Genomic DNA, 72,089 nt, shown 5'->3' on the forward strand with positions numbered 1-72,089 from the left:
TAGAAGCTCTGATAGTGATTAGATCCTCAGTAAAATTATTTGAAAGCTTAATATTAGCCTTTCATATCCTACTTTTCCTCTGAGAGAATATTAATGCAAATAGTTTCAGTAACAGTTGGCAAGAACACTTTACACAGTGGTTTTCCACAGTATGGAACCATCAAATTTCAAAATTGCTTCAGGATTAAAATACATTCTTGAACTTTTACATTTTCAAGGATTCCTTAATTCAAACACAGTGGAATCTAAGCATAGTGCAATCCTTTTTAAAAGTTGAGTTAATTTTTAGATTCTATTCAATAGAGATCAATTACAAAAAAAGTGATCATAAAGCATGGACCACAGTAATTGTGTTGTATCAAAGTGACAGCATAATGCCTGAAACATCAGTTCTGAAAATTTAAATCATTCTTATATGTAAAATATGTTCTATGAATGACATTAAAGAATGAATAGCTTGGTATATGGTTTTTGTCCAGTCATTTTATGAACATCCACTGTCAAATTCCCATACATAATTTGGTTTTGTATTTGAAAACAATGCTTATCATTCTATCACCAATCAGGCCTGTGTACATTCAGCCCAAGAAGAATGATGTGTGTCAGAGAGGCCTGTCTACACTGCCTAGATGAGATTGGGCCTTGATTTGCAGCCACAGCTGCTAATGGCCAAGAATACAACTATTTTCAACCACTCCACTTAGATTCACATTCTTCTCTGCCCTGGTGCTTTAAAAAGCACCAGGAGGTTTGCCTGTCTCCTGGCAGGCCATCATTCTACAGACTGACTTTAATTTGAGCTTGGCATGTCATCGCACGTGTGTGGGAGCATCATCTGAAATCTTCAGAAATCTTTTTTTTCTTCAGAACAAGTAAAATTGGCCTCAAGAATAAACAAGTGACCTAAGAGAAGCATGACTGATGAGTCACTCTGAATGCTGCTGCACAATTCACAGGCTGTTATAGCTACAGGATCCCATGTCCCAGACTTGACTTTTGGACTTTGAGAATCTCCCTCTGTTGTCCTGCCTTGCCTTCAGATGACCCTCATAGGAGAAGATGATAAATGCATTAGAGAGACTCCTGACTGCCCATGTCATGAGACATTGCTCACAAGTCTGCTTACCTTCACTCCTCTGAAACGACCTATTCTCTATAATTACCTTATCATCTACATGCTTCAATCTTTTTTCATAACTTTTCCAGAACCCTAATCTCAGACAGTAGTCAGATATTAGCAGATTTGATTATTAAAATGATATAAAATTTAGTCTGGATGATAGTATATATTTATATGATTTAAGCTGCCTATTCAATTTACATAAATACTTAAGTCACATATAAAACTAAAGCACTTAAATCTGGGCATCTTCCCCAACTCACCCATTTCCTGGCTGACAAGAGGACCTGAGGCCAGCAGCGTACTTCCCTGTTATAAGCATACATTAAGATGAGTGAAATTTAAAGCAAGTGAAATTGGGGGTTGAGTTGTTGTACGATCAAGATTCATACAAAGTAGGCAACCCACAAATGGGAGAATAATTACAGTTGCAGAGGTTTTCCCCAAGAAAGGATTGGTTTGAGCCCCATATTGGGCTCTCCAGCCTAGGAGTCCTGTGCCAGGAGGATGAACTCCCATAATGTTTGTTTTTGAAGACCAGTGGTGCTTACTTGTGGAAGACCCAGAGGACTGGAGGAAATAGAAACTCTGCTCATAAAAGGCACCTACAAAATCTCACACACCCTGGGACCCCAGAATACAAGCAGCAATTTGAACAGAGCCTGGGTCAGACATACCTGTTGACCTTAGAGAGTCTCCTAGAGAGGTAGGAAGAAACTGGAGCTCTCCCTGGGGACATAGACACTGGCGGCGCCCATCTGGGGGAACTTGTTCTACCATGTGGGCACTGGTGCTGGTAAACACCATTTTGCAATCCTCCCTCTAGCTTATTAGCCTCAGGACAAAGCCCCCTCCCTGCCTACCAGCCTGTAGGCACCAGGACTGAGATGCCTCAGGAACAAGCAACTGAGTTGGCAGGGACATAGCCTTACCAATGAGCTGACAGGCAGTCTTAAGACCTCGTGAATCCACAGTCACCCCCAGACATGGCCCTGCCCACCAGAGTGCAGACCTGGCCCCACATATCTGTGGGCAGGTACCAACTCCAGAATACTCTGGGCCCCAGCCCTGTCTACCAAGCCTGATCTAGCCTCAGTACCAGCCTTACATGTCACCAGCCTAAGGATAAGCACAGTCCCACAGCCTGCCACGGATGCACCCGTCCCACCTACCAGCAGGCCAGCAGCCAGCTGGGCCACAGCCTTAGCCAACAAATTTCAGGACAACCTGGACCCCACAGCCAGCTATGTCAGCAACTGCCCCAATTGGCCAGTTATCCAACACCAGCTCTAGGACACCTAGGAGACTCCAGGATCTAGTTCTGCCAGTCGATGTTCTAGCACTAGCCCCAGGACCTGGCTTCTCTCACTGGTGATCAGATACCAGATCTTGGATCTTCTGGACCCAACCTCTGCCTACCAATGAGCCAGGATGAGCTCCAGGGCCCCCTGGGCTTCTGCAGCCCGATGCCTCATGACCCAACCCCACCAACAGTGGCTGGCAGCCTCCACCCACACAAGGCAGGAACTGACCACAAAGCAGAGTGGAAGCCAGTCCGCCCTAGAAGACCACCCACTGTAGTTAGCCCACCACAATAGGAGGGCCCATATGACCCACAGCAAGACTAGTAATAGTAATAGGAGACTTTAATAGCCCACTTACACCAGTGGATAGGTTATCCAGACAGAAAAATCAATAAGGAAGCACTGGCTTTAAATGACACATATCATTTATGTGATAAATGCTCTTTATCACATATTAAAGATCTTCAATGATATTATAAAGAGCTCTCCAGAAAGTGGACATAAAGTTTGCATGAAAGTGAAAGTGAAGTCGCTCAGTCATGTCCAACTCTTTGCGACCCCATGGACTGTAACCTATGAGGTTCCTCCATCCATGGAATTTTCCAGGCAAGAGTATTGGAATGGGTTGCCATTTCCTTTTTCAGGGGATCTTCCCGACCCAGGGATGGAACTTGGGTCTCCTGCATTGCAAACAGGTGCTTTTACCGCTTTTAAGGTGCTTTTAACAGGTGCTTTTAAGAAAACAATTCCATTTGTAATTGAATCAAAAAGAATAAAATACCCAGGAATAAACCTACCTCAGCAGGCAAAAGACCAGTACTCAGAAGCCTATAACACACTGATGAAAGAAACTGAAGATGACACAAACAGAAAGGCATATTGTGTTCATGAATTGGATGAATTATATTGTTAAAATGACTGTACTACCCAAGGCAATCTCCAGATGCAAGTCCTATGAAAATACCAATTGGATTTTTCACAGAACTAGAAAAAAAAATTGTTTTAATTTATACACAAATGCAAAAGACCTGAATAGACAAAACAATCTTGAGAAAGCAGAAAAGAGCTGGAAGAATCATGCTCCATGACTTCAGACTGTATTCCAAAGCTACAGAAATAAAATCGGTATCATACTGGCACAAAACAAGCACACAAATCAGTAGAACAAATAGGGAGCCCAGAAGTAAAGCCACACATTTATGGTCAATTAATCTATGACAAAGAAGACAAGAATATACAATGTCTCTTTAATAAGTGATGCTGAGAAAACTGGAGAGCTATATGTTAAAAAAAAATGAAATTAGAACATTTTCTTATACCACATACAAAAATAAACCCAAAATGGCTTAAAGGCCTAAATATAAGACTGGAAATCATAAGACTCTTCGAAGAAAACATAAGCAGAATACCCTAATACCCTTTGATATAAATCAGCAACGTTTTTTTAGATCTGTCTCCTAAAGCAAAGAAAACAAAAGCAAAAACAAACAAATGGGACCTGATTAAACTTAAAAGCTTTCACATAGCAAAGGAAACCATTGACAAAATGAAAAGACAACCTATAGGAATGGGAGAAAATATTTACAAATGATATGACTTACAAGGGGTTAATATCCAAAATACATAAACAGCTCTTGAAATTTACCAAAAAGCAACCTGATTAAAAAATGGGCAGAAGATCTGAATAGATATTTTTCCAAAGAAGGCATACAGGTGGCCAACTAGCACACGAAAAGAGACTCAGCATGACTAATCACCGGGGAAATGCAAATCAGAAGCACAGTGAGGTATCAACTCATACATGACAGAATGGCTATCATCAACAATACCACAAATAACAAAGGTTGGCAAGTATATGAAGAAAGGGGAAACTTTGTACACTGTTGGTGGGAATATAACCTTTGTACACCGTGGAAAGCAATATGAAAGGGCCTCAAAAAACTAAAAATTGAACTACCATATAATTTGGCAATTCTAATCCTGGGTGTATGTCCAAAGGAAACAAAAAACACTAACTTGAAAAGATGCATGCATCCCAATGTTCATAGCAGCATTATTTATAGTAACCAAGATATAGAAGCAAAATAAGTGTCCATCAACAGAAGAATAGATAAAGAATATGAATTAAATACTACTCACCCATAGAAAGGAAAAGAAATTTTGCCATTTGTAGTAACGTGGATGGACCTGGAGGGTATGATGCTTTCGGAAACATGTCAGATAGAGAAAAAGAAATACTATATGTTATCATTTATATGTGGAATCTAAAAAATAAAACAAACTATTTAATATAACAACAAAAAAGAAACAAACTCGAAGATACAGAGAATGAAGTATGGTTATCAGTGGGGAGAAAGAAGCAGGAAGGGGCAAAATAGAGGAAGGGGATAAAGAGGTACAAGCTATTCTGTATAAAATAAATTAGCTACAAGGATATAAGATGAGATAAGATGAGATAAGGACAGAAGATGAGATGGTTGGATGACATCACCACTCAATGGACATGGTTTGGGTAGACACCAGGAGTTGGTGATGGACAGGGAGGCCTGGAGTGCTGCGATTCATGGGGTCACAAAGAGTCGGGCATGACTGAGCGACTGAACTGAACTGAACAAGGATATATTGTACAACATAGATAATAAATCCAAAATTTTATAACTTTAAATGGAGCATAATCTATAAACATTTTGAATCATTGAGTTTTACATCTGAAATAATATTCTAAACCAACTATACTTCAATAAAAACAAAACAAAACTCACCTGAACTTCTTGAATAGCAGGGAGAAACCATATTAGAGAATAAAATCTAATGAGGATAAAATTTTAAATAGTGAGGAAAAGATCTTTGTAAAGAGATTATACCAAGTTCAATTCCTAATGAACTGAATTGTCACTCTTAGTGAGAACCAAGTTGAATTATGAAAGTAGCTGTGTCACCTAATTTTTTGATCAGAGCAGATAAATAATACATAAAATGATAGAGTGTACAGCATGCAGGTTAGTTAGAATGAACTGTGTAGCCCCTTTCCCCTTGTGATTTTGCACTGAAGTCTGAAAATAACTAGATATTGGCTTAGATGGAACTCTGAAAAGAGATGGAAACTCGTTCCTATGAAAGGACTACAACTATAATTTCAAAGAAGTGTTTTGGGTGTTTTCTGGTAATTCTTGGGAGAAAAACAGAACAGGGAATATAATCTTAAAACAAAATGGGATGGGACACAAGCTTGCAGTTAAGATGTAGAAAAGTATACCTTACAAAAACAAATTCTTTATAGATCCACAGGCTGAGGAAAAGAAGGTTTGAGAATATCTGAAGTAAAAAGAGGAAAACAAATGATGTAATTGTTGGAGCATATTATGGCTGCTTGGATGGATAAAGATACAGAGAAGTTATCTTGACAACCATCTCAGAGACTGGATAGAGGAGAGAGATTTGAACTTAACATACAGATGCTGGAAAGCTCACCATAAAAGAATAATGACAGGAAAGTTCTGTGACTTGCAAGCTTCGTCTGTCCACAAGGAGAATGCCACTATTTCATCCTTCCGTTCATTTCCTCAGTGAATATCTACTGCTTGTCTATTTTGCTCTAGGAACTGGGAATGCAAGAATAAATAAGAAAAATGCTCTGAAATTCAAACTAACATGATGAACTATTGTGGCAAGGTCATAAATAGAGGCATGCAACAAGTGAGCTCTACAGGGTGGGGTCTCTGAAGGAGACAATGTGAACGACATCACAGAGGAAGGTCAGTAGGTTGGGACCTGAGCCACGGCTCAGCCAGGGACAGAGGTGAGGAGGAAGAGCTTTTTGACCAGAAGAAAGCACATCTCAGAACCAGAGAGAAGTTTGGTGTGGCCAGAACCTCTCAAAGATGGAGTCTGGTAAGACAGGTGGCTGAAGAGGCGAGCATGTGAATTTAGGAAATGAGCAACTCATCCTGTGAGTTAAGAAAAATGCGACATAATTGGGTTTTAATTTTAAAAGTTTTACATTGACTCTAATGTGAGTGTAAATGTGAATCAGTTTTACACTGACTCAAATATGTTGGAGGAGGGCAGGATGCGGTTAGTGAGTGAGCCATATTGACTTCATTTTCTTTTGGCAAGTTTGAAAGTTGCTAGATCAGGGAACTCTTAGTAGACATGCTTTTAGATTCCATCATGGTATTTGATGAACTCTCTTCTCAACAAGTTCTAGAAATATGTACTGGATGATAGCACAATTAAGTAGATTAATCTCTAGACTGCAACTACCTTTCCAGTCTTTTCTTGCTCCCCTACACCTCGCATACTCCAGCCATTAAATTTCTTGATGCCTGAACATACCATGTACGCTCCAACCTCATTGCCTTTGTTCACATGTTCTCTCCATCTGGAGTGACATCCTTTCATCTCCTAAGCACTGAAACTCTGTCCATCGTTCAGTGGGCCACCTCCTCATATGTATATTTGTACTTGCCTTATGATCCTTGCCTTACTCTATGTTGCACAACAGCCATTTAGTAACTACCTAGTACTCCCTACTGCCTTTTAACATGTTTGAAGGCAGGACTATTTTCATATTACTTGGTATCATAATAATGAAGCTTATACTAGCACCACGAATAACATCTTTAGTGTTCTTCTGCCTTCCAGACACTATAGAAAGATGCTTGCCATCTTTATTTCCAAGTAGCAGTGAAACGTACTAGTTGGAAGCAAAAATATATCAGTTACCCAGACCCAAGTTAGATCCTGGCTGTGACACTTATTGGCCGTGTGACTTGAGGCAAGTTATTTAGCCTCTCTGAAGTTCAGTTTTCTCATCTGTAAACTTTTAAGGTTGTTTTGATAATTGAAGTAGACTAGTGTTTAAAAGACATTTAGGGGGAAACTCCCTGGTGGGCCAATGATCAAGAATCTGCCTGCCAATGCGGGAGACGCAGTGCAATCCCTGGCCTGGGAACTAAGATTCCACATGCTGTCGGGCAACTGAGTCCAACATCACAACTACTGAGCCAGCGCTCTAGAGCCCAAGCTCTGCAACAAGAGAAACCACCACCACGAGAGGCTTGCTCGTCACAACTAGAGAAAGTCTGTGTGCAGCAACGAAGCCCCAGCACAGTTACAAATAAAGAAGTAAATAAAGTTTTTTTAAAAAGCGATGATATAAATTTAACAAAAAGTGAATAAAAGGCACTTAGGGGAATTCCCTGATTGTCCAGTGATTAAGACTTGGCACTTTCACTGTCGTGGCCTGCATTCAATCCTTGGTCAGGGAACTAAGATCCCACAAGTCAGGTGATGGGCCCAAATAATAGTAATAATTATAGGATAAAATAAAATAAAAGGCATTTATTACAGTGCTTAACACTTAACGGGCTTCCCTTTCAGTTCAGCTGGTAAAGAATCCGCCTACAATGTAGGAGACCTGGGTTCGATCCCTGGGTTGGGAAGATCCCCTGGAGAAGGGAAAGGCTACCCACTCCAGTATTCTGGCCTGGAGAATTCCATGGACTGCATTGTCCACGGGGTCGCAAAGAGTCAGACACGACTGAGTGACTTTAACACTTGACAAAAGCTCAGAAAACGAATTATGTTTGTGACTTCACTCACTGCTAAACCCATTTCGCAGATACTGTGTGTGTTAGTCACTCAGTCGTGTCTGACTCTCTGTGACCCCATGGACTGTAGCCCACCAGTCTCCTCTGTTCACAGAATTCTCCAGGCAAGAATAATGGAGTGGGTAGCCTTTCCCTTCTCCAGGGGATCTTCCCAACCCAGGGATTGAACCCCGGTCTCCCACATTACAGGCAGATTCTTTACCAGCTGAACCACCAGGGAAGCCCTCACAGATACTAGGGAGATGCAAAGATGCATGTGGACTCCTTTCAGGGAGCTCACAATTTAGTGGAGACCAAAACTTGTCAATGCCGTTTAGTTTTGATAAATATTCATCCTGAGTGTAGGAAAACTTGAAAATGGCAAAGAAATGTTACAAACATTTCACCTTCAAATGGATGTTACAGGAAATACTAAATGATGATGAAATCATTTTCCTAATATAGCACATTTAGATTACCTCTATGTAATCCATTAATATTTAACACAAAAATTGTAATTACCCATACAACTTTTTTTTTAATGACGGGAAAAAATCATCATGGGAATATATCAAGAAAGAAAGAGAAAGAAGATGTTGAGACTTTTTTAGAAAAAGCTTTTTGTTGTAGTAAACAACTGTACTTTTCACCCATTAACTTCCCTCTCTTTAAATATGACATTTAGAGTTGAGGGAAGCCACAGAGTCTTGGAACTTGGGAAAAGCCCTACCTGCCATCTATCCCAGAGAGGGAAGAAAAGACTCCGGACCCTGAGGTTCCACCTGGGGCAGAATCCAAGGTGCTGCTTTGCTTTCTTTGTCCTGTATGCAGTTCCTCTCCATCCTTTACCACCCTGCTTTCTGCCCTGGGAAGCTGACCTCTATGACTTGTGTCCACAAGTTCTTGTCCTCAAGCTTTTGGTTGGTTTCTTTCTACCAAAAAGAATCACTATCAGGAGATGCTTAGAAGAAAAACTATGACCAACCTAGACAGCATATTAAAAAGCGGAGACATTCCCTTGCCAACAAAGGTCTGTCTAGTCAAAGCTATGGTTTTTCCAGTAGCCACATATGGATGTGAGAATTAGACGATAAAGAAAGCTGAGCACCAAAGAACTGATGCATTTGAACTGGGGTATTGGAGAAGATGACTCATTTGAAAAGACCCTAACGCTGGGAAAGATTGAAGGCAGGAGGAGAAGGGGACAACAGAGGATGAGATGGTTGGATGGCATCACCAACTGAATGGACGAGTTTGGGTAAACTCCGGGAGTTGGTGAAGGACAGGGAGGCGTGGCATGCTGAGGTCCATGGAGTCGCAAAGAGTCGGACATGACTGAGTGACTGAACTGAACCGAACTTGAGAGTCCCCTGGACTACAAGGAGATCCAACCAGTCAATCCTAAAGAAAATCAGTGCTAAATATTCATTGGAAGGACCCGATGCTGAAGCTGAAGTTCCAATACTTTGGCCACCTGATACAAAGAACTGACTCATTGGAAAAGACCCTGATGCTGGGAAAGATTGAAGGCAGGAGGAGAAGGGGATGACAGAGTATGAGATGGTTGGATAGCATCACGAACTTGATGGACATGAGTTTGAATAAGCTCTGGGAGTTGGTGATGGACAGGGAAGCCAGGCATGCTGCAGCCCTTGGGGTTGCATGGTTGGACATGACTGAGCAACTGAATTGAAATCATCAGGAGATGCCAGTTTCAGGGAGAGTGAGGTATTTATGCCCCCAGTACCTGCTCTGGTAAACTGTAGGCTATGTCTGGGTGCCTCAATGAAAGAGCCCATTAGAGCCCAGTGCCCTTTTCTATATCTACCTTTATAGCTGCCTTACTTGCTTTGTTCATGGAGTGACAAAGTGTCAATCATGAGTGAGAGACTGAGGACTTAGGCACTTTCTTTTGCCCTCTATGGCTATAGAGGTGGCAAAAATAGCCCCTTCAGTATTTCACTGTCTCTTGCTGATTTAATTATATCCTGTTTACATTTTTGTAAGTTGCTCTATCTTAATTTTTTGCTTGTGTTTGTTATTTATTCATTTGTCTGCAACGGGTTTTAATTGAGGCATACAGGATCTTCGTTGCCAGTGTGCAGGATCTTCATTGTGGCATGCAGATTCTTTAGCTGCAGCATGCAGGATCTAGTTCCACAACCAGGGATCAAACCCAGACTCCCTGCATTAGAAGCACAGAATCTTAACCACTGGACCACCAGGGAAGCCCCTACTCCATCTTTCAAATCCTCAATTCCTCTTCTTGAATGTGCCACCTGGAACATTGTTGGTATCCAGACTGACTTCCTTGATTTCTAGTTCAGTACTTTCCCCCCACACTATGCTTCCACAGAGAGATAAAAGAAGGATTGCTTTCATGGGACTGGGTTTTACTCCTTTATTCAAAAATTATCTTCTCTTGGAAATATTTTGATAGTTAAGAATTGACTGCAATTTCAGTCTCTTTTGTGATGACATTGCAATTTCTTTGTAGAGAAGTTCAGAAAAAAGATTGGAATTTTTCCTAGGTGAATTGCTGATAGAACCACATCTCTTTCTTAGTTCTTGTCCTTCCTCTGATGAAAATAAAAAAAAAAAGAGGTTATTCTATGAGATATTGGAACCACAAAATAATGAGACAAACACAAATAAAATCCATCTTAAGAATAAAACAGATATCCATGAATGCAATAGTTCAACTGTAACATAGCATAAAGAGAGGGCAGACTGAAAGTAAAAAAGCTGATGGGGATGGATTTTCTTTACCTATTTTGTAATAGTTTTTCTTTTGTAAAAGTAATGAAAGAATAGGTAGGGAGGAGGGGAGAATTGGTGGGAAGATAAGACACGCATGCCTGGTGCTGAATAAAAGACGATTTGTACCTAGTACATTGTAGAAATTGTTCAAGAACAGTTCAGCCATGTAAAAATATGACCCTGTAATACTGCCAAGGTCAATCAAACTCATAGTTATTGACTCAGAAAGAACTGGCCTTACAGGATACCACTGTTCCAAGCCTGCTAAAATTTATACTTCCAATTATTAACATTTAGAAGATATATTTGAATACTGAGAAATTAATTGTGCAAAAATTATGATAAAAAAACCTCATCTTTTTATTTTTCCTAGTGGATAAAACTTTAAAGAGATGCCATGAAAATCTAAAATAGCTACCTAGTCACTCTGTCACAGCACTATTATTTTCATTATTTGAATAGCAGTTATTGCTATTGGATATTTTTCTTATTTACATAGTTATTTGTTTGGCTTTATTTCTCTAATACAATTTAAGCCCCGTAAGAACAGCTATCAGCCTTTTATTCAAAGCTTATTGTGCAAATTAAATAAATATTGACTCATAAATAATAATCTGTAGAGAGTTACCCATTAAACTCCAAATCTATATACCTCAAAACCAATAATCACAGTGTCCATGATTGAATAAGAATAAAGAATATGTTGAAGAGTATGTTTATTTTTATCCCATTTATGCAAAAGAATAAAACATGTTTTTATTTTCCCCAAAAAGGAACCATTTGTATGTGTATTACTTGTTAAAGGTAATGCATGTACATAAAAATTTGCAAGTCTACAACTTTTTTTTTTAATTACCAAATTATAATCCATTTTTTGTTCGAATGATTCAGATTAGGGAAGTTTTACATTTTTTAGACTTCTGTTTCATTTGAGTTTGTTACAAGGAATTGGCATTAATTTAATAATTTTTATAAAAGAAAAAAATAAAATCATGAGGTCAAATTCTGTAATATAATGGCTTTGGAGACAGCTATTGGAACAAAATCGGAATCTGAATTCATAGCAAATTATGATTTTGATTTTCTCTCTCATTCTCTGTTTCTGTTACTAGAATAATGAAATCTTTCCCAGGTTTCAGTTCCTGTCCCCAGCTCATCCCAATAATATATTTTCTAACCACCTTTCTACCCCTGACCATCACCCCATTAAAATTTTTCTGCCCAATAATATTCCTAGGCTGAGCCAACTTTCAGGTTGTACTTGATAGCAAAAGGGGAAAATGGACAGTCTTAAGAGACAGGATTAAAAAAGATTCAAGATGTCAGGGGAACACGAGAAGATGGCAGGGGAAAGGCTGGGGGAAAGCGAGAAGAGCTCTAAAGAGATTTCTTCTGCTTCCTACCTTCTCCCTAAAGCAGAGCACTTAAATGTCTCTCTGTACACAGATCCAGGCAATATGTTTTAGAACTAGAAATACAGGAGTATCAAGTATCCCCACGTCTGAGCTGGCATTTTGCCTACTCGTCCATGAACTCTCTCACTGGGTACATCCTGAAGCCTTCTTGGAGACTGCAGGTCATAAATGTGTGTGATTAATTGCCTATGTTGAAACCAAAAATAATGTTTCCAGAACATTCAGATTACAGGGTGAAGCAAGAGGCCGGCGGGTGACAGCAAAGGTTCTGTTAGGGAACCTGACGGGGATGGCTGAAGAAAGATTGCACTCGCTTGGGGTAACCTAGGAAATATTTCTGGTAGATAGAACAACAATAGGATAAGACTAGACAACAGGAATTTGTTACAGATTGTGAAAGATACCTAATAAATTGAAAAGGACACAGGCTAAAGGACAGAGACTTAGGTAAGAGCAGAGGTATATGTGAAGCAATTGTTAAGACAGGTTCACAACTTAGCTTCTAAATACAATTGACCCATGTTGATAGATCATTAGAGGTATCTACTGCCTATGGGTAAGAGCAAATGATTTGTTATTTCCCTCTTCTGGTTTATAAACTATAATTGTCTCTCTTGGGATTATAACCGTGTGTACAGAAAAACGTATATATGTGTGTGTGTGTATATATATATATATTATATGTAAAAATATATTAAATATATTACAGCAGTAACGGGAAGCCAGTGGTGGCTTCAGTGGTGGCCCTACACTCTTAAAGACTTGCTTCTCACTGTTGAAGACCACCCCACACATTTGGAACAGTGCTTACTGGTCCAGAATCCTGCAGCCATCCTGCTACTTCAGTTGTGAGGTTTGCCAAAGGCAGTTCATGTCTGAAAGCCCAGCAATTGCTGTTAAACAAACACAGACACTTTCCAAGGGCAAGCTCATTCCCGGGGCTGGGGCAGACCCCGTCCTGTGGTTTACTAGTCCCTGGACCTGTCTTCCACTCCTCCTCCTGCTCAGTGACCTACCCAAGGGAGCAGTAGCTGATCTTGACTTCTCTCCTCACAATATCCAAATTCGTCATACACCTCCCTTTCGCAAGAGGCAGCTTTCACTGAAGTAGAAAGGTGATAGAACCTTCCAAGGGCGGTTCTGAAGTAAGTCCAAGGTGTCTCAGTGGTAAAGAATCTGCCTGCCAATGCAGAAGATGCAGGAGACGTGCGTTTGATCCCTGTCGGGAAGATCTCCTGGAGGAGGAAATGGCTACCCACTCCAGTATGCTTGCTTGGAAAAGCCCATGGACAGAGGAGCCTGGAGGGCTAGAGTCCATGAGGTCACAAAGAGTTGGACACAACTGAGAGACTAAGCCCCGTATGTCTACCTACCTTTCTAAATCAGGCTACCGTCTGTGACTCTAAGGTGATGGCTGGTGATTTCTTTTTTTTTCCCATTTATTTTTATTAGTTGGAGGCTAATTACTTTACAATATTGTAGTGGTTTTTGCCATACATTGACATGAGTCAGCCATGGAGTTACATGTATTCCCATCCCGATCCCCCCTCCCACCTCCCTCTCCACCCCATCCCTCTGGGTCTTCCCAGTGCACCAGCCCTGAGCACTTGTCTCATGCATCCAACCTGGGCTGGTGATCTGTTTCACCCTAGATAATATACAATCCTGGCCTAAACTATGTACTCTCAGGCACCTCTCTCTCTAAAGAAACGGACAAACACAAATGTAATTTCTGATTGTCACTACAGTGTAGAGGACCCCTATGCACACGTTAACTTCTGCTTTCACAATTAGAAATAGTGTGGCAAGGTACAAATCACTATCTTTAGATGTCTTGAAAACCTCAGGGCTTCATGATCCTCTTCAGAGTAGAACTTTGTACTCATGAAGACTTTTTTGGATGTAAATAACAGAAACATAACAGGATCTATCAAAAGCCAAAAAAGCACATTCATTAGCTCACCTCACAGAATGCCAAGTAGGCCCATGTGGTATTGTCAGGGCTCTCATTATGTATCTCAGAGCTGCATGAGTTACTGTGTCTTTTAGTATTGACCTAAGGTTCTCCATGTCAGGGAAGGTTGTCAAGCCCATACCCTTACAGGGTTTAAGCCAAAAGAAAGAGAGAATGTTCTTAATATATATATATATATATTGTGTGTGTGCATATATATGCAGTTTTACTCCAATTTATTGAACGGCATGAGTGTTTTGCTTGACTGTCTGGATCACACATGGGCCCTGTAAATCTTTGTGAATAGGGGACTGGGGTTCCACGACTAGCCAAGTCCGATGATAATTCCCTTTAGGGTGAGGTCGCTCAAGATTGCCAGTGTGGAACAGCCACAAAAACACACGGAAAGAGAAGAAACATTACCTCAATGACAAAAGAAAAGCCAAGTTTAAGTCAAACTGGGAAAAGGAGGTTGCACTGAGTCTCCTTAAGCTTGTGACCGGCTGAGTCTGCAAGGTTCTCCTGAGAGCCATAGTTCATCCAATCCTGTATGTGGCTTCATCAGGCATTCAGGTAAGAACAAAAGACTCAGTACAAACCTTTGACCTCATGTCCACAGATTTGAGCTGGGTTTTGGGGCTAAACTACAGACTTGTTTGATAAAATGTGCTGTCACTGATGCAAATTGGAAAGTCAGTAATAGCCTTATTGACTTTGGTGCCAGAGCATGAGACCTAAAAAGTCATTTGTTCTGCAATCCTTTAGAAGAACAAGGGCCAGGTAATATGATCTTCTTCTGCTGTGGTATTACTGGAAAAAGGATTGGACTTTTGTTCTAGTTTCATTTTCTGTTAATATGTAGTTGTAGCCGAGGGCAGTTTATTTCACCTCCTTGGAACTTGGTTTTCTAACGTGTTAAAGGAAGTGGTTATGCTGGTTGATCTCCAGCATTTTTGATCTTTCAGCTCTGAATTTTTAAGGTTTAATTTTTTTCATTGGCTTTCTTCTGACACTTGGGCTGGAAAAGATGAGACCATGGTAAGAGATGGGCAAGTCATGGTACTAGACAATTGGAAAGGATATCTAAAAGGTCATTAAAAGACATATGGTTATCTTCTATTTGTTTTAGTTTTCTAAAAAGATATCAATTCCAATGCCATTATTTGCTTTTGAATTAAAAAAAATTACATGCTTATTTTAAGGAACATTTTAAAAGGACAATTATTGAAGTCCAGCGAAGCAACTTTAAAAATCAGTTAGAAAAAGGACTTAAACCCTAACAAGTAAATGCAATGATTGGACCTTGTTTTGACTGTGGCTTGAACAAAACAGCTGTAAAATATATATTTTTCACAATTGTAGGAGATTTGAATATCATAGCTATTAGAAGGTATTAAGAAATTACAATTATTATAATTTTCCTAAATGTGATAATAATACAGTTATATTGCAAATTATGGGGGGAAATGAGAAGTTGTTCTTATTTTTTAGTGATGTGTAGTTAAATACTTAGGATTATATGTTATGACAGCTGTGATTCACTTATAAACACATATAATCAAATGAGATACAGTATTAGCAATGAGAAATCTCCAAGTTTCTATGGTTATTTCTGTACTATTTTCTCAGTTTTTCTGTAATCTTAAAAATTAAAAACAAAACAGCACCCCAAAACACAATCAACTGGAGATGATTATCTTTTAAAATTTCAAGCTGTGCTCACCTTACATCTTTAGTTTAAATATAATTCAAATTTTCAGTTTTCCCAGGTGAAATAGCAATTTAATGCCTTTAAGTCAGCTAAAATATGACTCCTGGATTTTTAGCTTTAGCAAACAGTTATAAGGTAGCAAAGTAGCAGTCTATTTCTTAGGAAATAATGGTGTTAGAATCTTTAATATTAAACACCCCCCCCCCATACACATAGATACCTGAACCCTTGTGGTTTTTGCTAATTGTGCAAATGAGGCTGAATGATGTAGTGGCTATGCATTCAGACCCTAAAGCCAAAGGCCTGGGTTGGTTGGGATCTTCCTTGCCCTGCCACTTATTACGCGTGTGACCTTGAAAAAGATACTTAACACCCTGTACCTCAGTTTCCTCAGCTGTAAAATGGGAGTAAATGTTATCACCCATGTGATGGGATCCTTTTGAGTATTAGGAGCTCATTAGGAGTACATTGCACTTAACACAGTTCTTGGTGCTTAACAAGTATTAATCATTGTTTGTTTATTTTGCCAGGAAAGCCAGGAGTGGTCAAGGTCAATGCTCAAAGAGAAATACCTTTACAGTTCAAGTGATGAAACTTGTTTGTCCTAATGTGAACAGCACTGAGATAGAGAGATTTTTAAAACCAGAACGGGCAGTGTGGCATTGTGGCATCTGTTCCATCTTAGTAATTTCCCATAACAAGTGGTTTAAAGTTTTCTCAAAACCCTAGAAAACTAGTATCAGATACAAAGTCTGTCTCAAGAATCTCCAGAAATAACTACATTTTCCCAAAAAATTCAGGCTGGAAATATATTTGGTAGATGCTTCATGGTACTTGGCAGACATATTAAAATGATAGTGTGGCTATTATTACAACATATCCTGCAATCATTTATAACCAAGTAAGACTCCTTCATTAGCTTATGTATGTATCATAAGTGCTTATTGAAAACCAAGGACTTGATCTCTTTGTAATACATTAGTTTCCCATTATTTCTGACCTTGTAAAATTAAATATTGCCCAAGAATATGAAACAAGAAAATTTTTTTTTCAGCAGAGCTACATCATTATCCTTTTGCTTTCTGGACCATATTAGGAAAATTCAAGGCTATTTAGATTTATCTAATAAAACTTTAGAGAAACTGCCAAAGACTTCGGTTTCATATTTGTGGTCAGGTTTTTATTTAATAATGGTGCCTGCAGTTTAACCAAAGTCAATCTTTTTTCTTTAGCAAGATAAGTAGTAGATGACTTCTCTATTGAAGAATCTTCCATAGCCTTTGAGTCCTCCATCATGCCAACCTGATTCTTTGCACATCACAAAAAGCTGTTTAAAATAATGTATATGGAAGTTAACTAGATTTCTGGTGGAGATCATTTCACAATATATATAAATATCAAGACATTACATTGTACACCTGAAACTAATATAATCTTATAGTTCAATTATACCTCAATAATGGAGAAGGAAATGGCAACCCACTCCAATATTCTTGCCTGGAAAATTCCATGGACAGAGGAGCCTGGTGGGCTACACTCCATGGGGTCACAAAGAGTCAGCCACGACTGAGCAACTAAGCACAAACCTTAATAAAAGATAATTTGTACAGCTGAAATTGTTGTATGACTAGAATTTGCAAAAAGAAATTCTTTAGCGTCTTGGAGCAACTGCAAGAAGCTAAGTCCTTCAAATTCTTATGTTAAGGAGAAACCAGGTAAAAGAGACTAAGTGACTTAGACTTGAATCCCTTATCCATTTGATTTCAACTTAAATCAGGGAAATTTGTTCTTCTCAGAGAGCTGTTGATATCCCTTTGGAAGCAAGGTCATTTCAGTTCAAATCACATCACTCTCTTTGCAAACAAGTCCAACTGCAGTGTAGCACAGAAACGGAGCTGTCTAGACAGGAAGAAAAGGACTCGGCTTCTTTTGGTCCCAGAAACTCAGTATCTGGTTAAAACGGAAGCAATGGCTCTGTAACTATATGGAACACAACTGTGCTAAGAGCAAAATAGAAGTTTGGATTTTTTTTTTTTTTTTAGATAAAAGGTATCAGATTAAATGAACATGCACCCTAGAGTTCTCTAGTAAGTAAAAGTCATGTTGATAATATGATGAAGTCTTATTTACCATTTCCAACTATTGCTCTCTCTCTCTCTTCTAACAGCTTTTAAGTTTTCATTTTTCTGCCCTAGTTTTAGTACTGAGAAAAGTACCTAGATCTTAAACGTATCTATTCAACACTATATAAGGAGGTGTGTACACAGGTATGGACTTCCCAGGTGGCTCAGTGATAAAGAATCTGCCTGCCAATGCAGGAGACACAGGAGAAGTGGGCTCAGTCCCCAGGATCGGGAAGATACCCTGGAAAAGGAAATAGCCACCCGCTCCAGCATTCTTGCTTGGAGAATCCCATGGACAGAGGAGGCTGGTGGGCTACAGTCCATGGGGTTGCAAAGAGTCATACAAAACTGAGTGACTGAGCACACACACAGAAATATGCTCACCAAATATTGGGTCTTCCCAGTTCTCTTTTTCAGCTCCTTATGACATCATTTTCAACCATCACTACATCCAATATCTACATACTTATAAAAAAATCTATTATATCTATAATCTTACATGCTTACAAACAAATATTATTAATATCATTATTAGCAGGTGGTGAATTTGTCCCATTTCTTCAGTTTCTTTAGGCTCCTTTGCTCTCCCTCAAGTCTGGCCCCACCTGGTTACTAGAGGAATTTGCAGACCTCGTGAAAACGTGAAACGGTCCTGGTTCCAAGTCAGCTTTTATGGGCGGCTTTCTGTGAGGTCGAATTCACCCAAGCATTTGTGTAGCGGTTCAAGAGCCCCACAAGGCGTGTGTCTGCTGCCTACACTCTCCAGTGGTGAAGCGGGCAAATTTGGACACAGCAGCTGGTCCTGAAGACAGCTGGAAATAACCCGGTCTGATAGGATCAGCTATCAGAGGCAAGGCGGCAGCGCCGCGTGGAAACAGCACGCTATCTCTGAGCCTCTGAGGCGGTGCCACAGGCGGCCCCAGGCTCAACCTGCCCTCAAAATAGCCGTGAAGCCACCTCATATGCAGACTTGCCCCCGTGGAATGAGAATCGCAGGCTTTTAGTTCTGAAAAACCCCTTGGAGCCTGTGTCACAACTCTCTTGTTTTGCAGATTAAAAACAACAACTACTAGGACTTCCCCGGTGGTTCCGTGGCTAAGACTGCATTCTCAACCCAGGGGACCTGGGTTTGATTCCCGGTCAGGGAACTAGATCCCACATGCCGCAACTAAAGATCCTGTGAGTTACAACTAAGAGTCAATGCAGACAAACTAGTAAATAAATATTTTTTTAAAATGACAACAACGAAAACAAAAACTCACAACCAGGAACACAAAGATATGTGCGACATCCATAGCTGTCGCATATGCCTGCATGGATGTGTGATTAAGCCCTCTAGGGATCCACATAGATTCGTGTATCATTCGATTGCTCTTAAGTTAGTATATTTGTTTTCTCCCAAAGAGCTAACTCTGCAGATCCAAAATAAAAAAAATAAAAAAAAATCTCAGATTTAGTCTTGAATATCAAAGTAAATATTTGGATCCACCCTCAATGCAAATACCCTCAGAATGAGTGATGTGACCCATTATGTGGTTCCTTCATGTCAGCCTTTGTCTGGGACCAGACACGGAAACTGCTAAGACGAAAGGCATGGTGATCTAAGGGTGTTCACAGTCTAGTGTCAGAAACAGATATATGAGCAAATAATTAAGAGACGTTACAAGTCACATAGGGGATTAACATGAAGTATCAGCATGCGGCAAAGGAGCTGAGTAGTAGGTGGGTAGAAAATCTAGTCAAGGAGCCCAGAAAAACTCGTATTTAAATTAAATCTCTATAGTAACATTTGAATTCTGCAGAAGGTAGTGAAAAGGATGTAGTGAGTATTTTAGGCAAGAAGGAACAACATTTTATTTAATCAAGCCAGTGTCTACCAGTCACCATTTTCTCTCTTAGCCTTCTAGTTTACTGTCTAACACAGCTAAAATTTGTGTAAATGAAATGTTTTAAGAGTCTCCTTTGAAGCAACACTCATGACCTTCTTTATTTTCCTTTGTTCTTAGAGAATCTTATATCTTATTACTTGGTTCGTGTTTGTGTTCTCTTTGATTCAGGTTGTCAGAAATATGACCCTAGGATGTACAAGAGGCATTATATGTGGAAGGTCACTAAACATCAGCTGGTGTTAATTCTCAAACGAGGGGGAGCATTGAGAGTTTGGGAAATTGTGAAAGTCATCCAGAGCAGAAGGACTTTCATTATGATCTCAGATTAAAAGTAAACAAGATAGTCACAAAAAATAGGAAGGACTAAAGGACACATTCTCAAAGTTCAAGTTTTTTGGAGTCAAGGACATTTAAATTAAGACAATATGCTGTCATCATTGCATTTCCCTAGTGGTTCAGCCATAAATAATCTGTTTGCAGTGCAGGAGATGCAGGAGGCATGGGTCCAAGCCCTGGGTTGGGAAGATTCCCTGGAGATGAAAATGGCTACCCACTGCAGTATTCTTGCCTGGACAATCCCATGGACAGAGGAGCCAGGTGGGCTACAGTCCATGGGGTCGCAAAGAGCCAGACATGATTTAGGGACTGAATACACATGCACAATATCATTATTTGTCTACAAATTGATATCCATGCAGATGATTTCTGTGTGTGTATACAAACTCACAAATCTTATATATTTTATATATATAAAAATATATAAAATCTTATATATTTTATACAAATCTTATATATTTTAAGATAAAAATATGTACTTACTATATAAGTATATAATTAATATTTTGCTAAACTGCCTTTAAGATTTATAAGCCCACAGACCCCTCATCCCAAGAAGATACCATGTATGCACCTAGACCATGATGCAAAGATGTTCATGGTAGAAATAATATTTAATACCCCACCTGCCGAATGGAATAAACCTAAGTGTTTGATAATAGGATATACTTTAATACCCAGTTAGTGGAATGTAATATGGCCATTAAACATGATGTTCTTCTAGAAATCATAAGGATTAACATAATAGACATAAAGTACTTAGGAGTGCCCAGAACCTAATAAATGCTCATTCCATGTTAAATTGTCATCATCATCATTATGATCATATCTTAAGATGCAGTGAGATGTTCCTATATATACATTGAAAAATAAATACAAAGCAGTATGTAAATTATGATACCAATTAAATATATGTATACACACATATAGGGCTTCCCAGGTAGTGCTAGTGGTAAAGAATCTGCCTGCCAATGCAGGAGACTGTAAGAGATGCAGGTTCAATCGCTGGGTTGGGAAGATCCTCTGGAGAAGGGAATGGCAACCCACCGCGGTATTCTTGCCTGGAGAATCGCATGAGCAGAGGAGCCTGGCAGGCTATAGTCTGTGGGGTCGCACAGAGTTGGACATGACTGAAACATTTAGCATGCATGCCTGCATACACATGTATATTTACACATTCACATATACATGTGTGTACACTACTGTGCTCAGTCACTCATTCATGTCCAACTCTTCATGACTGCATATTTGAAGCCAGGTCTCCTGCATCTTCTGCATTAGCTGATGGACTTTTTACCACTAAGCCATCTGGGAAGCCCATACATGGATACGTGTATGTGTGCGTGTACATATATAAATATTTACACATTTGGCAAAAAGATGGAGAGTGTGTTAGTTTACTAAGCTGCCATAACAAAGTACTACAGGCCAGGTGGCTTAAACAAAAGACGTTTACTGTCTGACAGTTCTGGAGGCTAGAGGTCTGAAATCAAAGTGTCAGCATGATTGGTCCTTGCTGAGGGCTCTGAAGGAAGAGTCAGCTCCAGGTCTCTCCCTTTTGCTTGCAGATGGCTGTCTTCTCCCTGTGTCCCCTCATATAGTCTTCTCTCTGTGCATAATGATGGCCATGTTTTCCCTTTTTATAAGGACATCAGTCATGTTGGATTAGGGCCACACTAATGACCTCACTTTAAGCTGATTACCACTGTAAAACTCTTTCCAAGTAAGGGCACAGTCTGAGCAAGTGGGACTAGGACTTCAATATTTGAATTTGAGAGGGAACACAAGTCAACCCAGAATGTCTGTATATCAGTAATTCTAGAATTATATATGACATTTTAGCTTGCTCTTTTTGCTTACTTGTTATTTTCTATGATGGACCATTGCCCTTAATTAAATTTTAAAATGCTGTTAAAAAAAATACCATGCCTCAGAAAGCCAGATACCCTATTTAAAATTTTAAATGAAAATACTTTTAATTCTCTGCACTTCCCTATTCATTTTTAATATCACCTCCATTTCTACTGCATAAGACTAAGCCTAGAGCTTCTAAAGAATGTTTAATGTTTCTTATGCAGAGGAGAAATTTGGAGATTGAAACTCTGGACATTCAAACTATGTATGCTGATATACTGTATGTGATATGGTGCTAAGTCACTTCAGTCGTGACTGAGTGCGATTCTATGAACTGTAGTCTGCCAGGCTCCTTTGTCCATGGGATTTTCCAGGCAAGAATACTGGAGTGGGTTGCCATGCCCTCCACCAGGGGATCTTCCCAACCCAGGGATCAAACTCGAATCTCTTGTGTCTCCTGCATTAGCAGGCGGGTTCTTTACCCCTAGTGCCACCTGGGAGTCCAAGGTTATTAATTTCCTTTGGAATTTCTATTTCACTGTAAATTCCTGGACTGTTGATTTAGGGTAAAATAAAATTATTATGTAGCATCAAAGTAAAGCATCATTTTGGAGGGATGCTTACTCACTTGAAAGTTTAAGAACTTATCAAATCTAAAGCTAGTATTGCACATTTTTCCTGAAAGGTAAGCATTGCTATTAAGTAGTAATCCTGTGTTAAAAAGTTATAGCAGAGGTTAAAACATGTTTTATGCAATAGATATACTTCAGAGTAATCAAGGCTTCCCTGGTGGCTGAGTGGTAACGAATCTGCCTGCAATGCATGACCATGGGAGACTCGGGTTCGCTCCCTGGGTTGGCAAGATCCTCTGGAAGAGGGCATGGCAACCCACTCCAGTATTCTTTCCTGGAGAATCCCACGGACTTTTGAGAGTCCCTTGGATGGTAAGGAAATCAAACCAGTCAATACTAAAGAAAATCAACCCTGAATATTCATTGGAAGGACTGATGCTGAAGCTGAAGCTCCAATACTTGGGGCAGCTGATGGGAAGAGTTGACTCATTGGAAAAGCTCCTGATCCTAGGAAAGACTGAGGACTGGAAGAGAAGAGGGTGACAGAGGACGAGACTGTTGGATGGCATCACTGACTCAATGGACATGAGTTTGAGCAAACTCATGGAGATAGCGAAGGATAGAGAATCAGGGCGTACTGCAGCTCATGAGGTCACAAAGAGCTGGTTATAACAGACTGAGCAGAAACAACAAAACAAAGATATCAAGTTTATATGGGAAGAGTTCACACTTAAAAATAGCTTTGAAATCTATTGTTTGAAAGTGCTAGTCATTTGACTGTAAGCTTCCCTGTTCATTTATAGGTGGGGTGTTCTATGACATGAGTTCATTGTCCATAGTTAATATAAATTATCTATACATTATGTTAGGTGGCTTATATGTCTAAGGCTTAACCAACAATAATTATTGATCTAGTTTTATAAAATAAATCAGATATCAAAAAAAGTCAGATTCTTTACTAATATTCCTAGTGATACTATGGAATTGCAAAAATAAATTATTGAAGAAGGGTTGGTGGCTAATTCCTTGGAGGGTAAGAAAATTATTACTCATTATGTTAAGTAATGTCTTATATCAACATGTAAATAACTTTAGTGATTACTTGGAAAGAAAACTACTCCAAAGAGAAAGTTCATGTGTCGAATTTGTTTAGTTATTCATCTAATTTAGAGCTGAAAGGTTTTTCGAATGATACTACATATGAAAATATGTCACTAAAATTTATTAGTGCTCAGAGCAAGGGACTTTACCTATAAATACAGATTTAAATAGCTGCATGCTTGGTTATCCCTGATAAGTTAAATCAGATAAGATATTTAATATATAATTCTCCATTTTATGTTAGAAGAGATCCTACGCATCTCCCTGTTTCTGTCAGTTTGTAGCTTGGATGGGAAATTAAAAGTTAATTTTGTCTTTGTCCTTTTCTCTTTTTCTTATCAGCAGTGCCTGGGAGGCACGGTGAAGTATGCTGAAAGTGACCTTCAGCTTACTCATATCATCTCGACACAAGTGAGCCAGGCTCTACCCTTGTAATTTTCATTATTAACCACAAGAAGAGGAGCTTCTCTCAGTAGGAAATACAGCATCCAAAAATATATAGGTATTTTATACATCTCATGTGTGATGACTTAAAGAAGGCTGCAGGGGTAGAGAATCAATAGAGAAGGTGATGTGTGAAGGAGAGAAAGTTATAGCTGAAACTGCCATCCTGCAGAGGGTGAAGTGATTTACCCAAGGTCAGCAGCAGAACTTGTCTTTAGAGGCACAGTCCGAGCTAGAACCCAGGGGTCCTGGCTACCAGTGTGGAATGCCTTCTCCAATTCCTTCCTGTCTGAGTTGGTGGAAAAGCAAATGAGTTGGTTTTTTTTTTCCCTTCCCCAAATCAGTTAATATCACTGGTTTAGGCGTTGCACATCCACATGTCAAGGGGTCATGTTATTTCTTTACCTCTGCCCTATTCATATTTTTGTCTCTCTCAACTGAAATCAAAAAGCACAGCTTGTAAGTTCAGAAAGTGGCTCCATGTCAACTTTCCCCCTGTAAATTATTTTTATGAGCATACCAACCAAGGGCATCTCGAAAACACATGATCGCTTTTGGCATCTAACCAACCCTTCTCTTTTTCCCCCACTTTATGGGTAAAAAAAAGACTTTTTCTGGTCATTCTTCTCAAACCGGGTCCTTGAAACTTCTGTAATGTATAATGTTAATACATCAAGTAGCAAAGAAAAAAAAAAAAAGTAGCCCTGATGAAAACAGTCATCTGGGAGTTCAGGCTCCTGTAATCTACTCCCATTTCTTAGATATATGGAGCATGTGAGTAGAGGCTATTCCTGCATCACTTTTCCCTCAGTAAAAAGCTGATTTTAGAAGAATGTCTTGGTTAGGAGTTGCTCCATTAAAAATGCTAGAACTACAAGTCTCTTGCATTATGGCTGATTAGATAGCTAGGGCTGTTAATGACTCTGCTGAGTGTTTGATGAAAGGTGCTGTGTCAAGATCTTCACTTGGATTGCCTGAGTAACCACTGTGTGTTCAGTCAACACAGCGCAGGACATCTGAATTCAGCAAAGGACACAGTGCTGCAGGCCCTGCCCTTGGGAGCCTTCGCTATGAACATGCCAGAGCAGAGATAGTGACCTCATACGTCGCAGGGAACATCTTCCCTGGATTGTCCTGAAGTCACCTCAAACTCAACACGTCTGAAATAGAACGCAACCCTTCTCACACATCCAAGGGGTCACATGGTTTCTCCATTTGCTCGGACTAGAAATCACACTTTCACGCCAGTGGGTCTGTACTGTCTCCTATTATTGATACTTTCCGTCTGTCTCCTGTGTAGGCTGGCATCGGGCTTCCTCCCACTTTTATAATGACTTCAGGGATGGTCTCTGCAAATGCAGATTCACCCTCGCCAGCCCACCCTCTGTGTTGCTAAAGGGATAACTTCCTAAAACTGACTATTATGTTAACCACCTTCCCCTAAAACCTTCAGTGGCTCCTTGCTGTCTGCTGTATCAGTTCTAAAGTACTCAGCCTTAGAGGCAAAGCCCTTTCATGAAAGAGCTCCATTATGCCTTTTTAAGGCTCATCTGGGACAACACCATTAATGCAATACATCAATATCCTCCAAATATGTTCTGTATTCTTCAGCCTTGAAGTCTCTTCTCATACAATCCCCCTAATAAAATTCTTTACCCATTTGAACCATCTTTTAAGGTACTAGCAAACTTTTGCTTCCTTCTTGAGGATACAGAGTATGTGTCAACATTTGGGTTACCTTGGGCCACCCCAAGATGGAACTAGAGCAGGCTCCCCTCATTCACATACACGATCAAATCATAAAACATGGAAAGATGAGAGGATGTGATTATGGGAATTGTTGGCTGGATATGAACAGGTAGGATTACCCTACAATGTGTCATATTTTGAAGACAGACTTAAATTGTAAGCATGACCCATGCATCAGTTTTATTATAGAGAGAACCACAAAAATATATATAACCTTGCAGTTACATATGTATATATAACTGCGACCAGGGATGAGAGATAATGAAGATCGGTGGGCAGATGTATACAGATGGTGAAGTGAAGATCTTCAGTGTCATCTTTGTTTTACAGTTAAGGGAGGAGGGCTGTTTAGCAATGGTTTCATTTCAGTACTCAAAACCCAAATCACTGTATAGAATGTATATATTTAGACAGTAAATTAAGCTTTTCATTTTCTTTTACTTGATGTGTTTCTTTCAAATATGTTTATCCAAACACATTTTCAGGGAGGGGTGGAAAATGCCAGTTACACAAGAAAATCTATCCTCTGCCCGACTGAAGAAATTGTTCAAACAGAATGCATTCTTTCATAAGCACTGCTTCCTAACTCAACCAGGGTCAGTAAAGTCTTAGGTTATTAGTTATGTAATCCCTAGTTCCTCAAACTGCAGTTTTGATTTGAACACGCGGTTTCAATTAGTTGCTTCAGATTTTTGCCCCTAGATAGATCTCATTTTTAGAATCAAGGCAGACTCAGATAATCGTAACATTTTAGAATCATTCCTGACTTTGCAGATAACACACCTGACCTCTAAGAGGTAACTTCACCAGAATCACAGCTCCAAGCCCAAGCTCCATAAAACCCTGAGTTGTGTTTTCCAAGAAGATATGCTGAAGCCCTAACCCTTGGTATCTGAAAATGTGACCTTATTTGGAAACAGTTTTTTGCAGACATGTTTAAGATGTAAATTAAGGTGAGGTCATCGTGGAGTATGCGGGTGCTTAATCCAATATAACTTGAGTCCTTTTAAGAAGAGAAAGGAGATGAGACAGACACACAGGAAGAATACCACGTGACCACAAAAGCACTCCAAGAAACCCCACCAGAAGCTAGAAAGAGGTAAGAAAGGATTCCACTCAGAGTTTCAGGGGGAACATGATCCTCTTAATGGCTTGATTTTGGACTTATTCTAGATTCTAGAATGGTGACAGAATATATATGTGCCATTTTAAACCACCTGGTTTGCGGTACTTTGTTACAAGCAGACTTTGGAAACTCACACACCTCTCTCTCTTTTCGGATGGCTCGTTTTATTTTATATTATGTTCTCTTAGAACTCTCAGAACAAAATGAATTGGGTGGCGTCTGGGTGCCAGACAGTGACTTGAACTTGGTGAAATCACCAAGGCCTTGCCTCACATGCTCGTCCTGAAGCTCATCACTTCTGACCTTTGGGGCCATTATTATCCATGATTCCATGCCCAGAACTGTGCAGATGCTTCCATATCTTGTTTTATTCAATTCTTACAAAACAGATTCTAAAATTGCTACCATTATTTATGCCCGTTTTATAGATAATAGAAGCTGAGGTACAGAAAGGTTAAATAACTTACCCAGAATCACATGGCAAGAAAACGATGGAGTTGAGATTACAAACTACATCCAACAGACTTTAAAACCCACATATTCCACTTGATACTATAGTGTAGAAAATGACCGTGAACTGTTTATCTTAGAAATTCACCTTGGAAACCCCCCAGATTTATTTGAAGTTCCTTCAGAATTTAGCTCCAATGTTTTTTCTAGCCTCATCTCTTACCATTATGCCCTATCACACACACACACACACACCATAGGAGGATTTTTACATTCCCTGGAACACACAGGCTCTTTCTTCCCTCCGTTTCCTGCATTCTCTTTTCTTGACACCAGATGCCTATCCCCAACACCTTATACACATTGTGAACATGACCCAGAGGAAACATCAGCCTCTCTCTGAGTCCCCTAAACTCTATACATAGTTGTATGGAGTCCCCTAAACTCCATCCTTCTTACAACACTATTCAAGCTTATATTCTAACAGTGGGCTGGGACTAGGGTGAGGCTCATGAGTCACCCAGGCGTGGTGCCGGAGAAGACAATTGAGGAGACACTCACTGTTAGGGTCTAAGAGCAGAGTAATCAGTGGGATATTCATTTATTTTCATTCCTGCAGTAGGGTATCTCCTGGAGCAAATTCTGCTGTACTGGGGGCAGAGGAAACACACAAGAGGAAGAGAGAGGAGATGATCCTCTCCGACAAGGAAGAGAATAGAGTTGGGTGACTCCTAAAGGCCACGGGAGTCAGGCAGGCCCTACCCTTAGTTGCTGTTCAGTCTCTCAGTCATGTCTGACTCTTTGCAACCCCATGGACTGCAGCACCCCAGGCTTCCCTGTCATTCTTTATCTCCCTGAGTTTGCTCAAACTCATGTCCATTGAACTGATGATGCTATCCAACCCTCTCATCCTCTGTCGTCCCTTTCTCCTCCTGCCTTCAGTCTTTCCCAGCATCAGGGTCTTTTCTAATGAGTTGGCTCTTCCCATCAGGTGGCCAAAGTATTGGAGCTTCAGCTTCAGCTTCAGCATCAGTCCTTCTGAAGAATATTCAGGGTTGATTTCTTTTAGGATTGATTGGTTTGATCTCCTTGCTGTCCAAGGGACTCTCAAGAGTCTTCTCCAGCACCACAGTTTGAAAGCATCAGTTATTCAGTGCATAGCCTTTTTTATGATCCAACTCTCATATGACTACTGGAAAAATCAAAGCTTTGACACTATGGACTTTGGCAGCAAAATGATGTGTCTACTTTTTAATATGCTCTCTAGGTTTGTCATAGCTTTTCTTCCATGGAACAAGCATGTTCCACTCCTTTAAAGCATCTACTCTTAGCAGAGCCCTGCAAAATAGCAAGAGCGTGGCAGGCAGGGAGAGCTGTCCATTTATCTAGCAAATTGGTTTTGGGTAACAGGGTCCAGTGTTCTTGAGGATCCAGTGGCCTATGTGTGTCATGGAAATAGTGGGACTTCCAGACCTCAAGGAATAAGCTAGGAGTGAGCCACAGGCATCCGGGAATAATCTGTGTGGACCTAAGATAGTAGAGGGTCTCCTCATATGCTCTGGGCTTTGAAAAACCAAAAGACCTTTGCACAACAGGGGCAAAGCAGGGAGGGATCTTCAGAAATGCCCAAGACTGAACTTCCCAGATGCCCTGCAAGGTTAAAGCTTAGAGTAGTGTTTAATCTCCTTTCAAGAAGATAAAGAAAAACAACATTTATTGCACACATATCTCAGTTTGTGAGGCATGATTCATACCCAAATTATTTGTTTTCCTGACTGTCTCTATTACTGGACCATGAGTCCAGGGCAAAAACTCACACCCTTTTGTCTTTGCATTTTCAGCCTTTGCATGGTGGCTATTGCAAAGCAGGCCCTAAACAAATACTTGCTAAATGGCTGAATGAATAAATGAATCACTCAGTCATGCAGTTAATCAGTCTCTAAGGGCTCTTCATGCCATTTGATCCTATGAAGGAAATGAAAAAGTACCAGATCCTCCAATTCAATCTTTTATTTCAGAACGGAGCTGAAGTCCAGTCCTCCCCACCATGGAAAAAAAAAAAAAAAAAAATTGCCCAAGGCAGGGGGAGGGAGAAGGAAAGGTTGGTTACTAACTTGTAAAGGCTTCCTCTTCCTTTAGGTTTTTGATTTGGGAGGATGAATGAGTGAATTTTCCTGCTCTTTTATTTTGTGTAGCACTAGCTTCCTCCAGGCAATGTGAGAAATCAAAGAGTTAGCTGGGTACCCACATCAGAGAATTTGATTAAGGACTGTGGGAAGCTATCAGGGAATGCTGTTAGGGAAACAGTGCTACCCCTCTGTTTTTCTTCATGCCTACTGAAAACTCAGAACTTCACTAACCGGTTTTTCCAGGTGTGCTCATTCTGGAAGGCCATGACCTGGATAATTTGGCTGAGGAAACTTCTCATGATGATGTGGCTACCTGTGGTGTGCTTACCTGGTTTCCAGGCGCCAAGGACAACAGGATTCAAAATAATATTCTGTGGTAGTTAACATTCACAAGGTTTTTTTTGTGATTTCTTTCATGAGCGTTTGTTGTGACTTCTTTCCAGGAAAAAAAATATCTAAGAGCTATGTATCTGGAAAAATAGTCCTGGAGACAGTCAGGAAAAATGAACCAAAAAATAAATATACAAAACCTCTCGTGGAGTAAGTAAGCCATCAGGTTACTCCTCTTTCTCTTCCAAACCGCTTAAGACAATGGTCCACTATTAAATATAAGTTAATGGTCTGATATTAAATATAATTAGTTAAATTGGAAATTTGATAAAAACCAGTTTGTATCACAGGAATCATTGGTTTCCCCAAATCCTTGATGAACAGCGGCATTTCATCCTTCCTATTCCTAGGACTCCTAAGAGATCCCCTTTCCTCTCCTATCCAGCCTGGTTCAGCTCCTGATTAAATTCTTTTCTCTTAGACTAACAGGCTGGCTCTTCCTTCTCTATTCCAAAGGTTCTATACCCTATTAACTATCTGTAAGAACAGAAGCGTGTTAACTCTCCTAGGAGGTGAGACATAGAGTGTCCGGGAACCTCTATCACCTGAGGACTGTTTGGTTATCTTTCCTCTTCTTTCTTCTGTACCCCTTTTTGTGGTAAGACTCATCCCATCCTTGCTCCTTTTTGGTTCCTCTGGAGTTCAAAGGATTAGGCAATGGGGTTTGATTGCAATACTCTAGCCCCACCCAGGGGTCAGGACTCATGGCCAAGTTCCTCACAAGAGGTCACTGTGGCTGACTGCTCCTGGGCCGCTGAGGCTGCAGCTGCCTGATCTCAGACACACAAGGGCACTTCTGACTCTGCTGGCTGTAAGGTTAGTTTGGCCTGGTGACCACGTGGACGTTCCAATGACCAGGCAGCTCTCCTCTTTTCCTCCTGGGTTCAAGTCTGGAGACACAGATTTTGAAACCAAGAGAAACAGACTTGAGAAACCACAACAGAATTAGAGAGGAAAATGGTATAAAATTTACAGACTAGGAAAAAAAAAAAAATTGCCTCTGTAAGAATATGTTCTTGATTTCTGATAGAAATAGTGTATATCCATTACATCTGTGAACCAAATATTGACCCGATCATGGCTTTTAATGATAGTGTAAGGACAAGCTTATAATTCCTACATCAAGGAATGAAGTTAAATGAAATTAGATAAAAATAAAACTAGTATCTCTAACCTTAAAATTTTCCTGGTGCTCAAAGTTCACTTTCAAAGTTCAACAGCAGCTGGTCTACCTTCATGATCTTCACTAGAGGAACCTGCTTTCCCTCAAGTGTTAGCATTCTTGTGTTAAATTTGCTTCTCCTACATTATTTCTAGGCTGTCCAGTTTTGTCAAAGTAATCATGTGTTTTAAAGCTGCACATTGACTATGAATCTGTCTTATGTGATTCTTGATACACCTGTGTATTTAAATAGACACTTTGAAAATGTAAGGTTTTATTTACAATGTAAGGTTTTATTTACAATGTAAGTTTGGGCAAGTTCACCCTTGCACTTCCGTTGAAAGGAGCCTAATCAATTTATGATCTAACTTGCATCACTTCCTCATTGTCTTAAGATTCTCTGATTCAGAACTTGTGGGGAGAGCCTGAAGTTGTTTGGTGCTCAAAGCACCTTTTATTTTTTATGTAAAATATGCTCTGGTGCTCATGCGATTTTTAAATAGGTCCCAATATCTTGACATAAGCATGCTCCCAGACAACCCAGAACCTGTCATTTTATTCCATTTCATTCTTCAGTTTCTCCCAGGATCCATTTCAAACAAAAGAGTAAAAGTGATTATATAAATACGTTAGGTAAGGGGAAAGGAAGACAGAAATACTTATAAGTTGCAAACAGGAAGAAGAAATTAGGACAAATGGGGCTTTGGAAAGGCTGCAAACCTGTCTGTAAACAAACAGAGACTGCCCTGGAGAACCTTGATATTTGTCTTTGCTCTGATGGTGCATTGTGGTCTAGGAGTTTGACCAACTGGGAAGCCAAGACTTAGGTTCTCAGTTTTATTTCAGACTTGCTGTTCTGAGCTGAATAGCCTTGGACTGGCTGGCCTTGGTCAGGGCTTCTTGATCTGGCAGATATGTAGATTTCTCAACGTTTATAAGTAGAAAGGTTGCTGAGGGGTCAAGAACCTGGTTACAACTAAAGCAAGGCTATCATAGGCGAATGATCAATGCAAGGAGCTTGAGTTTTCACTTGCACATTTGGAGACAAACTCCAATCTTCTCTGCCCCATACATTGTGTTTGTATTCATGAGGTCCCTGATCATCCAGGCAGTTTGGAATGAGGTGGGGAATGTGTGTGAGGAGCAAAGAAAACCATCTTTTGACAGTCTAAGGTGGTTTTCTGTGCTTTGCACATCCTCTTTCCCCAGCACCAACCTCTGTTTAAACTTAGGAATTTATATCGCAGTGTAAGATTTTATAATTAGCATGACTAGTTATTTGTATTTTTTTCTCCAAATGATTGCATACTTGCATATTATAGAAAAGATATTCAAATATATCTAAAGTTCTCTTTAAAGGCAACCAAGTTTAAAGAAAGCCCCACTTCTATGAAAATTCCAACTCCTTAGAATGGTTTGGTTTACCCCAACTTGCTGATCAGTGAAACCCATAAATAGTTAAAAACCTCCAGCCCGTGATAAAGAGGAAGTAAAATAGACTTATCTCATGACCCCAAAACACATCAAAAAACTGCAAAATAATTAATTTTTTTTTTTTACTTGGCATTTCAACAAAATATTTTAGACTGAAAATTTTATTTCTGAATTGGGTTTTCATCTCAATGTTGGAGTCAAATGAATTTGGAAATAATCATGCTTTCTTTGATTTCAAAATGCAGGCTTTAATAAGAAAATTACTGCTTTTGTTTTTTAAATCATGCAATCACTCAAGAGGAATGGATTCAAAATTATTGCGATTAAGCCTATGAACAATTTACAAAATATAAAAGCTAATTCTTTAGAATAAATATCCCATTCTTAGTAAGTTTTTTTTTTTCCTTTTTCTTTTAATGTTGAGCATTGTTTTCTTTTTAGAGCTCTTTTCTAGCTCTCAGAGCCTAAAAATATGATCTGAACCAACAGCAACTTTTCCCCTCTTCTTTCTTCCTTCTCTTCCCCTTCCTTCCCATCATTCTGGTTTTTATCTCCCTTTCCCTGACCTTTTTCTCCCCAACATGTTTCAATACCTACTGTGTACCTGCCACATTGATGCTGAGTGCCTTGGATTTAAAGGTGAAAAAAATCCAGGTTCTTCAGAGAGCAGGTCAGGGGGACAGAGGGCAGCAAACTCCATTTCCCTGTGCCAGAAAGTGTTGAGAACTCAGGTCAGACACCAGGATGCAGGAGAGAGCTTCTCAGAGGAGGTGAGCTTTGCACTAATACTAAAAGACAAGTAGTGATTAGCCAGGGCTTCCCAGGTGGCGCAGAGGTAAAGAATCTGCCTGCCAATTCAAAAGACACAAGAGACATGGGTTAGATCGCTGGTTGGGAAGATCCCCTGGAAGAGGAAATGGCAACCTGCTCCAGTATTCTTGCATGGAAAATTCCACTGACAGAGGCGCCTAGAGGGCTACAGTCCATGGAATCACAAAGAGTCGGACACTACTGAGCAATGGGCAGCAGAACAGTGATTAACCAGGGACTTGAAGAGCATGAATGCTGGGAACAGCATACCCAAAAGTGCAGAAACAGGATGCTGGTTGACACCTCTAATTCATTTGGGGTGGAAGGGAAGGGGTTGAAAAATGAGAGGAAGAGATGAAGCTGGAGTCTGAGGTAGGATCAGGGGCTTTTTATGTCTGGCTATGGAACCTGGATTTATTCCTGTGGGTACATGGGAGCCACAGAAGGTGATTAGCTAGAAGAATATCAGGACCAGATTTGCATTTTAGAAAGAAAGATGACCTGGTTTCCTTCTAGAGGTCTCAAGAAGTTAGGTGTTGAAATTAAGAGGTTTTGGGAGATACCGTGTCATATGAATGTGAATTTTATTTCAGAATCAACCTGGACCCATGCATGCATTCATGCAGCAAGGCTTTAATTAAACATCTGTTTTCCACAAGGCCCCCAGCTCAGTGCTGTAGCAAAAACCAAACTTTTAAGACACAGTCACTGCAGTGCTCCCAGCATCCCTCTTGAATACCGTATTTTGATGAAGCAAGCTTGGTCCTGCCTCAATCTCCCCAGCGAATCCCCATGCACTAACACCCATTTTGTGTAGAGTTTAATTCCACTATTCTAAAACTGCCTTTTTTGGTTGTTGTTTTGAAATGCAACAGCTCCGATAAGTTTAATAGCATCTATTCTTCCTCTTTCTTAAGAAATATTTTCAGTGTCAACGACATCTCCCCTCGTACTCACCATTGGCAAAAACGGTAACAAAACGAAGAGCAAAATTTAAGGCTTGTAAATCTGCACAATTCCCCAATCTAGGTGGATGAATTTCCTTCATTTCCAAGAGAGTTCAAAGTGCTACAAGTTAATTTAAAAGAAAAAAAAAAAGCTGGTTGAACATTCTCACTCTAATTCCACTTGTAGGAAATAAAGGAGGATAGAAATTAACACCTATCTCAGTGGAGTGTTCTGAGAAATCACTGTGTGAAAAGGCAAGAGCGTGATCTCAATCAGAACCCTCTGCAACAAGATTTTGGAACCAAATATAGCTCCTATCACAGTCTTGGCTTGTAAGTGGAAACAATCGATCTTACAATTAAATTTCTGGGGCTTCTAGATGAAAAAAAAAATCCCAAATAATCTTCATTTATATCTTACACCAATTTCCTGAGGTTTTAGAAATTACAGAACTTGCCTATTATACCATCTTTTCTAAGGACACTTGTACAAAGTAATTTCACTTTCAAAAATTAGAAAAACTTTATAATGACATTGTTTAAGGTAAAAGTGAAAAATGACTTGGAAAGACAGTAACACTGGAAACAAGACCACGAGCTGAACAAAATGGGTATCACACAAGGAACAGCAACAGAAAGCTAAATGTAGAACTTGTGGCTCATATCTTAATGCAAGATTAATACATATTATTGTAATTAATGTAATATAATGCAAGAAACATATACATTTATTCATAATTATTGACTAATGATAATTTGCTGTGGAATGATTGAACCAGAACTAATTTTTGTTCTGTTCATTTTAGCACTATAATCTGATATTATAAAGATTTCTATACTAAAATTTAATATGGTCAGAATTTAGGCAGTATTAATGTCTGATTATATAGCCACACAGTGTACATATTATGGATGCAATGCAATGCATGCATGTGAAGTTGCATCTGACTCTTTTGTTAACCCATGAACTGTAACCCGCCAGGCTCCTCGGTCCATGGAATTTTCCAGGCAAGAATACCAGAACATGAAAGTGAAAGTCATTCAGTCATGTCTGACTCTTTACAACCCCATAGACTATACAGTCCATGGAATTCTCCAGGCCAGGATCCTGGAGTGGCTACTAGAGTAGCCTTTCCCTTCTCCAGGGGATCTTTCCAACCCAGGGATCAAAGCCAGGTCTCCCTCATTGCTGGTGGATTCTTTACCAGCTGAGCCACAAGGGAAGCCCAAGAATACTGGAGTGAGTTGTTATTTCCTTGTCCACACATTATGGATACTATAAACAAATTGAACACAAAAATTTCTGAAATGGATTTTGATTAAAAAAAAAAATTATCCATAGAGGGGCTTTCCAAGATGTTCTAGAGGTAAAGAACCCACCTGATAATGCAGGAGACATAAGAAATGTGGGTTTGATCCCTTTGTCGGGAAGATCCCTGGGAGAAGGAAATGGCAACCCACTCCAATATTCTTGATTGGAGAATCCCATGGACAGAGGAGCCTAGTGGGCTATAGTCTATGCGGTCACAGAGTTGGACAATACCAATTGGTATGTGTGTGTGTGTGTATATATATATATATATATATATACACCAATTTTGCATAATAAGTAGTTCAAATCATTTTGAATCACCAGTTGCTAATAGAAGAAGTTTATTTTATGAGGAAAATAGGATTCTGTCTATATCCTAGAAGAAATTGTCAAAAATTATAATGGAGACTGAAGAACCTATAAAAAATATGAAGAGGAAGCTGACAGCTCTCAAGGAATCTTCAAACTGCTTGAGGTTTATTTACTTGGCCCACCCACAAGGACAGGGAATCTTCATTGCTTTCCAGATTCTTCTGCACAGGACATTTGGTGCTACAGGACAAATGAAACCAAAACAGTGCTAGAAGTGGAAAATAAATATCAAGGAAATTGTAGAAACATAAAACCACTGGTGCTCTTCTTAGTGTCCAGACTCTTGACCTCCCAGTGGGCTTCCCAAGTGGCAGGTGGTAAAAGAATCTGCCTATCAGTGCAGAAGACATGAGTTCAATTCCTGGGTCTGGAAGGTCCCCTGGAGAAGGGAATGGTAACTCACTCCAGTGTTCTTGCCTGGAAAATCCCATGGACAGAGGAGACTGTGGGGTTACACTCCATGGGGTCACAAAGAAATGGAAACAACCCAGCACCACACAGTGGCAGCAGACACTTGACCTCAAATCTTGCCTCCACTAATAACTAGCTTTGAGACCTTGAAGATGGCCGCCATTTTCTCTGGACCTCAGCTTACTTACATGTTAAATGTAGGCAATGATTTTCCTCCTATATGCTTTACCAATTGTGAATAACAAAGAAACAGTGAGATAAGAAACATATAAGAATGTATCCAATTATAAAGTGGGTGTGGAAATTTTGCTGGACCTTTCTCCTCCAGCAGTTTCTTACTAGGTACTGAGAAAATACACAGGTTTGTCCAAGAATAACTCAAACAGAACATTGTTGAAACACATATTTCAAAAACAATTCTTTAATCACTAGAGGATACATTTTTCCCTTGATTGAGAAAGATCTACTGTATCTTTGATAGTAGTCTATTCAGATATTAGTCTATATAGATATTCAAGGATAATTATGGCCCCTTTCCATGTTCCAGAAGGCTCAAAGACTTAGCATTTCAGTAAATCCATAAACTGGTAACTTCTGTCTTATAAAGTTCCAGTTTAGAGTTCATGATCTTTTCACCTGCAATGTTGATCTCATATATTACAGGCTCCCTGAGTATACAAACTTTTTGTTAGATCAGGCCTTCCAACGTCTAACCTAGAGTCACCAGAGTTATATTGAAACTGAACACTGATAAAATGGTACTCAACTTAAAAACTTTATTCAGTTCAGGTTAGTGCAATTTGGCAAACAATGACTTAGGATTAATGCTGAGTCAGGCACTGTTCTAGGTAGAGGGCTGTTCAACAAGGATTTATTTACATAATACCCTCAGCCCTCCTGTGAGATACTATCCAAACCCATGCAATGGCATTTGGGCTTTAAAAAGAAAATCTGCTGCCAATCTAATAAACTAACCATGTGAAAAAATAATTTTGAAAAAGTGGAGAAATTCAATATGGCCAGTTATTAGATGGTTCATGGTAGTGGTTTAGTCACTAAGTCGTTATCTGACTCCTGCAACACCATGGACTGTAGCCTGCCAGGATCCTCTGTCCATGGGATACTCCAGGCAAGCATACTGAAGTGGGTTGCCACTTTCTTCTTCAGATGGTCCTTAATTAACATCAATTTTGTTTGTGATAAGACAATGCCCATTTTTTGAGAGATACATAACAAAGTCAGAGGAGGTGACTGATATATGCCTGGGATATATTAAAAAACTCAGAAAGAAAAGAAAAAGTGGAAAAAAAATATAAGGTAGATGAAACACATATACTCAAATTCTGAGAACTGTTAAATCTAGATTAATGGCATTTGAGGGGTTATTTATTATTTTTTTTCTCTTTTGTGAATGTTTGGGATTTTTCACATTAGATATATTTTAAAAATTGGTTGCCCAGACTTCTAGCTTTTTTTGTTTCCCTTCTCTACCTTGCTTTCAGCACCAGGGCTATACACTGAAATATGCATCTCAAGTGGTATGTCCTATCTCCAGTCCTGCATCCAATTCAAGGGCATCCCTGAAGGCCTCGGGTCACCTCTGCTGAGAGGCCTTTGTCTAGTTGCTCAGATAAAACCAGTGGTTTCCTCCATCTCTGGGCACTCTCAGGACTTGACTCATAGTTCTATTATGGTATTACACAATTTTATTACATGTAACTGTTCCTTGTCTCTTTCTTCAGCTGGAGTGGAAACTCCTTAAGATTAAGCTTGTGTCTTCGTTGTCTTTCTTTCCCCTTATTTATCACAGAGTCTGCTCTGCATAAATACCTGCAAAGGGAGAATTATCCATCTTCCTAGGACCTAGTGTATAACACACAGTCATTTCGTATCCTCAATAAGGATAACCTCAAAAGACCATTTTGGGGACTAAACTGTGCAAGTCATATTTTGACCATAGAAATATGGAGCTATGCAAAACTTGTGTATTTGTTGTCTTAGCCTCGTTACTGGAGCAGTTTCAGAAGCCTACTCGTTCATTTCAGGTATGAGGCATTTGATTGACCCGAGTTAGCAGGGACACATCTTGGAGAACACTGAATAACTAGGTCTCATTCTGGTGCGATGCACACTCTTACTATCCACAAAGTGCTTTTAATTTACCAGGAAGTCTTTTGACAAAGCTTTTCTCCCTTTTGGGGCTTCTCTGGTGGCTCAGAAGGTAAAGAATCTGCCTACAATGCAAGAGACATGGGTTCAATCTCTGGTTTGGAAAGTTCCCCTGGCAAAGGAAATGGCAACCCAGACTGAGCGACTAACACTTTCGCCCTTGGAGGAAGTGTGGGTGGGGGTGCTGGTGATGCAGGTCAGAGAAGCAAAAAAAAGACACTCCCCGCTAAGCAGTAGACTTCTTCTGTGCTGTTACAATGCAATACAGTACAATCTCATTAGATTAAGCAGATTTGCTTTTTATATTGACTTTTCATAGAGATAGATTCTACAAATTTTTGTGAAAAGCAGTGTCCCAGGGTCAAAACAAACATGTGACACTTTTCTAGTGGCAAACGCTCTGTATAAATTTAGACTTTGCTGAAATGACTAGCTATCATGCAATCCAATCTTAACGGGCTTTTAAAAATCAACAAGAAAAATATATTTTATGAGTTTGACTTGGTTGTTAGAGCCCCATCTATGTGCATGATTTACTTGGGCACGTGGCATGTGTTTTGAAAAGTCAGCCTCCCTTAGGAATTACACTCTTAAGATACTTGCTTAGAGATATTTAAGCTGTCAGTTACAAGAGGCTTGAGCCAGAAACGGGCAAGTCTGGGTTAAATGCAGTTGTTATTTAGCCTTTCTGTGTATGTTTGACAGTTGTGGTCAAATATATAGGTGTCATCTCCCTCAAGTAATCTTTACCATCTGTTGCCTCAGCTCATCTTAGGGTTCATAATTTTGTTGTTTCTCTTAGGACCAAGTTGAGAGTATAACGTTAAGCTTAATATAGACTTGTTAGCAGGCTTCTATTTTTTTTTTTCCCCAGTCTAACCATGTGTGCTTGTCCAAAGAAGGCTACGCAGTATTTTATAGTATTTGATCACAGATTGTGAATTCCAACTTTGCTTGTTTCCTTTGCCGGCACTGAAGTTGTATCTTCTTTGTTCCTTTGATTTGCAAAGTAATGATGGTGGCTGAGCATCCAGTAAAGAACTCATCTTTTCTGGAGCAATTTCTTAAATAAGGATTTTAAAAATTATTATTATAAAAACCAAAGGAAATTGCACCATATAGTTTTTTTCAAGGCAAAACTCATTAGACATGATCAAGCATTCCTTCATACTAAAGACTGAACACACATAATAAATATAATTGGGGGTAAATTTGCTTTAGGGTAAGAATGAAGACTTGAGCTGCTGTATAGAATAATGTGCCTTTGAGTTGGAGTCTTGAACCACCACCATAGGTTTAAGGCAATTAAATCTTTTTTGTTACATTTAAGCCCCATTTTCATGGGAGTATAAACTGTATATTTGTTGTGAGACTTATTTATGGATTTGTATAGCAGGGTAATCTTTATTATTCAAATCACTGTTCCTTACTTTTATGGGAACACGTGTCTTTGTAATAGTGATTCTGAGGTCCATTACAAAGACACATGGTTAAATTATTCCCTCTGTGGGACAAGAGTGTGTGGTACCTTGTATTTGGAGTTTTGTGGTTCTTGGGGATGTATTGTAGTTTTATTATAATGTTGACCCATAAATAAATAAATCAATGAATTTAAAAATATAATAACTCATGGACTTCTCAGGTGGTGCTAGTGGTAAATAACAAGCCCGCTGATGAAGGAGATGAAAGAGATGCAGGTTCAATTCCTGGGTCAGGAAAATCCCCTGGAGGAGGGCATGGCAGCCCACTCTGATATTCTTGCCTGGAGAATCCCATGGACAGAGGAGCCTGGTGGGCTACAGTCCATGGGGTCACAAAGAGTCAGACATGACTAGGTGACTTAGCATGCACATGGTGTTGGCTGTGCTCTACTTGGCTATGTAAGCTGTGAAATTAAACAGCAGAATTAGCATTCACACTCTCTGTTCATGAATAAGATTCTTTTAATGACAGTGTATTTAGGCACAGATAGAGGGGAGTTTAATTATTGATCGAGTTTCTTTTCCTGAACAGAATACATAGAATGTTCTTTCAAAATCCAACAAAAATCACAGGACATACACTCTTAATATATGATGTAAATTGGGTGTGTGGCATCCTTGGGATGCAATGAAAATAGTGACAAGTAAACAATAAAACAATAGCAAATCAATTTAGCAAAACCAGAAAGTGGAAAGCATTTGATGAGACACAACTTCCACAAAGAAACCGTGAGGTGCTGACAGAACTCTTATATAACCTTCAATGCCGGAAGGGCCGTTGTCATAGTTGTTCCTGGAAATCTTGAGGTTTTATTTTTCCTAATCACCTACAATATTGTGCAAACAGCATTGACTAATTTATATTGTGTTTCCTCTTAAGGCTGACTCAGGTTCAGTTCTCAAAGGGGTGCAGCAGAGCAGCATGTAGGAGGCATATGCAAAGAAGCTTCCAGATGCAGGACAGAACGTGGCCTCAGGAAGGTCATGCGGGTCAAGCTGATTACCTCCTCCAGCGCTGGCAAGCAGAGGGCTCAGCTGGGTTACCCAAGTTCACAGGAGCTGTTGACATTCAGCTGCAGCGCTCACTCCTTACTGATGGGCAGGAGACAGTCTGGGCCTCTGGTTAACTCTTCCGTGCCCTGTTTCAAGATTGCACCGAGGTCAAAAAAGAACCTGTGACTTCACCTCAGCTTATTCCTGGTTGTATTGAAGAAATAAACCCATTAAACCAATATCTAATATACCTCTCACAAACGATGGTGACAATCCACTTAATCATTTTGAAGATTCTGGATAAGACATGAGTAAATGTGTTTGTCACGTAATTCTCCATCATGCAGTTCATGTTTATTTCTGGGGAGGGTAGGAGTGGGGTAAGGTTTACCATTTTAATTTTCATTTTTCATTCAGAAATTCCCACTTTGTCTTTAATAAAGAAGATATGGTTTTTTAAAAAGATAATAACAAAAGGTGCGTGTTTCCTCTGAGTTGTTCATGTTAAATGAACCTCAGGGAAAACCTTCATACCTCAGGGAAAAACTTTAGCTGAGACTCGGAGTTTCAGGGAAACTCTCAGTTAAGTTACAGACTCTGAGCTCTATGCTAAGCCAGTTCCTTCAAGTTCTGATCTCTTGTTGACACATTATGGTCTTCTAGAAGTGACTTAACCATCTGCTTCTATAAACTCATTTGTAAATTGGGAATGACAATTAATCCATGAAACCTCTCTCTCTGATAGCAGTGGGAAGATTGACCTACTGTCTAATCCTACGGCCTCTAAATTATCTTTATCATCAGTAGCTCTCTGTTCACCAGCATTCTACTGGTCCTGAAACTGAATCAGTGGTTCTCTTTTATTCCTAATTAAAATGGTTTAGGATCTATATACAATGGAGGCCCATTTTTATTCAACTACTTAAAAATGTCTTAACTTTGTTAAGGGTAAAGCATTTGTGAGGCCAAAGCCCTACCCTTAAGAAGCATGTTGTTTAGCCAGAAGACAGAGCGTTACAACACGATGTGGTCAATTCTGGAAAATCCAAATGAATGATTCAGACTCCAGGTGGATCGGGGGAGGTAGGAATTACCCTGTTTGGTTTCAGACTCTGTCAGATGGCCTAGCTAACTGCCAAATCTCCATTTGACCTGAGGAAATAAACAAGACTACTTATATAGTTTCTCTCAGTCATGATTTTAATCCCCAAGGCAGAGATCCCTAGGTTTACCTCTTTCTGTAACATTTGACACAGTTGACAATTTTCTCTATTATAGAGGTTCCGGGAGCTATGTCAGTTTTAGTGTTTGAATTTAGTGTGAATAAAGTAAATTGAATGATGCTGGTCCTGAATAAGTATTAGCTTTCTACCTTTCTGTCTCCAAACTCTTCCACTTGATTTCAGTCACCCCCCTATATCTTCAGGCATTTTCCAAATCTTTCACACTAATGCCCAGCCCTCTTTTGAGCTCCAGCTCCATTTCTGCACTTACCGCTCTGCCTTTCCCCTCCTGTATCCCAGTATCATTTTTAACTTACAAGTCTGTAGTAACATGTTTCCTCAAACAAGCTTCTTTCCTGACTTCTTTTTTTGTAGCATACAAAGTCATCATTCACCTTGTTAACCAGCCTTTCAGCTTCAGAGTTCTCTTTGATTTCTCCTTTGGCTTTCCCACACAATTTGTCTCCCATCATCTAAATCTGATCTTCAGGCTTTCCTTAATTTATTTGTACATACCTGTCATCAGAAAATCTTCTTGAAACAAAACTGTCATTCTCTCACTCATCTGTCACACCCTTGAGGACCACAGGGCAAACTCCACACTCCTGAATGTTACGTTGAAACTTTGTAATGCCTTCTATCAGCCTTATTACTAATGATACCCACCACTGTCTTTATTAGCACCCTCCAGAGTTATTCCAGCCCTGAAATGCTCTGTATAGTACCTCCTTCTCTTCCCATCTACACTTGCCTTCTCTGCAATCAATACCCTACACTTGTTCAACATCTTATTCAGGTGGCCATAAAACCGGCACCGATTCCTCTTGCAAACAATCTACCTTCTGATATATAGTGCTTAAGTTCTGCTTTTCTGAAGGAACTTCATATTTACTATGTTACAAAACAAAAATTCAACTGGGTAAATTTTAAAGATTTTTTTTTTTACTTTATTCGATGATTTGCAGTTGGGCAACATTCCAGCTAGCAAATAGAAAGGAGCTCCGAGTAGATGTATGAAATGGAAGACTTTGGGAGGCAGAAGGGGTGAAAGTTACTAGCAAAAAGTAGATTGTTGTGGCAAGGTCACCTTCCTTTAGGAGGCAGCAGGATCTATCAGAAAGGTTACCTCACTTGTGCTGACCAGGTCATTTCAGACTGACTTAAGATTCCACTCCTGGAGAGCCTGAAACTGTAATCAAGTTAGGTATTAAGTCCTGGCTTGGTGATGTGGACTTAGCAGAAACGACTCCATTTGGGACATGTTGTCTCATTTAAATAACTATCAGGACCACATTGGTGGTGGCTTAATTGCTCAGCCGTGTCTGACTGTGACCCCATGGACTGTAGCCCACCAGGCTCCTCTGTCCATGGTATTTCTCAGGGAAGGATACTAAGTGGGTACCCATTTCCTTCTCCAGGGGATCTTCTTGACTCAGGGACTGAATCTGGGTCTCCTGTATTGCAGGCACATTCTTGACTAAGTCACCAGGAAAGGCCATAAGTACTTATTAATTCACCCTACTTCTATGCTCTAAGAAGATAGAGGATATTGTGTCTTCTTGATGTTTGAATCTTCATCAGCACCTAGCACAATGCTTTTTAAATAATCGATAATTAATAATTCTATTGTAAAAACAACATGAGTAAAATAGAACTAAAAACTATCTTTTCCTGAGTAGTTTGAAATATTAAAAAATTTTTGAACATGAAAATGGTAATAAAATCCATTCTAGTTCATCATTATCTGTATTCAAATTTCAAGAGGATGACGAAAAACTAAATCTATTTTTTGACCTATAGAGCTAAGGACAACAGATGGCTTATAAACTAAGATTAAAATTAAAATGTGAAGAATTAATATCATCAAGAGTGAACATCCCATTGGATTGCAAGTAGAATGGGAAAAGTCAAATAATGTAATCAGACCGTTCTCATTTGGCTCTCAATTAATAACTAGAAGTTACAAAGTTCTGCTCAGGAATATTAATAGCAATGTCCAAGCAGGAATTTCTATGATTTCATCTATGCAAAAAATCTAAGGGAAATAAATGAAATAGAAAGAGTAATTTCTGGGAAAATATGGATAATTTATTATCATATTATGGTGAAGCAATTAACAAATTAAATATTAGTATGTTAAATACTAAAATAACAATATTTTATATCATTATATATAAAAAGAAAGACTTGTTTGTGTGGCTTGTGGCAGAGTGTACAAGAAGGGTATGAAGCTATTGAAGAGGATACAAAACTACCTTTTTGAGAAGGAACAGTGACAAATTTGGTAATATGGTAAAATCACTGTTGTGAAAAATACTTCTGAAAGACCTACTACACAGATGCACATTTTTCCTATCTGAAAAGAGAAGAAGAAAATTGAATTTTGTCTAATCACTGCTTTTAACCTCTAGGGTTGAGTCTGTCACTCCTTGGTCATTAGAAATGCATTCTTTTTCTGCCAATGTTCTTGACTTAAAATTGTGGTATTCCTATTGGGTATTTTCCTTCCTCTGACAAGTAACTTTTTATTACTGCTTTTATTCAGAAATGAAGAGTTCCTCTTTAAAACTGTTATAGATCAACATATAGGTATGAGATGGTGGCACTTTTCTTGACCCCATGATGTGACTTTCTCATGAGAACACTGAACCATTGTTGGTATGTCAGGTTGTTTTCTGTCCTATACTTTCACCTGCAGTTTGATCCATGATTTTTCTCAACAGGGGTGACCTCTCAACAGAGGAGGCTGATCTGTCTGCCCTCTGGTTTCCCAGAAGATCATAATCATGCTGCAGTTGAAATTGTGCTTCAAGGTAACTTGATGTCATCACTTTCTGGACTGCTTATAGTCATCTCAGTATGACAAATGCACCCTTTATGTTACATCTTGAAAATCTGGCATCATCCATTCTTCCTACATCTTCCTTTCAATGCAGACAAGTTACAATAAGCATGTCTTCAATGCCAGTATGTAGGAGAAAGTATTAAATCGCCTGTGAGCAGTTTGTGTTTCAACAAGCCCTCCTGGTGATTTTGAAATATGCTAAGTTTGAGAGGCACTAGTTTAGGTAATAAACAGTAACTGCTGGAACAGAAATCCCCCAGAGCTCACAACAAAGTCTCCTTTCTTGCTCACATTACAGTCCAATATGGGTGAGACAGGTGCCCTCTGTCTTGTAGCTAAGACATCTTAAACACTTGGCTTTCAAGTTGCTGAGGGAGGAAAAGAGGTCTGAAAGGTTGCTTGGGAAGGGTTTATGGGTCAGGCTTTGGATTAGCGTATATTACATCTGCCCACATCTTGTCTGCAAGAGTCTAGTCAGTTAATTGCAACATCCAGCCAAGAAGGCTAGGGAATGTAGAGGAGCACATGGTTGTTTGTGGGAGTTAACAGTTGGCCACAAGCAGGAGCAGAGAAACAGTATATTACATCCATCAGCAGATAAGTTGTTCTAATTTTTTCTTTTATTTATAGGTGGTACTAACAGTAAAGAACCCCCCTGACATCCAGGTTCGATGCATGAGACAGGGCATTCAGGGCCAATGCACTGGGATGACCCTGAGGGGTGGGATGGGGCTACACATGTACATCCATGGCTGATTCATGTCAATGTATGGCAAAAACCACTACAACATTGTAAAGTAATTAGCCTCCAATTAAAATAAATAAATTAATTAAAAAACAAACAGAAAAGAACTCCCTGGCAATGCAGGTAGACATAAGAGACAAGGGTACGATCCCAGGGTTGGGAAGATTCCCTGGAGGAGGCCACGGCAACCCACTCCACTATTCTTGCCTGGAGAATTCAAGGGACAGAGAAGACTAGCAGGCTACAGTCCATGGGGTCTCAAGAAGTCAGACACAACTAAAATGACTGAGCATGCACATAGCATCTATGGGCTCCTGGCACCGAACTATTACCTTGAAAGTTATCTTCCAACTTGTGTTTGACCCTTCTTCTAAACTAGGGTCTGTTTATTCCTCCCAGAGCTTTGTCTCTGAACCAGTTTGTGGCCGGGCACAGATAAGATGTAGATATTGACATACGCAGACAAAAAAACACACATAGAAAAGTAAACACAAATAGACAATCAGACATAAAAATGAAAAGGCTGGTTCAAGCTGTACTGAAGTGTAGAAATGAAAGATTATTGTCTTCCAAACTATACTCTTCCCACTTCCGCAGAAGAACAAAACTTGAACCATGTGTGGTTCGTCTGGTGTTTAACTTCTTAACTCTCAACGAGGATCATGAACTTCAGTCTCACAGACCAGGCAGCAAAGTAAACACATTAAGCAGGGCATAAGGAACACAGGTGCAGGGCTGAGGAATGTGCTCAGTGGCAAAGCACAAGCTCCATCCAAGGGAGGCCCGTTTGTCGGCTCTGGTTATTTGCTCCCAAGCAGAAATGCAACTTCAGCGCTGCTAGATCTTTCTTCCACTTTTTTTTCTCAAGAAAAATGGGAAGCATGAATGTTTTGGATATGTTTCTTAATTTTTACAAACATTTAATGGGAAATAAAAAATAAAAAAGGCCTCTTTTGTGGAATTTGCTTGTGGGCTACCAATTTGCAATTCCTGCGTTAAATTGTATGTTTATACCTCCATTTTACATTAACACCTTCAATTGTTTAACAAATGTAAAGCCCCAAATTTACAACTGAAAATATCTCTTTACTTTTTCACTTGAAGGGTGATGAATTTGCCAAGCTTATACTCTATTTCCAGTTGATTTCCACTCCCTTAATATTGTACTAGTCATGTTATTACCAAACTGTGTATTTGTTTATCAAAGTTGACATGCATTAACTCCTTAAGTCCCAATATTAAGATAAAAAAATTAGTGCTTCTCCACATCTTTCTTCCTCCTTTCCTCCATATTTTCTTAGCTCTGTTAGCTGTGCCATTATTTTTTACATTGACCAAATTCATGTTATTTAAGTTATGTATTATCAGTATAATTAATTAACTATATAACCTTTTGCCTATTTTATATTTTAAAATTCAGAACCAATAAATGTTTTCAGTATTATAATTACAGTAATTATTAATCACCACAGAACTAGGTAGAATGATATAATCCTGTTTCACCTAGCCTTATCCATGTGACAAATAACACTCCAAGAGTGAAAGTCAAGGGGTTCTCTTTCCTTCCACATCATGAGGAGTTCAAAATCATCCCATATTGCACCTTTCTTTGTATTTTTCGAGGCTTCCTCACATAAATCTTTTCTTTTCCTTGAGTTTTCCATCTTCTTTTCATTGACCTTATTGAAAGAAGAAACTTGATCTTTTATTTCAGCCTCAGGATAATCCTGCCTTTCAAGTTTACAACATGTTGAGGTTAATCCTTTTGTTCTTAAAAACACTGTGGTTAGAACCCTTGATATTCATGTTCCAATTCTGACCATTTTTCTTCTCACGTGCCACAGAGCCCACTCTGAGGGGATTTCTTTTCATGGTTCTTTTGTGTTGGGGCCACTATTTCTTAGATCCTATGACTTCTATTTCTTCAATTCCTTTTTTGTTGGTTTGAAGAGAAACCACAGTTACTTTTTTTAAAAGAATTGCTAAGTAAAACAACTCATTTTGTGTTTGAAAATACATTGATTTTACACCCTCACACTTTTGCTGCCCTCAGATTGAGAACTCTAAAGGAGAATGTCTAGTTCTTTTGGTGCCTAGATATAAATCTTTCATCTTGTACCCAGTTGACACTTGGTCTTTTCTTTATCTTTCATGACTTTGCTCCTCCTTATACTCCTCTGCCCTCTCCATTTTCTCCTGCTTAATTTATTTCTATTTATTTTTCTTTTTTGGGACTTTGTCTCAGATATTTTGTAACTCCTGATCAATTTTCCATGTCTCTTTATTTTTCTTTAACATATATGTTAAAGTAATGATGTGTTAAATATATATAATATAAATATCCTACTTTAAAATTATGTATGATATTTATACATATTAAATTTTTTATTTTATATTTATGTAAATATATTTTCAGTTCAGTCCAGTTCAGTCACTTAGTCATGTCTGACTCTTTCCGACTCCATGGACTGCAGTACGCCAGGCTTCCCTTCCATCACCAACTTCCAGAGCTTACTCAAACTCATGTCCACTGAGACGGTGATGCCATCCAACCATTTCATCCTCTGTCATCCCCATCTCCTCCTGCCTTCAATCTTTCCCAGCATCAGGGTCTTTTCCAATGAGTCAGTTCTTTGTATCAGGAGGCTAAAGTATTGGAGTTTCAGCTTCAGCATCAGTCCCTCCAGTGAACACCCAGGACTGATCTCCTTTAGGATGGACTGGTTAGATCTCCTTGCAGTCCAAGGGACTCTTAAGAGTCTTCACCAACACAACAGTTCAAAGCATCAATTCTTTGGTACTCAGCTTTCTTTATAGTCCAACTCTCACATCCATACATGACTTCTGGAAAAACCAAAGCTTTGACTAGATGGACATTTGTTGGCAAAATATATTTTATACATATATAAATGTATATATATAAAGTTTTATATATTGAATCTATATGCATTTAATTAAACAAGGCCATTAGACTGGGTTGGTTCCAACCCTTGGTGGCCTGTGTAAGCAAAGCAAAATGTAAGCCAAGATCAGTGTGCTAGAATCTGCAAAAAAGAAACGTAAGGACAACTAATGACAGACATCCAATAAGGCTTTTCCAAATAAGGCAATTCCATAAGCTATAGCCAGTCAAATAATGTCTTTGCTCTGTTTTTCTATCTTCTCTATAAAAGCTTTATCCCAGTCAGTGGAGCATTCTTAACTCCTTTCAGTTTGGTGCTGTCTAATTTGAATTGATATTTGCTCAAATAAAGTCTCAGGGGCTTCCCTGGTGGCTCAAAGGTTGAGAATGAGCCTGCAATGTGGGAGACCTGGGTTTGATCCCTGGGTTGGGAAAATCCCTGGAAAAGGGACTGGCAACTCACTCCAGTATTCTAGTCTGGAGAATTCCATAGACAGAGAAGCCTGGCAGGCTACAGTCCATGGGGTTGCGAAGAGTTGAACACTACTGTGTGACTGACACACACAGAATATGTGTTGGAAAAGAGTGGTTGGAAAAACAGGTTGCTGCTTAGTTTGGAAGAGTCGTCTATGGAAATGGTATTTTATTCTGTAGGTATGCCAACCCTGAATATTGATTAGAAGGAAGAACTGTAGCTGCAGCTGAAGCTACAATTCTTTGGTGACCTGATTTGAAGAGCTGGCTCATTGGAAAAGACTTTGATGCTGAGAAAGATTGAAGGCAAAAGGAGAAGAGGGCGACAGAGGATGAGATGGTTAGAGAGCATCCATGGACATGACTCGATGGACATGAATCTCAGGAAACTCTGGGAGATAGTGAAGGACAGGGAAGCCTGGCGTGCTGCAGTCCACAGGTTCACAAAGAGTTGGAAGCAACTTAGCAACTGAGCAACAAGAGCAGCAGCAGTAATTAAAAAGCGAACAGAGGTTTTAAAGCATGAGGGACTATTTTCCTTCTACTTATCTTAGGTTCATTGGCTGATGCCTTGTAAATCAGACAAACAAGAGATTATTCATAAGAGAATAAAAACAAGTTTTTAAACACATGCACAGTTCATACGCATAGAAGTACTCAGTGATGACTAACTCAAAAAGAGTGGTTAGAACTTGGGTTGGTGTGGCACCTTAACAAAAGAACAATAATTTTTTTTAGGAAAATGGTAAGACAGAGGAAAAGGACATTGAGTATCTAGAGGAGCAAATTATGAAGATAAATATGAAGATAAATGTAAATATATAGGGAAGCTAATGGAAGATAATGGCTATTCAGTAAAATTTGTTACTTAGGATTCTCAGGTTTTGTCTATGGACTGATAAGGATCTAGAGTTGCCTCTGGTGATTAACTTCTATCCTTCCAGGAGGGGGAGAAACAGTTTTATAAATTTATGTCCTGCTTAGAAAAATAGGGGGAAGGTAGAGAGCTCTTCTTTTTTTCTGATTTTTCTTAATTGTCTTGAGTGCAAAATAATCATTATGCCAAAATCACATATTTTGTAGTGACATATTCTGCTACAATTCAGCAGTCAAATTTTAGGTTGATAGATGATAGGTAGGTTGTTTTAAGATGATAACCTGCAGGATTTGTGGGGAAAGCACTAGAATAAGAAGAAGTCCAGTCTGGAATTAATATAATGGTACATTTGAAACCATTTACCTCAGATTGGGACTTGAACCCATGTGCTGGGACTAGAATCCAGCCAAAACACATAGTACCTGGTTTCAGGACCTAATGAAGCTCAGGGTCTTGATGTCTCATCACAGAAAGAATTTAGTGAGAGACAAGTGATAGATAAGAAGTGGATTTATTCAGATTCAGAGAGAAGGGACACCCCACAGGCAGAGTGTGGGCCATCTCAGAGGGCAAGTGCGGCTGTGAAATGTGGTGTGGTTAGTTTTTATGGACTGGGTAATTTCATGTGCTAATGAGTGGGAGGATTATTCCAGCAATTTGGGGGGAGGGGTGGAGATTTCCAGGAATTGGGCAACCGCCCACTCGTTGGTCTTTTGACAGTGCCTTGGAACTGTTGTGGTGCCTCTAGTAGTTGGGCTCCCTTTGTGGCTCAGCTGGTGAAGAATCCAACTGTGGTGTGGGAGACCTGGGTTCGAGCCCTGGTTTGGGAAGATCCCCCGGAGAAGGGAAAGGCTACCCACTCCAGTATTCTGGCCTGGAGAATTCCATGGACTGTACAGTCCATGGGGTCACAGAGAGTCGCTTTCAGTAGTAGTAGTAGTGTTAGTCGTTGAGTCGTGTCCCACACTCTGTGCAACCCCAAGGACTGTAGCCCGCCAAGCTTCTCTGTCCATGGGATTCTCTAGGCAAGAATGAAGAATACCGGACCAGGTTGCCATTTCCTCCGCGGGGGATCTTCCTGACCCAGGGATCAAACCCAGGTCTCCAGCATTGCAGGCAGATTCTTTACCGTCTGAGCTCCAATCAAAGTCTACTTGTCTGCCATCTTGGGACCATTTGATTTTGATCAGTTTATGTTGTGTCCTTGGACAACGTCATTCTTTCAAAAGTTGTGCCCTGCCCCTTTCCCTTCTGTGACACATATATACTCTGTTTTTGTTTCTTAGGGACCATTCATTCTTAAGACCCCAAAGGCTAACAATGATCGCAGCGGGAATATGAAACTGAGCAGGAGCCTGCGGTGCCCTCCCCAGTACAAATCCTTTCCTTATTCCTCATTTCCTATTTGTAAGAAATAGACCTCATTCAGCCTCACTGACCTTTTCTGAGTTTCAAAGGGCAGATTCAAACAGTTGCTAATCAGGGATTGGAGTGGAGGCAGAAATAAGGGAGGAGCGGCCAAGAAACAATACTGCAGCTTTGAGGCAGGATCTTGGTTCCTTCTTGAGGAAAATACATAGCAGTATCATTCAGTTCTTTTGTCTAGAACTAAAGTCTTCACCCGAGTGGAGGATGGTAACTCCAGACTAAGCACAAGATTCCTGGAGCACCACCCTGTTACCTCACCACCAACCAATTAGGAGAAAATCACACACATTACAACCCTTACCCCAGATATTTTCTATTAAAAACTTCTCCTAAAAAAACAAACATCAGAATGTCCCCCCCCACCCCTTTATTTAGCATAAGCCACCCTCTCTCTTTGCGTGGCCCTGCAACAAACATTTCTCTGCTCCAAATTTCAATGTTTAGGTTTGTTTGAGCTCATTGGTGACACTAGTGGTAAAGAATCTGCCTGCCAATGCAGGAGATGCAAAAGATGTGGGTTCGATCCCTGGGTCAGGAAGATCCCCTGGAGTAGGAAATGGCAACCCACTCCAGCATTCTTGCCTGGACAATTCCATAGACAGAGAAGCCTGGTGGGCTACAGTCCAAGGGTCACAAACAGTTGGATGTGACTGAAGTGACTAAGCAACAATATCATGCATCTGGCATAAGAGCTTGAATTCAGTAACAAAAATATAGTTTTCACAAAGTGTTTATGAATTTAAAGATTCTCCTGAAGACACAGAAGCAGAAACATGTCTTATAAAATATAAAATGGGCTCCCCTGGTGGCTCAGGTGGTAAAGAATCTACCTGCAATGTGGGAGACCTGGGTTCAATCCCTGGGTGGGGAAGATCCCCTGGAGAAGGGAATGGTCACCCATTCTAGTGTTCTTGCCTGGAGAATTCCATGGACGGAGGAGCTTGGCAGGCTACAGTCCATGGGGTCACAAAGAGGAGGACACAACTGAGCTACTAATATGCACACAAAATATAAAATAAGAGAACTAGTAAGTATTTTTAAGTGTGTAGGAAAAATTACAAATGCAGATGGCTAATGTGACTCAATGAATGCAGTTGTTTAAGGCTGATTGAATAGATTCATTGATTGTCTTAGGGGAACCCAAGGCTTAAGCTATCTAGTCAACATGAGAAGAAAGAATTTTGATAATACACCACTACAAATATGCCCACAAATTTTCTTCCCATACTTTATAATAAATTTCAGTCATACACTTAGGTAATTGTTAGCTTAGGAAGTTGTTATAAAGCCATAGACCATGTCCAGTTTCAAGTGTTATAGATTTGAAACCAAAAATTTATTTCCAAATAACTAAATTCCCCTATCTCTATTTCTAGAATGCCACGAAGAGAACAGAGGCCCAATGTATTGCCTCTTAAATCCTTTTCTGTTTTTGCTTTTAATGTGGTAGTTGCTCTCATGCTTCTTACTTCCAAAACTCCCTGAGCCTCTTTCCTCTGAGCCAGTCTGAGCACTATAATTTTGTGGTTGTTTGGTTGGGATTTTGCTTCTTTTTTTAATTTCCACCACTTTCCTTTTGAGTTTGCATCACAGAAGATCAGAAGAATCAGCCTGGCAGCTTCATTCTCAGTAGATGGCCAAGAATGAGAAGAAATGAAGAGAGCAATGGCAAATCATCTTAGACAAGCAGGAATAACGGCTGAAAGGGGACAGAAACAGAAGGAAAGGGGACAGGACACAACCTCTCAAAGAATGACATAGCCATACGACATGGCAACACTGGTTAGAACAAACTATGTTCAAGATGGTGGAATATTTGACTTGCAATAAACCTTGAGCCTCATCATATAATGAGGCACTTTGTAATATATTAGCACCCTAAATGACACATTCACCAGTCCCATGACAGTTCTGAGGCTAACCATGAAAGACCAAAATGTGGATGGTGGCCCAATTCCTGGAAATCTGCACCCCTTCCCCCCAAAAAAATAAGTGGAATAGTGAAATTACCCTATGAAATAACCCAGTCTATACCACAAAACTTGGAGTAGGCAATGGCATCCCACTCCAGTACTCTTGCTTGGAAAATCCCATGGACAGAGGAGCCTGGTAGGCTGTGGTCCATGGGGTTGCGAAGAGTCAGACATGACTGAACGACTTCACTTTCACTTTTCACTTTTATGCATCGGAGAAGGAAATGGCAACCCACCCCAGTGTTCTTGCCTGGAGAATCCCAGGGATGGGATCGTACAGAGTCAGACATGACTGAAGTGACTTAGCAGCAGCAGCAGCATACCACAAAACTATGCCATATTTTGGGGTCTCTTGCATTCTGAGATGGCCCATATTCTGTCTATGGAGTGTGTTTCTCTCTAAATAAACCCACTTCTTACATGTCATTTTGTGTCTCATTCAATTCTTTCTGTGATGAGATATCAAGAACCTCAAATTCACAGGGAACAGAACCATTCACTGAGGAATTTATCTCCAGTAGCAAATTGGACCAGGGTGAATCCAACAAGTCCATCCTAAAGGAGATCAGTCCTGGGTGTTCATTGGAAGGATGGATGTTGAAGCTGAAACCCCAATACTTTGGCCACCTGATGCAAAGAGCTGACTCATTTGAAAAGACCCTGATGCTGGGAAAGATTGAGGGCAGGAGGAGAAGGGGATGACAGAGGTGAGATGGTTGGATGGCGTCACTGACTCAATGGACATGAGTTTGGGTAGGCTCCAGGAATTGGTGATGGACAAGGAGGCCTGACATGCTGCCTTTCATGGGGTCTCAAAGAGTCGGATACGACTGAGAGACTGAACTGAACTGAACTGAACTGAACCAAACAAGAAAGGGGTTATACTAAAGAAGAGAGACAAGACAAAATATGGGAAAAGTTGGAGTATATGTCTGGTCTTCGGTCTGATAAACTATGCTCCTCTCCGGTTTTCACACTGGGTTAATGAGAGTGAAATAGAGTCTGAGGTATCTAGTATATATTCTCTCAGATATTTGGTTAGGCTATGATTTATTCATCTTAAGTTCTTAGATGGGGAATGAGTATGGACAAGTTACAAATAACAATGAAATAATAGCTAATGTTTACTGAATGCTAGTCCCTTTGGAAACATTTTCTCATTTAGTTCTCACAGATGCTTAAGAGGTTTATACTGTATACTTTACAGATAAAGTATGTACTTATAAAGTATATTTATACACTTTATAGATAAAGAACTTTAGAAAATTCAAGTAACTTGCTCAGGTTGGTGGAGCCAAAATTTGAACACAGATAGTTTTAGTCTAGAGTTCATCATTTAGCAATTGGATTGAGCATGTGCTATAACCTTTTCCTTCCACACTAAATCCCTAGAAGGGATGGAAGGGAGGGTAAGAGTATTTATTAAACACATTAAATTGAAGTTAAAAAAGTTATCTCACCTCATGAAGTTTCCTCTAAATGTTTAGCTTTTATAAAAGTGATAAAAATTCTCCTGAACCATGAAAATTAGCTAATCTCAGAGAGAAAGACCTTTACTAATTGCTAGTTGATAGCCATTACTAGCTATAATAGCATCTCTGGGAGGAAGTTAACACTATTTTTCAAATAAACAAGTATGTTTTGAGTGCCAGTAGGGCCCTAATTTGGAAGCCAAACAAGATGTATAAAACTTTGATCTTGTATATAGAACACTTAACTGGGATAGTATATATAAAGTGTGTAGCCCAATCTGTTGTCTACAGCATGTCAATTTATGTTGATTCTGTTCCCTGTTCTCCTTAAGGTGTAATTGGGGAAACATGACTAATGCATTTGAAACATATGTAAACTCATGAAGTACAATTGGTATAGGTAATATGTGACTTTTCAGGTGGTGCTAGTGGTAAAGAACCCAAGGCAGAAGGGTTTGATTCATGGGTCAGGAGGATCCCCTGGAGGAGGGCATGGCAACCTACTCCAGTATTCTTGCCTAGAGAATCCCATGGACAGAGGAGTCTGGCGGGCTAAGGTCCATAGGGTCACAAAGAGTTGGGCATGATTGAAGCGACTTAGCATGCATATATAGGTAATATGTGCTATATTTTAAATAGAAGTGAAGAGATAGGGAAGGCTTCCCAGGGGAAGTGGGTTTTGAATTGGGATTTTGCAGACTGGTAAGATTTACTTAAAGAGGTAGGTACTTATTTTAGGAAGATGAAATAATTTAAATGTATGCAAGATTAAATACAAGTTTAGGAGATTATTGGATGTATTTGTATAAGTTAAACATCCTTTTTTGAAACTGAAAAAAAGCCATAATTTCTAGAAAATGGTGAGATTTTAAGTCTTTTCACTAATTTGGGTTAAACAGCATAACTATAATGAATGCTTTGGTGGTACATTATCCCAAATGAATTAAGCACTGGGAGTGGAGACATCTGACCCCAAAAGAGCTCTTGAAACAAAACAAAGGTACACATCCAATGCTTGGTTTTACTCCAAGGAAACCTCAGAGTCTGGCTAACGTGAAGTATTTCAAACATGTTACTTAGGATAACAGCCCAGGTTTTGGGACTCTTTCAAATTATTTAAAGAAGGGACAGTCATAAAAAGAGCATCATCTTCAGCATTATCCCACCAAATATTATTAATAATTTGTCCTTACAAATGTAAACTTTTCTTCTTATTGTAATTATTAAATTAACCACCCTGTGCAACTTTCAGTACTCAATATATTATACTGGAAGTTACATAGAAATCAGAATGTACAATTTGGAAGTGATTAAAGAAGCATCACTTCGTTATAAGACAACGATTTTGCATACAACCACACATTTTTGTTATTTTACAGTCTTGGTGTTCCTTGTGTATTTTTAAGGGAATAACTTTGCAAAATGAAAGTCTGAATCTTGGGAATTACTCTTTGGTTTAGATAGGAAAATTGGATCTTGCTAAAGCTGAGATGTATAGTCATTAGTCCTACTGCAGTATATTGTGAAAAGACAACAGAATTACTATCTCAAAATTTATATTGCTGTTCCATATTATGTAAACTTGCAATATTCTGCATGGTGCCTGGTATATTCCAGAGAAAAGGAAAACCAAAGAGGATAGCATTTTAATAACATTAGGTCACACGAATTTACTTTTGATACAATGTACATGGGATGAAATACAAAATCTATTAGAACTAATCAAAAACACATGCCAAAAAATAGAAATATGGCCCATTGTCTTTAATACGTTCAAGTGCCATTTAATACCAAAAATATCATACAATTAACTTGATTGCTTACATATAGAATAGTGGATCTAATAGTTATCAAATGGAATAACATATTAAAATGTTCTATGAATTAAGAAGCATCATAAAATGTAAGGTTTTATAATAGTAGCTATCTTTAACCAGTGCATTTTATAAGAAATAGATGGTACATATCTAACATCTTTAATTGTATACCTCCATTTGGATATTTTGTTAATGAATGATTCCAGATTATTGGCTCTGTCAAATCTGTTGGTACAAGAACTTTCAGAATAAAAATAAGAAATGAAGTAAAATAGACCTAATATTAAAACACTTCATTTTTTTCTCTAAATAATTGTGAAAGGAAAATAGGAGTAGTTAAAATTTCAGATAAAAACTGTTTAAAATGCATTTTATACATATCTAAAGATAGTGCCTAGAAATATTTAACACCTCATTTTGGTTTCTGCAAATATACAGAACACAATGCTAGGAAACTGTTGGCACTTGAGTCTTAATGTCATTATTTTCAGATCCAGCTTCTAAAGAATATAATTCATCTCATTAGAACTGATTTCAAATGAATTCTTTTTAATGGCTGAGTAATATTCCATGGTGTATATGTACCACAGCTTCCTTATCCAAAAACCACTACAATATTGTAAAGTAATTAGCCTCCAATTAATAAAAATAAATGAAAAAAAAAAATAAAACTTAAAAAAAAAAAAAGAATATAATCACTTCCAAGCACTAGTGCATTAGGTCTCAACTATAGCAACAAACAATGAAATTGATGCGTCACCCCTTAGATGGAGACAAACACACTTCTATTGCTCAGAAACATGTCTAATCTTTAGTTAGTTAGTAGGTCTGCTAAATGCCAGCATCTGCTGGACCATCGGAAAAGCAAGAGAGTTCCAGAAAAACATCTATTTCTGCTTTACTGACTATGTCAAAGCCTTTGACTGTGTGGATCACAACGAACTGGAAAATTCTTCAAGAGATGGGAATACCAGACCACCTGACCTGCCTCCTGAGAAATCTGTATGCTGGTCAAGAAGCAACAGTGAGAACTGGACATGGAATAGCAGACCTGTCCCAAATCGGGAAAGGAGTAAGTCAAGGCTGTATATTGTCACCCTGCTTATTTAACTTATATGCAGAGTACATCATGAGAAACACTGGACTGGATGAAGCACAAGCTGGAATCAAGATTGCCAGGAGAAATATCAGTAACCTCAGATATGCAGGTGACACCATCCTATGGCAGAAAGTGAAGAAGAACTAAAGAGCCTCTTGAAAGTGAAAGAGGAGAATGAAAAAGTTGGCTTAAAGATCAACATTCAGAAAACTAATATCACAGCATCTGGCCCATCACTTCATGGCAAATAGATGGGGAAACAGTGGAAACATTGACAGACTTTATTTTTTGGGTCTCCAAAATCACTGCAGATGGTGATTGCAGCCATGACATTAAAAGACACTTGCTCCTTGTAAGAAAAGTTATGACCAACCTAGAAGCATATTAAAAAGTAGAGACATTACTTTGCCAACAAAAGTCCGTCTAGTCAAAGGTATGGTTTGTCTAGTAGTCATGTATGGATGTGAGAGTTGGACTATAAAGAAAGCTGAGCGCCAAAGAATTGATGCTTTTGAACTGTGGTGTTGGAGAAGGCTCTTGAGATTCCCTTGGACAGAAAGAGATCCAACCAGCCCATCCTAAAGGAAATCAGTCCTGAATATTCATTGGAAGGACTGATGTTGCAGCTGAAACTCCAACACTTTGGCCACCTGATGCAAAGAACTGACGCCTTGGAAAAGACCCTGATGCTGGGAAAGATTGAAAGCAGGAGGAGATGGAGACGACAGAGGATGAGATGGTTGGATGGCATCACCAACTCAATGGACATGAATTTGAGTAACTCTCGGAGTTGGTGATGGAGTGGGCTGCAGTCCATGGGGTCAGAAAGAGTCGGACACGACTGAGCGACTGAACTGAACTAAACTGAATGTCTACTAACCCAATTTAAATTTACAAGTGTGTTTTCAAACATAGTTAGGTTTTCCAGATTTCATGGCCCATATTTTTTTAACCCTGGCAGATAAGCCTATTTATCTTTCTCTTGCTTTACCCTTACTGATGGATTTCTCCTAATTCCACCCTCTGGTTGAAGTCCTGTTGGCAGGGCATTGAGACCCTTGTGACCCAGTCTGGGCATCCTGACCTTAGTGATCAGACCTCTTGGTGAAGGGACTTTTCACATGTGAATCCCACTCTTCCCTGACAGACATGAGGCACTTCACAAATGAATTTTGATGCCTTCTGATTTTGCAACCACTGGGTGAAGATCACTGGCTCCAGGTGGTTAGTATGTTTGCTTCATTAATAACACTCCAGCTGTGTCATTTTCTAATAGGAAGAACAGCTATACTGGTCTGAATGCAACTTCTGACTATTTGTAATTCTCCACTTACAGGAACTTCTTCTGTCCTTAAATTCAAGGACTTAGTTAAAGGGGTAAGCAAACCCAGTGGGAAGTCCTCTTTGATGTGCAGGAGCTCAGATATGCAAAAGTCTTGATCAGCAAATGCTTGAAAATTGCTGACTCTCCTCCCCTTTGGGATTGGCCATTAACTCACTTCTAGGCTTCTCAAGTAAAGCTGTTTTTCTGGTTGCTTCAACTTCAGTCAATAAGTGGCTTTTCGTCAGCAAGTGTTAATAACACTCCAAAAAAATTGTCAAAGTGAACTCATTTGGCATCAGCTCATTAGCATTTGTAAGGGACAGCCTTGTGGTATCCACATAGAGTTCCTGGATTACTGGGGTCTTTCTTATTTGTTCTCTCTGCCTTCAACTCTCTTCCTGCTTCAAAAAGATCTTAAGCAAATCTGTAAGAAAAATTTCCAATACTCACTTTATTTCATGACTCTAGAGTTTTTAACTGGGATCCACGTCCCATCTCCTGCCATTGAATCTCAGCATCATTATTTTGTCACCTCCCGCAATATAGTTCAATGCTATTTATCTACTCCAGGTATCATTGTTTCTTCCTACAGTACAGTAAGTTCCCTACATACGAATAAGTTTCACTCAGAGAGTGCGTTCCTAAGTCCAATTTATGTGTAAGTCCAACAAAGCTAGCCTAGATACTCAACTAACACAAGCATCTATATAGTACTATACTGTAATAAGTTTATAATTCTTTTCACACAAATAATACATGAAAAAGAAAGACAAAAAATAAACATGCTTAATCTTACAGTACAGTACTTGTTAGTGACTGGAGGAGGGAGAGGAGGTGGGAGATGGTAGAGCTGAAGGACCGTCAGCAATAGGACATGGAGGGGAAGCTGCAGTTTCACTTGAGCCAGATTGATGGCACAGGTTCTGCTTCCTGGCTGGATTCAATTCTATTGATGCTCTTGCTTCCAGACATTCTGGGCTTGAAATAAAGATGCAGCATGACTGTACACTCTACAGTACTATACAGTAAAGTACACAAAAGTGTGACCACTTGGAAAGGATACACGCACATGACAAGGTACACAAGACACATACACTCACACGTTATTGGACACACGAACACACTTCACACCTTTGAAAGTTCACAACTAACTTGAAGGTTCTATGGAGGGGACCTGCTGTATTTTTGTTCTCCAGTCTATGGCTTCTATTTTCATTGTACCTTTACAATTTTTAAAGTTCCTTCCTCCAGAACTTTGCTGGAGTTTACTGACATCTGACCTATTCCTCTTCTATTCATTATATCCTCAGCTTGGACATAATGAAATTCAACTCTATTATATTTAGCTACTTTTTAGTAATAATGACAATATTACTGTTTTCGTAGTCTTACTGCATCTCTCATATACCACTTTTTATCATAGCAGTATGCCTCTAAGATAAATATTATAGAAGCTTACAGAAATTTAATAAGATCACCTGCGTAGTAAATACCAGGGCTGGATGTGAACTCGCATCTGTCTAATAGCAGAATATAAGTGCTTAATTACATTTTTATGCTTCTGGTCACTCAAGCACCTACTCCTTACTAAGTACCTGGTAGGAATCAGACTCCACAGGTAAGTGCTGGCGACAGTTAGTCCATATTTCCTGCCTTCCTCTATGTATGCGTTTGGAGCAAAGAGATAAATGATAAAATGTGCAGAACTACATTGAGTACGTAAGGAAAACTCACCTGAAGAAGTGACAGAGTTAAATCTGAACTGGGGGAGAAGGAGCTTGCCAGTCTGACGAGGTGGGGCTGGCCCTCCAGCTGAAAGGAGATACAGATACCAAGGTGGAGAAGCAAGAAGGATCTTGACACGCTTGAGAATGCAGTCACCCAGGTCAGGATTAGCTGGAGAGGACATTTCAGAGGTTTGGAGGCTCAGGTCCCAAAGGACTTATATACAGAGGCAGAGAGGGCTGGACTCTATCCTCTGACCTTTAGTAGGCTTTTTCACTGGTTCTTGCCGCATGATTTCCCCCCTGACTGAAGCCCAGAGGTTTTAGAGACAGGGTCATTATCATCTCCATTGTTTGTATTCTCACACAGATGCTCCTCCAGGCCGAAAGGGATCCATCTGTCCTTTGGACGCCTTGGACTCCTTGCTGTTTTTTCTTTGTGTGGACCTGGCACCTTCCTAAAACAGCAAGTACCCTTATTCTGGGAAGTGAGGGTCCTGAAGATGCAGAGTCCCTATTCAAAAGAAGTTAAGTGGCAACCATCAAAAGGTGTGATGCTTATTGGACCTGTCCTAAAGCTGTGACAAGGAGTAAAGAGAGAGAAGCCCAACAGTGGCTTTAAGATAAGAAATTAGCCTAGAGAAGATGAAACAGAAACACAGAGTAAGAAATAGAAGTAGAAAAAGGGGAAGGAGCGTATATAATTAACGTTTATAAGTTTTATCTTGATAAGAAGCCTTGTCTTTATTACCATTAAAATAGGATCACTCCTCCAAGCCACTATTATAAAAAAAAAAAAAGATTTCAAGTAGAAGGTGATTTCAGTTTAAAAGAGAAAAATCAGGAAAAAATTCAGGGGTCAGATCAGGAATTTTGTGAAGGGAAGCTTCATGTGGGTACATTTTTACACCTATAATAGAAGTATTATTCTTTATTGCCAATGAAAAAGATGGGTTGTCTTAAAGCTACTTATGGCCATGCAGTTTGGGCCCATGCTGTTGTAATTGTGAGAAGAGAGTGCTCAGGGTGTTCCGCATTCTGTAGGAGAGATTACTAAAAAGACCTAGAAGAGACGGAATTGTAGTATCCTAGACTGCATCTTGCTTGGGATGAAGGGTTTTTTTTGTTTTTCAACTTCCTGGAAGCCTCAATATAGAAAATGTAACAATTATCCTCTTTTACTTCAGAGTTTCAAAACAGTTCTATTTAGTAATCCAAACTGAGTAGATTGAAGAAGAGAGACTTAACATCTAAATCCAAGTTCATACGTCTAGTTAGTATTGGCTTCAAATAATACAGAAAAATAAAACAACTGTGTAGAGTTTCATCAAAGACAAGATCATATACAAAGGCTTAAAATTCAATAAATGAAAATATGGAAAGCAAATATTTAAAAAATGCAGTATAGTCTGTTTGAATATGGATACTGCTTGAACTCGTGTGACTGTGGGAATGTGGTCACTGTTCTGGCCTCCTTTTCTTTACCTAGAAAAGAGTGGGAAACAAAGCGTCTATCTCATGGACTTCGTGTGAGAGTTACACACATTACAGGCGTGAAGCATGTGACACAGCGCTGGCGCCCGGAAAGTTCTCGTTCAGTTCAGTCAGTTCAGTCGCTCAGTAGTGTCCGACTCTCTGCAACCCCGTTAATCGCAGCACGCCAGGCCTCCCTGTCCATCACCAACTCCCGGAGTTTACTCAAACTCAAGTCCATCGAGTCGGTGATGCCCTCCAGCCATCTCATCCTCTGTTGTCCCCTTCTCCTCCTGTCCCCAATCCCTCCCAGCATCAGGGTCTTTTGCAATGAGTCAGCTCTTCGTATCAGGTGGCCAAAGTATTGGAGTTGCAGCTTCAACATCAGTCCTCCCAGTGAACACCCAGGACTGATTTCCTTTAGGATGGACTGGTTGGATCTCCTTGCAGTCCAAGGGACTCTCATTAAATGTTAACAATTATTTTTATTCCTTTAAAGTCTATTAAATCTCTTTCAAGAGTGTAAAGATTCATGAGATGTCATTTGAGTGCAATACAAATGTTTTCAAGACAATTACATTGGTACCAAGTGTTTGAATCTATAGTGTGTGTGTGCATGTGTGTGTATATACACATGTATATGGGCTTCCCAGGTGGTGCTAGTGGTAAAGAATCTGCCTGCCAATGCTGGAGACACAAGAGACATGGGTTTGATCACCGGGTTGGAAAGATCCTATATATATATATATTCTGCTTCCTATTTTACTCCCAATGCAAATTGTAGCATGTATAAAAGGGGAAAAGGGGGGGAGGAGGCTGACTACCACACTGTTAGATTCAACACACAGACATACATTCTAAAACATTTCTCAGCACATGGCACTCTTCTCATCACCAATATTTTCACCTACAGACTGAGGAAAAACTGGGGGTAGGGAACCCTTTACTTCTGACTTACTACCTAAAGCTTGAGGATGAATGTCCTAGAATCTTAAGTAAAGTTTAACTAATGCTGAGCAGCCAAACTTTCATAAGTTCTGTTTATAATATGTATATATCTATAATATAATATTCCAGAAAAACATCCATTTCTGCTTTATTGACTATGCCAAAGCCTTTGACTGTGTGGATTACAATAAACTGTGGAAAATTCTGAAAGAGATGGGAATACCAGACCACCTGACTTGCCTCTTGAGAAACCTGTATGCAGGTCAGGAAGCAGCAGTTAGAACTGGACATGGAAAAACAGACTGGTTCCAAATCAGAAAAGGAGTACGTCAAGGCTGTATATTGTCACCCTGCTTATTTAACTTATATGCAGAGTACATCATGAGAAACACTGGGCTGGATGAAGCACAAGCTGAAATCAAGATTGCCAGGAGAAATATCAACAACCCCAGATATGCAGATGACACCACCCTTATGGCAGAAAGTGAAGAAGAACTAAAGAGCCTCTTGATGAAAGTGAAAGAGGAGAGTGAAAAAAGTTGACTTAAAGCTCAACATTCAGAAAACTAAGATCATGGCATCTGGTCCCATCACTCCATGGCAAATAGATGGAGAAACAGTGACCGACTTTATTTCTTTGGGCTCCAAAATTACTGCAGATGGTGCTTGCAGCCATGAAATTAAAAGACTCTTGCTCCTTGGAAGAAAAACTATGACCAACATAGATAGCATATTAAAAAGCAGAGACATTACTTGGCTGACAAACGTCTGTCTAGTCAAGGCTATGGTTTTTCCAGTGGTCATGTATGGATGTGAGAGTTGGACTATAAGGAAAGCTGAGCACAGAAGAATTGATGCTTTTGAACTGTGGTGTTGGAGAAGACTCTTGAGAGTCCCTTGGTCTGCAAGGAGATCCAACCAGTTCATCCTAAAGGAGATCAGTCCTGGGCATTCATTGGAAGGACTGATGTTGAAGCTGAAACTCCAATACTTTGGCCACCTGATGCAAAGAGCTGACTCATTTGAAAAGACCCTGATGCTGGGAAAGATTGAGGGCAGGGGGAGAAGGGGACGATGAGGATGGGATGCTTGGAGGGCATCACTGACTCAATGGACATGAGTTTGGGTAGGCTCCAGGAGTTGATGATGGACAGGGAAGACTGGTGTGCTGCAGTTCATGGGGTGGCAAAGAGTTGGACATGAGTGAGCGACTGAACTGAACTGAACTGATACTGTAATATGTAAAATATTATTTTACATCTGTGATAGAAGTATTATCTCTTCCTGTTAATATAAAACATGTTTAGTACTTAAACATGCATTGCAAACTCCACTTCTTTAGAGTAAATTAGTATTTTCTTTTTATAAATTTGGCTCTTCTGGTGGCAGATGGAATGTCAATGTTAAAGAAGCCAAAAGCAGTGATGTCATCCTTAAGACCTTTCCACCAGTCTCATCAGAACTATGCAATGTTGATCTAATGACATGGTCATTTTCCTATTAAAGGCCCCTCAAAAGTTATCCTATTATCTGCAAGAGGGACACCCCTATGCTGAGTTTAATTTCTGTGTTTCTGCATGATTTGTCTCTGGGTCCTCCTCTTGAAATGCTCCAATGATGAATATTTGCCTCAAGATCCTATTCTACTATGGCCTCCAGCAGGAACCTCAGCATTCTAAACAGGGCACTTTCCACGGGTGCCATCAACTTCAGAAGGAGATGCCTTTTATATGTCTCCTGAATATGGTCTCAGTACTTTGACCCTTATCCTCTTTAGTGGAGTTCAATTCTCTCCCACATATATTTAAGCTAATGAGAGAAGCGTTAAGTAGAAGTTGAAAAAGGGGACAAATGGATTCATCATGAAAATGCACTGTGCCATAAAAAAAACTCCATACACCAAGATGCTATTCACAGTGGGGAGTAAATTTATGAGTCTCATCGCCTCAACCTATTATATGGGCGATTATATATAAATAGGTTCAACAAGGATCCTAGCAGGTTATTAAACAAAATTGGGATGCCAGAGGTGGAAGTGGCAAGCTGATTCCTTACCTTCAGGAACATTGTGGAGGTTGGCAGGACACGGCTTCGTGCCTCAGTCAGAGAGGAGCTCAACTGGGTGTATTAGTGTCCGGTGGCTGCTGTAACAAATTACTGCAAACTTGGTGGCTTAAAACATCAGAAATTTATTCTTTCACACCCTGGAGGCCAGAAGTGTGAAATCAAAGTGGTTTCAGGGCACAGTCCCTGCAAGGGCTCTGGGGAAAAATCCATTCTTCTTCCAGCTCCCAGTGCCTACCCTGGTACTCCCATCTCTGCTTCTGTCTTTTCAACATCTCACCTCTGTATCAATCTTATGAAGATATATGTGGTTATACTTACAATTCAGGATAAGCATCTTGTCCATGATTCTTCATTGCATCTTTTGCCATACAAAGCCATATCCATTCTTCTCCCATATTAGGTAATTTTCACAGATCCTAGGGATTGGGATGTGGACATATCTGCTTAGGAGTTACTACTGGAAGGGATCATCTAAAGGCACTAGAGTTTGTAGGGTTCCTTCTTTTTTTAGAATCAGAGAGCTACTCTAGCCTAATCATTGAATGCATATCATGAGATATGAACTGTAACTTTCCTGATTTCTGCATCCCTACATCAGCACTGAGCACCAGTTCTGCTGGATGTTTAAATGAAAACGAGAGCAACTGAATATATTTGAGAAACAGTACATGTAAAACAGCTTCAAGGGGACTTCCCAGAAACCTCCTAACCCTATCGTCTTTGCAATGTTCTAAAAAGACAATACCATAAACTCATTTTCCAGTCTCTTAACTACAAACCCTTCCTAGTGTTCCCTCACATATACTTTGGGAAACAACGCTTTAGCACTAATATCTTTAAGAATAACATTCAATCAAACTGCATCATTGCATTTCCCATGAGGAACCAATGTAGGTCCATAGCCCTCCTTGTCTCATTTATAGGTTATAATTTTCTTATAATTATTTGAATTATTATAAGAGGAGCCTGTAACAAGTTCCCTCTGGATTTGAGCAGATTTTTTTTCTTTTGGGTTTGCATGAAAATCACTACTTTTCCCTAAAGACATCCAGCAACTATAGTCTAAACATATACAGAGTCCAAGGAAAACTGTACATAAGCTTTTGTGAATTGCGGGCTCACTCTTGTTAGGAAGTGAATGCTGCCTGCAAGAAACTACTGTGCATTCATCCTGACTCTTTTGTGTCAGGCTGCCAAGTTTATATCTTTTAGACACTGAGCAGATCTTAAAAAGAACATTGCAACTATTCCCTTAACATCTTTTCATCTCTTGGAGTCAGGTAAGAGAGGAGGAATATTATTTTATCACAATAGGTTGATATATTTTTAAGCCTTTGAATGCTCTATTATTTTAAAAAGTCTTTTTAAAATAAATGCTTTTATATTTTCTCTAAGAAGAAAATGGGCATCATGACTGAGTCAATGGACATTAACTTGAGCAAACTCCAGGAGATAATAGAGGACAAGGAAGCCTGGTGTGCTCAGTCCATGGGGTCAGACACCATGACCCCATGGGGTCAGACACAACTTAGTGACTGCACAACAATATTTTTTTTATCTTGTCACTCAACAAATATTTGTTGAATCTTTTGATTGCCAGCTAGTGTGGTAGATTTGGGATGGGGAAGAATGTGAGTCTAAATGAGACTTTGCTCTTGCCTTAAAGGCACTCTCAGTTTAGTGGAGGACAGTCAGTGTGAGAAAAATCTATTATGAAACACTTTTGAATAGCAGGGTGAGAAACACAGGGTAGCAGTGAAGAGGAGTAAAAGATGCACTCTGCTTGGGAAAGTTTTGTGAAAGTAACATTTACACTGGGTTTTGAAGAACGAATAGGAGTTTATCAGCTGTTGGAAAGTACAGTCCAGAATGGGAAAAAAACAGCATATGTAGGGGAAAAAATTAAAGCTGCATCTAGTGTATTTGAGGAGCAGTGAGAAGTAGAAAATTACTAGCCAGAGATAAAAGGGACATCGCACTGGATAGAGAGATATGAAGAGTTAGGCTTGTGTCTAACCCGGAATGATTTTGATTGCTCTGCCAAGAAGCTTAGACATTACTGTGCAGATAATTGGGAGCCTTTGAAGGGTTTTCTACATGGGGTTAACATGATGAAATTTGATTTTCAGAAAGATAATTCTGGAAATCAGGAGACATGGAAAATGTCTTTGAGAGGGAAGAGTCTGCTAGATTTCTAGTCTGCTGTGTGTGTGTGTGTGTGTGTGTGTGCTAGTTGCTCAGCCGTGTTGGACTCTTTGTGACCCCATAGACTGTAGCCCACCAGGCTCCTCTGTCCATGGGGTTCTTCAGGTAAGAATACTGGAGTGGGCTGCCATTCCCTTCTCCAGGGGCTCTTCCTGACCCAGTGATTGAACCCAGGCCTCCTGCATTGCAAGCAGATTCTTCACCCTCTGAGCCACCAGGGAAGCCCCACAGATTTCCAGTAAGGAATCTTAATAAGAATCTGTTTAAAAGGTGAAGAGGGCCCGCACTAAGGCTGTGGCATCTGAGATAGGAGTAACCTGATATCTTGACAATTTGACCGATAGTCCAGTGAAGGAGGGAGTAGCTGATGCTGACTCCAAAGCTTTTGTCTTGTTCGGTCAGTTGGGTGGATAGAGAAGATATCAGGCAAAACAGACAAGAACAGGAGTTGCTTTGGGGTGGATTTGTGGCTGTGAGTGTGTTGGGAACTCCTGGATTGTAAGTAGCGAGGGAGATGATACAGTCTGTGGCAGAGACCAGGGGCTAGCTCAGTTATCCTCCGTTTCACCCAGTTTCCATGTGACCTGCTGTTATAGATCAGTCTGCTATTAATACAATGCAAGACTACTCAAGATCTACATGTCCCAGCCCTCACTGTGGCTTCCCATCACATACCCACTTCTGAGGTTTAGAAGGTGGAGGTGGACATCCTGAGGCAAATACCACACTCCTGTTACTTCAGCTGTTGCCACTGGTAAGCATGACCTTGGGTGTTTGTTTCTTCTGGGGCAGCTGTAGTAGTTTCCAGTGTCCAATCCTCAGCTTGACAGTGTTGAAAGGAAACGTGGAGAATACTCATCTTGCTGGCAGAGGTCGTGGAAGAGGGGCCATGAGAGCTCTGGATCTAGCAGCCTCCTGCTTCTCCAATCCCCTGATTAAGACAGAGGCAGTCTCCCATGAACGTAGTTCCAGAGGATTTTTCCTGGGAACTCAGTATAGGGCCTATTCCCCAACTTTTCCCATAGTTCTCTTTTGTTTTTTGGCCACATCACAGTTTGTGGGGGTCTTAGTTCCCTGACCAGGGATCAAAACTGGGCCCTTGGCAGTGAAAGTGCAGAGTTCTAACCACTGAACCACCAGGACTTCCCTTTCCACAATTGTCAAAGCACCAGAGTCTTATTTTCTTAGCCTAACTAGAATGCATTTAGTTTCCTATATCTGAAAGTAAAAAGTGTTAGTCAGTCAGTTGGGTCTAACTCTTTGCAATCCCATGGACTGTCGCCCACCAGGCTCCTCTGTCTATGGAATTTTCCAGGCAAGAATACGGAAGTGGGTTGCCATTCCTTTCTTCAGGGGATCTTCCCAACTCAGGGATCGAACCCAGGTCTGCTGCATTGCAGGCAGATCCTTTACCTTCTGAGCCACCAGGCAAGCCCTCCTATATCTGACCCCTGCCCAGTACACCTTCAAATGTGAAAAAAAAAAAAAAATCAGAGAATTCTTTAAATATTGTTCTCTTTATAAAATCATTAAATATGTTTGACATATTTGGCTATTGCTGACACTGAAACAGTCTTCTGTATCATGAGATTATAAACAGCATGACCTTCTCATGAATACCTGTGAGCCTCCAGTGCCTAGAACAGTGGTCTGCACTTGACGGTGGCCAATGCATTTTTAGGTTTCATTGCATTGAATTGAATTGACTGAACAATCTGTGCTTCTCCTAATAGTGTCATATAATACATTTGGCAATCTCCCTAACTCTGATAGTTGTTTTATATGATAAATTGCCCATATTGTTAGTGTTTAAAACGCTTTGATCTTAAATTTCTTCAGAATTCTCAAATGCATGCCATCTGGCTTCAGTGACTCATGGAAATTTAATGTCTTGAGTTGTATTCACCACCTGTTGTTTCTTTTTTTAGATTTATGCTAGTGAATCATATTTGCTTTCAATGAAAAGTAATTCTTTAGTAAAAATGCTGCATTTATCCTGTCAGGGATGATCACGGATTGAGTAATACAGAAAAACAATTCAGCCTTCCTTAATCCTTAATTACTCCTGTCCTCTCCAGGGCAGATATGATTGCATTTTGAGTTCTTCAGCAATCACCAGACAGGGATCACTCTCAATGCTCAGGCTATTCTTGTAGAGCGGTTTTTCTCCTTTAGGTTTTATCTGAATTTGGTTATTTTCATCTTTTTTGCATTTTAGCAGTATTCATATCTTGTGTTCTATGTCCATACTACTGTCTCTTCCATATGTTGTATTTCTTCCTACAGACATTTATGATTTTAATATTTTCAGTGGTATGAGGTCTTCAAAATGTTCCCTACACATTCTTGTATAATAAATTAACTAGAGGACAGATGAAGATGGGACGTAGATACACCTTTCTGTACTTGTCAGGATACCTTTGTATCTATCCAGGATACCTTTGGTATCAATTTGAACTGGCTGAAAGGGAAGTGGAGTCTGTTAAGAAGTACTGAGATACCAAATACTTCAGGTACAGTTTAAATGGAATTCTCCCATTTCTTTGTGATTTTTGTTGTGATTTTCTGCTTCATTTGTGTTGGCTTCATCTTTAGGCTGGTTTTTCCATAGTTTTAAGACAACCATTAACTATTACAGGAGTTGTATGCTGCCTTATCACATCCATTGAACAAAATTCTTAAGCTCTGCTTTCTCACTGAACCACCCTTTAATAAAGGGGAAAATGAGTTGATCTCTGGAATGACCGCATGAGTTATACTTCATGAGTATTACCCAATGAGGGAAATTTTAGTGGATTTGGGGAAGGAACCTATGATATCTCTTCTTCCTATGACCCTATTTGCCATAGTCTGAGTTAGACTTCAGAAGGTCAATTGGGCAATTTCTCCATATCCTTAAGGTCAGAATAACAGTATATATTGTTGCATCATTTTTACTGTGTTAATTTTTCCTGTTTCTCTGTAACAATGCAAAGTTTAATGGCATGTTTTATCTCTTTTATTCCTTTATTACTGATGCTCACCAGCTACCATAGAAGTCTCCTCACTGTAGAAAGCCAATACATATTCACTGTCTATCTATACGTCATTCTGATTAAACAGCCTTAGAATTACATAATTTTAGATTCATAAATTTTTTTTTTTAAGTTTTTGTCCATGCCATGAGGCACATGGGATCTTAGCTCCTTGACTGGGGAGCAAACCCATGCCCTTGTCAGTGAAAACACAGAGTCTTAACCACTGGACTGTCCTTGGATAATTTTTGATTTAGGCTTTGCCTCTTGGATCATACTGATCCAGACCTAGGTCATCAGTCAATTTTTAAGCACATGTTAAGTCCTACTGTATGCCAGGTGTTTGGTGGGGGTTTGGATGGGGGAAATAGCTGGGAGTTTAATACAGGTAGTATCTCATTAAAATCTTTGAAAGCGAAGGTAAAGGGAAGATAGCTATCTCTTAGGTCTGTGCTTCTCCTTCTATCAGTTTTGGGATTCTTCTTATCCTCAGGTGCTGTGTGCATGTTCTAGTGTCATTGTGTGTGTTGACCAGTGTCTCTGGCTTTCTACTGCTACAGCCCCTTATCTGCAGGATGCCTCCTCTATCTGTTCATCAAACCATTACGAAACACCTGTGAGGATCCCAGGATGACTGAAGTTCATGACCTGCTTGTGGGACTCCGTAGGCTAATGAAAGGTTTACATGCAAATACTGGGTTGGCCAAACATTTCTTTTGGGTTTTTCTATAACATAGAACTTTTTGGCCCAACCCAATAGTAATGTGGTGTGTACAGGGTACGAATAAGCATCAGAATTAATCCAAGCTCCCAGAATAGGCAAGTTAAGAAAATTTCCCCTGAGACAATGATTCCTATGAATTGGGGGGTGGGGGAGGGTGGGGGGAGAAGTATAACAGGCATTGCATCAGAGGTGGCAACATGGACAGAGGCCATGTGATAGAACCTAGATGTTAAGCTAGTATAGTAGTATAAATACATTTCTTTTTAATTTCCCCCCATTTTTTCCCTTGTGATGAGAACTTTTAATATTTACTGTCTTAGCAACTTTCAAATAGACATCCAATATTAGAATCTGCCTGCAATGCAGGAGACCTGGGCTCGCTCCCTGGGTTGGGAAGATCTCCTGGAGAAGGGAGAGATTACCCACTCCAGTATTTTGACCTGGAGAATTCCATGGACTGTATAGTCTAGGGGGTCGCAAAGAGTCAGACATAACTGAGCAACTTTCACTTCCTTTAGGAGTGACTGGTTTGATCTCCTTGCTGTCCAAGGGACTCTCAAGAGTCTTCTTCAGCACCACAGTTTGAAAGCATCAATTCTTTGGTGCTCAGCCTTTTTTATTGTCCAGCTCTCACATCCAAATGTGA

The 72,089-nt window shown here is 39.7% G+C and overlaps 1 long non-coding RNA gene across 2 annotated transcripts; it reads left to right on the forward strand.

The window, feature by feature from the left end:
- The first annotated feature begins 6,194 nt into the window (after window positions 1-6,194).
- On the forward strand, window positions 6,195-54,002 carry LOC110148029 (uncharacterized). 2 transcript variants are annotated; one of them, XR_011483483.1, is made up of 7 exons: window positions 6,195-6,373; window positions 14,500-14,717; window positions 18,543-19,157; window positions 24,073-24,232; window positions 26,698-27,022; window positions 45,056-45,145; window positions 49,479-54,002. It is a non-coding gene; the product is annotated as an uncharacterized lncRNA (long non-coding RNA). The 2 variants fall into 2 exon arrangements; XR_011483484.1 differs by lacking the exons at window positions 45,056-45,145; window positions 49,479-54,002 and adding an exon at window positions 40,997-41,348 and having other exon boundaries at window positions 6,195-6,315.
- The last annotated feature ends 18,087 nt before the right edge of the window (window positions 54,003-72,089 follow it).

The sequence above is a fragment of the Odocoileus virginianus genome, chromosome 25, assembly GCF_023699985.2.
Source record: "Odocoileus virginianus isolate 20LAN1187 ecotype Illinois chromosome 25, Ovbor_1.2, whole genome shotgun sequence".
Lineage (NCBI taxonomy): Eukaryota > Metazoa > Chordata > Mammalia > Artiodactyla > Cervidae > Odocoileus > Odocoileus virginianus.